The sequence below is a fragment of the Musa acuminata genome, chromosome BXJ2-4, assembly GCF_036884655.1.
Source record: "Musa acuminata AAA Group cultivar baxijiao chromosome BXJ2-4, Cavendish_Baxijiao_AAA, whole genome shotgun sequence".
In the NCBI taxonomy this organism is placed as follows: domain Eukaryota; kingdom Viridiplantae; phylum Streptophyta; class Magnoliopsida; order Zingiberales; family Musaceae; genus Musa; species Musa acuminata.
The window spans coordinates 18,581,872-18,653,960 of record NC_088341.1 but is presented as its reverse complement, the minus strand read 5'-3'; the positions used below and the strand labels follow the sequence as shown (position 1 = coordinate 18,653,960).

The 72,089-nt window shown below is 40.2% G+C and overlaps 3 protein-coding genes and 1 pseudogene across 5 annotated transcripts; 2 read left to right on the top strand and 2 right to left on the bottom strand.

Moving 5' to 3' along the window:
- Positions 1 to 19,921: 19,921 nt before the first annotated feature.
- Positions 19,922 to 34,706, top strand: LOC103974345 (protein argonaute 1B-like; annotated as a pseudogene).
- Positions 34,707 to 36,085: 1,379 nt separating this feature from the next.
- Positions 36,086 to 39,838, bottom strand: LOC135610102 (phytosulfokine receptor 1-like). Its single transcript, XM_065104152.1, has one exon. The coding sequence runs from the start codon at positions 39,546 to 39,548 to the stop codon at positions 36,369 to 36,371; it is 3,180 nt and encodes a 1,059-aa protein (XP_064960224.1). The 5' UTR covers positions 39,549 to 39,838; the 3' UTR covers positions 36,086 to 36,368.
- Positions 39,839 to 45,554: 5,716 nt separating this feature from the next.
- On the bottom strand, positions 45,555 to 49,900 carry LOC103974342 (protein COFACTOR ASSEMBLY OF COMPLEX C SUBUNIT B CCB3, chloroplastic). Its single transcript, XM_009389147.2, has 3 exons — positions 49,759 to 49,900; positions 49,617 to 49,642; positions 45,555 to 46,350 (listed from the first exon to the last, which is right to left on the bottom strand). The coding sequence occupies exons 1-3, from the start codon at positions 49,817 to 49,819 to the stop codon at positions 45,823 to 45,825; spliced, it is 615 nt and encodes a 204-aa protein (XP_009387422.2). The 5' UTR covers positions 49,820 to 49,900; the 3' UTR covers positions 45,555 to 45,822.
- A 198-nt stretch (positions 49,901 to 50,098) lies between these two features.
- LOC103974343 (UDP-glycosyltransferase 73C4-like) lies at positions 50,099 to 56,335 on the top strand. 3 transcript variants are annotated; one of them, XM_065104151.1, is made up of 4 exons: positions 50,104 to 50,238; positions 50,310 to 50,364; positions 53,088 to 53,200; positions 54,523 to 56,335. In XM_065104151.1, the coding sequence occupies exon 4, from the start codon at positions 55,538 to 55,540 to the stop codon at positions 56,249 to 56,251; it is 714 nt and encodes a 237-aa protein (XP_064960223.1). In that variant the 5' UTR covers positions 50,104 to 50,238; positions 50,310 to 50,364; positions 53,088 to 53,200; positions 54,523 to 55,537; the 3' UTR covers positions 56,252 to 56,335. The 3 variants fall into 3 exon arrangements, with proteins under 3 accessions (XP_064960221.1, XP_064960223.1, XP_064960222.1); XM_065104149.1 differs by lacking the exon at positions 50,310 to 50,364 and having other exon boundaries at positions 50,099 to 50,238; XM_065104150.1 differs by lacking the exons at positions 50,104 to 50,238; positions 50,310 to 50,364 and adding an exon at positions 52,065 to 52,382.
- Positions 56,336 to 72,089: the final 15,754 nt, after the last annotated feature.

The window sequence follows — 72,089 nt, the reverse complement described above, 5'->3', positions numbered from 1 at the left end:
GGTTAGAATAGCCTGCAAACTAGGCCCAATCCATAGGTCAGGACACAGCCTATTAGCTAGGTCCAATCAGTAGACTAGGCCCAACCCATAGGCCAAGCCTAACCCACGGGTCAAGCCCTAGCCCGTAGGCTAACCCATCCTAGCCCAACATCGACAATCACATGCGACACACATGATCAATCCAAGGGCTAGGGCTGGGCCAGCCTAGTGTGATATATGCCCAGTTATGTGTAGTGCATATTACTAGTATATGAGCTGGCCCTACTTAGCCCAATATTATTGTTGGATTTGAGCCTAAAGATTGAACTAAACTAGGTTTGATTAGTCTAGATCGATTCAGGGTGATTCTGAATTGATTGACTTATTCAAGTCAGTTTTACCTAATTTAAATCTAATCTAATCCAAATTATACTAGTCTAAGGTAGTTTCGGACCAGTTAAATAAGGATTAGAGATCGGTTCAACTAGGTTCTAGTTAAATCGAGTTTAATGTGATCGATTTAATTATGATTCAAGTCAATTGAGGGCTAATTAGTAGTATTTGACATGAAATATATTTAAAAGAGATGTTTTCGATGTGTTATTTCATCCCAACATAGACATGACTAGTATGAAATACTGTTATTATCTTACTTAGAGCAGGTAGGGTGATTCCCTTCTGTCACGCCCCTAAAAATATCCATGATATTTAAAATTTTTCGTCACAACTAACCCAGGATCCAAACACACATTTGAGGTCACTAAGAAAACATTCAGATCAAAAATTTCACTTCTATAATCTACCAATTCATAACCCTGTGCAATTCATAAACATAGCACACATCACTCGATAATTTATACAATCTGAACCCAACTCATCAAAATAAAAACCACAATATAAATCCACAAGTGGGGAAATCTATGCAGTCACCACAATCATCGATTTACCATAAGTTCATATCATTACACGAATTTAATTTAACATTCCAAAACCCTATACATGAGGGATCCTTTAACTTACACAAAATCCACTGGATTAGATTCATAGTCACATTTCATTAGATGCAAGGTAGCTTATACACAACTACATATATGCTAACAAAAGTTCTGCCCAATGTCTTCTAAACTTTCCACTGCCTCAGCCCATTCTTAACATTTAAGCAAGCGATACGCTATCCTGAAAAATTTATCAACAAACGGGGTGAGCATAAAGAGCTCAGCAAGTGACTAACATATCCATAATCAAAATAGTACAATTTCCAAAGAGATGCAGTTTCAAAACACAAAGCAGAATATACGATTTCGTAGACATAATATCCTTAGGAGCAGAATCACAATTGTCCTTTTAATCATATATATTTGGTTCCTGACAGATGGGGCATAGAGTAATTGGAGCATATCAGAAACAAAGGAAACATATCGGAGCTTATCAATGGCATATAAAATGTTCCGAAACATATCAACAGCATATGGAACATTACGAAGCAAAATCAACAGTGAATGAAGCATTTCAGAGCATATCAAACTCATATGTCGTACAGAAGCTCAAACATCGTCCTTGACGTTGCAATCATATCATACTTATCCAGAGCATGAACAGAAATAACTCACCAAAACTCTGGATGTCATATCAAACATATAGAGGGTGTAGTGGGATCTCAGTCAGAATGTGATTCATCCATTTCTGAATGACCACCTGACAAAAGTCTCCCACGTCTGGGAGCTCCATCCACCCACGTCTAGGTGAAGTCAAAGGGGCCGGCAGAGCATCGCAGGCTCTAAGCAATATCCCACAAAGCGGGACCCCACAAAGCGGGCAAATAAGCGCATACCAGAATATCCCACAAAGCGGGACCCCACAAAGCGGGCAAATCAGCGCATACCCTTTACCATTTCTGGCAAAGGTCCAGACAATCCCACACACCAGAGTACAAGAAGGCAGTTTCAACAATAAGTAGCATATAACGGAAGCACACGCGGAACAACCAAACGTACATGTGCCTTTTCAAAAGCAATGTGATGCAAGGAACAAATCTCTCACAAAAGTATTCATTTTAGGAAAGAAATGAAAGCAAGAGTATACAGGGATTCCAAGCAATCATAATCAACTCAATTCCAATAAGAAGATTAGGCGAATTCAAGTATCCAAAGGAAATGGAACAGAATACGCGAAATCGACCAAAGCTCGATTTCGGACAGAATTTCAGTGGCACATCAAACAAATATTTCAGAATAACAATTATGCTCCAATACCCACAAGAAGGCTATGGTCGAACCATATATCAATCTATATTCGGATGGAACAGATTTCATATGAAACAGGGCTCCCAACACAGAGTTACCTCTGATTTGGTAACACAAGGTCAAAATCACAATCACTGTTTTGCAGAATTTATAGGGTCGGATTCAACAGACGATAGGGTGGGCAATTGAACTCCAAAATTTTCAAACTATATGTCAAAAGAGAGAATTTCAAGTCTAGTTTCAAATAAAATCAGTTTGGTATAAATCAGAATTTTCAACAGGGAGTTATAGGCGTTTTAGTATCGAAAGGTCAGAAATCTTGAACTCTGTTTTACAGCGTCTATAGGCTCTTTTGAAACAAATTTTTGGGTAAGTATTCGGTGTCCAAAATCTACAAAATCGGTGTCAAAAGAAATACATACGAGTCTAATTTCAAACAAAAATAGTTCCTGCCTGAATTCTCATTCTGTATTAAAACTTATAGCCGAAACAGTGCTTAGGGGTCAGTTTACCGAAAAACTTTCAGAATCCATGGTTTTATGTCCAAAGAGAGACATATCAGTTTCTAAATAGAAATCTTCCAATTTATTTTGAATCAACATAAAAACAGAGTCTAATACTGCTGTAGGATGGGGTTAGAACACTCGCCTTTGGAAATTTTGACCCGAAATGACAAGATTAAAGCAAGAACCCTAAAAGCCCCAATTTTCTTTCTCTTCTTCCTCTTCTTCTTCTTCTTCTTCTTCTTCTTCTTCTTTCTTTCTTTCTTTCCCTGATCACCCACGAGCTGCCTCCTCTGCTTCCTTAACAACGAAGGCAGAGAGGCTTAAGCGGTGGAATTTGTCATTTGATGCATTTTGCAGTTTAGTCCTTGTTTTTATCATATTCACGATTAGGTCCTTAGGGTTTACATATAGGTCCTCAGATTCTTTCTTTTTTTTTTTCTTTTTTTTTTGAACAGATCTCCCAAATCTTAAAAATAAGTTACCTCTGATTCATACTCTATTTCTTTTGTCAATTAAAATAGATGCTTACATTATCACCAAAAATTTATACGAACATTCGGAAATGAGGGGTGTTACACCTTCGGGGATTACCGGGCCGTCAGACATGATGGTTGGACGATTCCTCCATCCACTATTGGGAGGAACGTGTCCCTACTTTGGCTGGTAAGAGACACCACTCCATCCGCTGTTGGGAGTACGATATGAGTTTGCCTCCATCCGCTGTTGGAAGAATACAAACTCATCCTATAGGATAAAGCCTCTCTATCTACTGTTGGGGGAGTGCTCCTTCGAGTATTTGATATACGCCAATGTGATGATTGATTTTGATCATATATTCATTTTGAGTTAACTTTTGAGATTCCTACTTAGTGTTGTTGAATTTTTTTTATTTTTGATTTTTAGAATAGTCTCTCACTAGTGCTAAATCAGATTCCAGTAGAGAGAGGACCTTCCTCTACCGTTAGGTAGACTTGGATGATTCATCGAGTTAACTTTTTCACTTGTGATTTGATGAATAAATGAATTGTAATAAATATTTATAAATTATGAATAAAGTGATGTTTATCTATTTGGCTCTGAATGTGTGGAAATATATGATCTTAAAAAAAAAAAAGGGATATGACATCTTTTTATAGTATCAGAGCATGATCTAGGGCCTACAGGTGTTTAAATCCCTTGATTGACTTTGACCAATGATTATCTTTAACTTATTATAAGAGTAATGGAGCCAATTCAGAGAATAGCGATCCTATCGCTTAGGGTGCTCATGGTCGCAATGCTACTACTCTACATACTCATAGAGGTGTTTGAGTAAACAATAACTTGGAAGTTCCACGTATTATAAAGCAAACCCAATCCTCATGTACACCTATCATTGATTATGTGCCAGCTTCTCCGACTTCGCAAAATGCACCTCATGCCCCAGCACCCGTCAATACTCCAGATGATGTACACGGAATCGTTAATGCTATTAGAGGATACTTTGAGCATCAAGAGGAGCGAGATGGAGTTCATCAAGGTAGAAATAATACCTTGGATCACTTTAATAGATTGAGATCACTAGTTTTTTAGGGCAAACTAGATCTAATCTTTGCTAAACGTTGGATTCATCAAGTGGAGAAGACATTTGAAGCTATCGAATGTAGGGAAAATCAGAAAATGTATTTTGCTTCTTTCATTTTGGAAGGGAAGACAGACACTTGGTGGACCTCGAAAAGGAGGATGTTAGAGGTTGGAGGTAATGTGGTGACTTGAGAGCAATTTAATGATGTATTTTATGAGCAGTTCTTTCCTAATTCAGTTTACTTTAGGAAGCAACAAGAGTTCCTTAGCATCCGCTGGGGAAGTAGAACCGTAATGCAATATGACCATTATTTCACTGAACTGGCCCAATTCTCTCTACATATTACTTTTAATGAAAATCAAAGAGCTCGTCATTTTGAGAGGGGACTTCGATCATCAATTAGAAAGTCCATTGCAATATTGATTTTACCAACATATGCTAAAGTGTTAAATCGAGCTCTGGTGGTGGAGAAATTGGATAATGAACTACAACAAGCAAAGGATCGAAAGCGACCTTTTAGTACTACACCATCTACATACGAGAGATCACACTCTAGATCCTTAAAGAAAGACAAGGGCAAATAGTTTGAGCATTAACAACTAGAAGCTCCTAGTAATCAAGTTATCATAAGATGTTATTTATGTGGAAAGACATGTCATGTTTCCACCTCATGCCCCATAGGACAATGTGTATGCTTTTATTATCAACAACCGAGGCACATGTCGAAGGATTGCCCTCGGAAGCAACATTAACGTCGAGCTCCACCCCAAATAGTTGGACAACAACAACTAAGACCTAAAAAGGGAGGTCAAGTGAGAGTCTATGCATTGACCCACCAAAATGCTAAAGCCACGGGATCTATTATTAAAGGTATCATCACACTCTACGGTATATCTGCATCTGTGCTTATAGATTCTAGTTCTACGCATTCTTTTATATCATCTTATTTTGCTATAAAACTACATAAGAATCGTGAAACAATGAGTAATGCATTAATGATAGTAACACAAGTTGGAAACTCTTTGATAGTTGATTAGATATATAGAAACTTCATTGTTACTATTGAAAGTCACGAATTGCTAGTAGATCTTATTCTACTAAAATTTTAAGATTTTGATGTTATCTTGGGTAAGGACTAGCTTTCAACATACCATGCAAGTGTCGATTGTTTCCAGAAGACTATTACTTTCTCACCCCTAAATCAACCACCTTTCAAGTTCATTGAGATTCAAAAAAATCTCCCTCCTATTTGTTGGAAAATTCTGGGGGCGACATCACATGCGCAGCGGAAGAACAAAAAAACAAAATCCCCGATTCCCAAAAGGATGTTCGTCGTCGTGCGAAGATTGGTGCGCAAATTCCACGAAACTTAAAACTGCGTATAGAGTAGATTGTGTTACCTAGGGAGATCGTATATCCCTGTTTCCTTGCAGATCCTTAGGAGAGGGTGAAGGAGGTCAAGCGTCCTCCTCTCTAGTGGTGATCCACACAGTAGGGTTGCGACGACGCTCCTCAAAACTCCAGGCCTACTCTGAGGTGGAGAGGGAGAGGAGAATAGGAAAGGCAAGCAAAGACTCTAGCCTATGAGGCTCTGAATCCCTCCTATTTATAGAGGTCCCCTATCAAAACCTAATGCGTCCTCCCCTAGTGGGTATTGGATCTGCATCCAATAAGACAAGGGCTCCGTCGGATATCTCATATCCGAACCTCTACTCATCGCAATGCCTACCATATGTGTGTGACCCTCTAGGCCAAATATCGAGCTGGCTGTGAGTCATACCCGTCAGAACTCCTTCTAACTCAGTGAATTATTATCTCTGTAATAATTCACTTGACTCATCGACTACGGACGTACTAGGCCACTACGCCGTAGTCCCTAGACGACAGAGGGGAATCCAATCCATTGGACCTGTCTGTCCTCAGTTACCATGTACCTATAGTCCCTCATCCATCTAATATCCTAGAGACCGTATATCGAGCATGGTGTTGTCAGACCCATACAGTTTCTACTCGAGTCTCGCTCTAATCGGATTCTCCCGGAGAACTCTTTCTCTCTCAACCCGAATGACCCTAGCCAGGGATTTGTCTGAGCAAGAACACATGGGATATTCCTCTCATGACGCCGAGAGTGGATGATCCTCTATCGACACTCAATAGCCCTCGTAAGGTCGACTACCACTCTCAATGACCAGCTGTACTAGATCTGGGACAGCCAAACCTATAAGTCTGGTATCAAAGAGTGGAGCACTCATACACGACATCCTTGGTGTCTCAAGTCTAATGACCAGATACACCACTAGGACTACGAAATCGCTGTCTGACAATAAGGCATCATCAACCATCCAGCATTTCGTAAGCGGATCAATCAGTGAACTCATTCTCCAATGAGCATCTGTACTATATCCCTAGTGTCCCTGCACGAGCAGCTATGAGACCAACTGCATCCATCATATGGACGGGTATACAGCACACCAGTCTGTCCGGTTATCACGATGTCCCTATCGAGTAACCTATGACCGGGATTATTTAGGATATGTGTTTAAAGATGAATCGATCTCATTATCGTGATCTCATCACGATCTGATTCCCATTGCACAAATCCAAGGACATCACAATATATATATATATATATATATATATATATATATATATATATATATATATATATATATATATATATATATATATATATATATATATATATATATATGCATTTATGCAATAGTTATAAAGTGATATACGCCAAAATATAATAAGCAAAAAGATTCTGTATCAAGTCACACGTGCCATCACTCACGTGATTGGCTTGCTGGGCACCTATGACTAGCAATCTCCCACTTGACCTAAAGCCAATCACCTCTGTGTCTGATCCCCATCAGACCCCTGTGACGCTCAAAGACAAAATGAGACAACGGCTTTGTCAATGGATCTGCAATTTATCTTCGGATGGAACTCTTTCCACTGCTACATCTCGTTGGGTTACGATCTCTTTGATAAGTTGGAACCTCCTCAGAACACTTCCGATGAGACGTGATGAACTTCTTCACCCAGACTTCCTCCTTTGCTGCATCTGATGCAGTAATGTACTCCGCCTCTATGGTCGAGTCAGCAGTGGTATCTTGCTTGGAACTCTTCCAGCACACTGCTCCTCCATTCAAGGTGTACACATACCCTAAATTCGACTTGCTATCATCGACATCAAACTGAAAACTTGAGTCAGTGTAGCCTTCAACCTTAAGGCTATTACCTCCATATACTAGTAAAAGATCCTTAGTCCTTCTCAAGTACTTAAGGATACACTTTACTGCTTTCCAGTGCTCCAAGCCTGGATCTGCCTGATACCTGCTCATGACACTCAGAGTATGTGCTATATCAGGCCTAGTACATAGCATGACATACATGATAGAACCTATTGCTGAGGCATAAGGTATCATATCCATGTTCGCCCTTTCTTGGAATTTTTTATGCTAAACCTTTTGACAATGGTTTCTATGTACCTGGACTGGGACAAGCCAAGCATCCTCTTAGATCTCTATCTCTATAGATTCTAATCCCCAAGATATAGGATGCTTCCCCTAAGTCCTTCATGGAGAAGTGTCTAGATAACCAAGCCTTTACTGTGGATAGCATTCCTACGTCGTTCCCAATGATGAGGATGTCATCCACATATAACACCAAAAAGGTGATAGCGCTTCCACTTACCTTTCTGTACACACAAGGCTCATCTTCGTTCTTAACGAAGTCATAAGATCTTATTGCCTCATCAAATCTTATGTTCCAACTTCGGGAAGCTTGCTTTAGTCCATAAATGGATCTAAGCAACCTACACACCTTATCTGGGCAGTTCTTGGACACGAATCCCTCAAGTTGCATCATATACACCTCCTCCTCGAGGTTCCCATTGAGGAATGCCGTTTTCACATCCATCTGCCAGATCTCATAATCATAGTGTGCTGCAATAGCCAATAGAATTCTGATGGATTTTAGCATTGCTACGGGTGAGAAGGTTTCGTCGTAGTCAACACCTTGCCTTTGACGATACCCCTTAGCCACTAGCCTTGCTTTATAGGTCTCTACCTTTTCATCTACTCCGATCTTTTTCTTAAAGATCCACTTGCAACTGATGGGTACAATACCTTCGGGCGCATCAACTAGGTTCCAAACCTTATTGGAGTACATAGAATCCATCTCAGAATTCATGACCTCTTGCCACTTCCTGGAGTCTATACTCATAACAATCTCCTCGTAGGTTTGAGGATCAATATCCTCAACATCCTCTCCTCTAATATGTCCCACATATCTCTCAGGAGGATGAGATACTCTATCAGACCTACGTAAAGTTGAAACTTATGTATTAGGTACCTGAATAGACTCGGGCTATAGAGTGGTGCTTGAGCTTGGTTCTCCAACCTCGCTCAACTCTATCATTCTCCCACTGTCTCCGCCAAGAATATGTTCCTTCTCAAGGAATACTACTCTCTTAGCTATAAAGACTTTTTGGTCCTCGAGATGATAGAAATAATACCCACAAGTTTCCTTGGGGTATCCCACAAATTTGCATCGCTCTGTCCTTGATTCTAACTTATCAGGGTTGTGTCTTTTAACATGGGCAGGGCAGCCCCAAATCTTAATAATCTTAAGATCAAGCTTCTTCCCTTTCCATATCTCATACGGTGTAGATACTACCGACTTAGTTGGAACTCTGTTCAGAAGGTAAGCTGCGGTTTCTAGGGCATATCCCCAGAATGAGATGGGTAGGTCAGCGAAACTCATCATGGACCGTACCATATCTAATAACGTACGATTTCTCCTTTCAGAGACACCATTGAGCTGAGGTGTATAAGGAGGTGTCCATTGGGATAATATCCCATGGTCCTTGAGGAACTGAGTAAACTCTGTACTTAAGTACTCACCTCCTCGATCTCATCGAAGAGTTTTGATACACTTTCCAGTCTAGTTCTCCACCTCATTCTTATACTCTCTGAATTTCTCAAAGGCCTCGGACTTGTACTTCATTAAGTACACATATCCATACCTTGAGAAATCATCAGTAAATGTAATGAAGTAGGAGTAACCTCCAATGGCATGAGTTGACATGGGTCCACATACATCACTATATATGAGTTCCAACAACTCAGTGGCTCTCTCTCTATTTCCACTAAATGGAGAGTTGGTCAGTTTTCCACGAATACAAGGCTCACAAGTTGCATATGACACATAGTTGAATGAATCTAGATATCCATCATTTAGTAACTTTGAATCATTCTTTCATGGATGTGACCTAGCCTACAATGCCACAGGTATGCACTGTTCAACTCATCTCGTTTCCTTTTGGACACATTTACATTCATGATATGTGGAGTAGTGTCTAACATAAATAAACCATTATGCAATATTCCTTTCGTGATGATCTTATCATCTAATAATATCGAACAACCATTATTCTCAAAAACAAATTTATATCCACTAATTGTTAAACATGAAATGGAGATAATGTTTTTGATAATAGAAGGAACAAAATAACATGCATCTAATGCAATAAAAGCTCCACTAGGCAGATGTAGGGTGACCTTGCCAACAGCTACTATAGCAACTTTTGCTCCATTACCCATCTTGAGGTCCATCTCGTCTTTCTCTAGTCTCCCAGGCCTTGTCAGAACCTGCAACGAATTGCATATATGATAAGCACTACCGGTATCCAATAGCCATGTGTTATCATAAGAGTCTGACAAATGGAGACTGATCATGAATGTACCTGAAGCTTCATCAAGCTTTTGTTTCGCCCTTTCTGCAAGGTACTCTTTGCAGTTTCTCTTCCAGTGCCCATCTTTACCATAGTGGAAGCACTAGCCTTTGTCCTTTGTTGGGTCTTTCTTAGCAACCTTTGCTTTACCTGGTTTGCCCTTGCCCTTTCCCTTCTTAAGGGACCTTTCTGCTTTCCTTTTCTTTTTGGTCTCACCAGTGTAGAGAACTTGCTTCTCTTTTTTAATAGTACTCTCTGCCTCCCTCAACATATTGAAGAGCTTTGGGAGAGTCACCTCAAGCTTGTTCATATTAAAATTTATTATGAACTGTGAAAAGGAATCTGGTAGGGACTGAAGAACAATGTCCACACACAAGTTATCCTCTAGAACCATTCCTAGACCTGTGAGTTTCTCTATCCACTCAATCATCTTTAGGACATGGTTCTGAACCGATGTCCCCTCAGTTATCCTAGCGCGAAAGAGGCTCTTGGATATCTCATATCGCCGAGTCCTTCCCTGTTCCTCAAACAATTTACGGACATGTAGGAGAATTGATCTGGCATCCATCTTTTTATGTTGTCTCTGTAACTCAGGAGTCATAGAACCCAACATATAGTACTGATCAAGAGTGGAGTCATCAATGTACTTCACGTAGCGAGCGATCTCATCCTCATTTGCCCCTTCTTCGAGCGTAAGCATCACTGTATCAAGGACGTACACGAATTTCTTCGCTGTGAGAACAATTCTCAAGTTACGGAGCCAATCCGTATAATTTGGACCAGTGAAGCGGTTGACATCAAGTATGCCACGTAAGGGATTTGAAAGCGATATTTTTTGAAAATAAAGATGCAACAGAAATGAATAATATATAGATTTTGCAAGAAATAAACTATTAAGATATGAACTTCTATCTTAATATGCTCCCACTATTTTACTAACGAGTCACGCGACACCCTCAGCACGTGAAACGGAAGTCTCCGACAGACTTCTAGTGGGGATCAGGATCCAATCAGCGTCTCAGTGTAACCTCGAGGGACTCGACCAATCACACTAAGCCTAAAAGGTAGGCAACTCTTGCCGATCACAACTCCTTGTGATTCCCGTCCTGTTCGGCCTCCGAATCACCATGGCCTCGAGGGACTCGACTAACCATGATGCTCGGTTAAGTCAACACCTTCGTTACAAGATGAGTCTGATTTGATGATATACCCTCGAGGGACTCGACCAAGCATACCATGCCCTCAGGTCACCGGTGACATCTCTATGTCGTAAGCAAGATAGCGAATCACGATATAGGTGAGTCTCGAGGGACTCGACGAACTTAACCTACACCGGGAATCGGTTCATACTCATAACGATGGAAGGCCACGTGGGTCAATCTAATTGCCTCACGTTTACCGACTTAATATTATCGAGAGATGTTTCTATGATTTGGTCTCATAATATGACATGTCACACATATACATATTTAATATATATCTACATCGCATGTAAATATATATACATATCTAGTATGTGTATAAGCAATCACACCAGATGATCATGGACCACAACCTAATATGATTATGCCCGAGCCAGTAGGCCTAATCACTCACATCAAGATCTATGTGTGCAACGGTGCATCTCCATGCCCTGTGATCGTCCATCTTGTCCTCATCAGTTCCGTCGACATCTTGATGCATCTTCATGCATCATAATCGTCCGTCTCGTGGGTCCCGCTATCGCATCCACGCTTCCGCTGTGCCTCCTCATGTGATTACAACTTAATCATAGGCACGCAGACCCGACAATAAACGAGAAATATAATGGAGGCTCGCAGACCTCAATAATAATAATCACAAGTACACACATCACACGATCCATGATCATCCGTCCACACATCATACATCACATGTATAAATAATCATCATCATGTAGGACTACTAGATAATAATAAAAATAATAATCAACTAAACTTTTTAATTAATTAATATTTTCTGAAATCAGGGACATATAGAAAATTTTTGAATTTATAGGGGTATTTTCGTAATTTGGACAAAAGACAGAAAATGGAATTTCTCAATTCCGAGGGGGCAAAACTATCTTTTTCCCATAAAACCCTAATGCCCTACTCCCCTTTGCTGCTGCCGTCGCCGCCACCCTGCTGGTGGCGGCCTGTGCGGCGAGGCGAGGGCGCTACCCTCGCCTGTAGGCGGCACGCCCGCTGGCAGTGCTACCGCTGTGGGTGGGCGCCCCCGCGGGCGGTTCTGCCGGCGGGGCAACGCCCGCAGGCGGTGCTGCCCCTGCAGGTTCGCGCCCCTACGGGCGACGCCGCCTCCGCGGGCGATTCTGCCCGCGGGGCAACGCCCGCAGGCGGTGCTGTCCCGCCGGGCGCCCGCCCTTGTGGGGGGGGTTTCGCTCGCGGGAGCAACGGCGGCAAGCGCCGCTGCCCTGCGGCGCCTCACCCCGCGGGAGAAGCGGCCGCAGGCGCCTCTGCCCGTTGGGCTGCCAGTCCCGCCGAACGCAAGCCTGTTGCAAGCAGGCCGCCGGCCGGCTGCTGCAGACGCAGCCCCTGTGCTGCCCGCCTTCGGCTGTGCACACACGCAGATCGAGGGCAGCAACTGTTACTGCCCTTCCTTGTTTTTGCGTCAACGATTTTGACGTCAAAATTCTTCCTAAACACAACACACGCAGTTCAAAACCAATCATTCGCACGAACAACCTGGCTCTGATACCACTGTTGGGAAATTCTGGGGGCGACATCACATGCGCAGCGGAAGAACAAGAAAACAAAATCCCCGATTCCCAAAAGGATGTTCGTCGTCGTGCGAAGATTGGTGCGTAAAATCCGCGAAACTTAAAACTACGTATAGAGTAGATTGTGTTACCTAGGGAGATCGTATATCCCTGTTTCCTTGTAGATCCTTAGGAGAGGGTGAAGGAGGTCAAGCGTCCTCCTCTCTAGCGGTGATCCACACAGCAGGGTTGTGACGATGCTCCTCAAAACTCTAGGCCTACTCTGAGGTGGAGAGGGAGAGGAGAATAGGAAAGGCAAGCAAAGACTCTAGCCTATGAGGCTCTGAATCCCTCCTATTTATAGAGGTCCCCTATCAAACCCTAATGGGTCCTCCCCTAGTGGGTATTGGATCTGCATCCAATAAGACATGGGCTCCGTCGGATATCTCATATCCGAACCTCTACTCATCGCAATGCCTACCATTTGTGTGTGACCCTCTAGGCCCAATATCGAGCTGGCCGTGAGTCATACCCATCAGAACTCCTTCTAACTCAGTGAATTATTATCTCTGTAATAATTCACTTAACTCATCGACTATGGACGTACTAGGCCACTACGCCGTAGTCCCCAAACGATACAGGGGAATCCAATCCATTGGACCTATCTGTCCTCAATTACCATGTACCTATAGTCCCTCATCCATCTAATATCCCAAAGACCGTATATCGAGCATGGTGTTGTCAGACCCATACGGTTTCTACTCGAGTCTCGCTCTAATTGGATTCTCCCAGAGAACTCTTTCTCTCTCAACCCGAATGACCCTAGCTAGGGATTTGTCTGAGCAAGAACACATGGGATATTCCTCTCATGACGCCGAGAGTGGATGATCCTCTATCGACACTCAATAGCCCTCGTAAGGTCGACTACCACTCTAAATGACCAGCTGTACTAGATCTGGGACAGCCAAACCTATAAGTCTGGTATCAAAGAGTGGAGCACTCATACAGGACATCCTTGGTGTCTCAAGTCTAAGGACCAGATACACCACTAGGACTACGGAATCGCTGTCTGACAATAAGGCATTATCAACCATCCAGCATTCCGTAAGCGGATCAATTAGTGAACTCATTCTCCAATGAGCACCTGTACTGTATCCCTAGTGTCCCTACACGAGCAGCTATGAGACCAACTGCATCCATCATATGGACGGGTATACAGCACACCAGTCTGTCCGGTTATCATGATGTCCCTCTCGAGTAACCTATGACCGGGATTATTTAGGATATGTGTTTAAAGGTGAATCGATCTCATTATCGTGATCTCATCACGATCCGATTCTCATTGCACAAATCCAAGGACATCACTATATATATATATATATATATATATATATATATATATATATATATATATATGCATTTATGCAATAGTTATAAAGTGATATACGCCAAAATATAATAAGCAAAAAGATTCTGTATCAAGTCACATGTGTCATCACTCACGTAATTGGCTTGCTGGGCACCTATGACTAGCACTATTATTTCAGCCTTGAGTGCTACCCAATTATTACTGAAAGGATATTAGGGATACTTGGCCTTTATTTCTGGAGAAGAATCTAAGAAGCCAGTATTAAAGGACTCCCCATTGTACAAGATTTTCTAGATGTTTTTCCTAAAGATATAATTGCATTGTCATCTAATAGGTAGATTGAATTTACAATTGATCTTTTACTTGGCACCGCACCTATTTCTAAACCCCTGTATATAATGATACCAATTGAGTTAGAGGAGTTAAAGAAATAGATCCAGTAGCTTTTGGACAAGGGTTTTATTCGACCTAGTGTATCACCTTGAGATGCCCCTATCCTATTTTTGAAGAAGAAAGATGGATCCATGCAACTATACATTGATTATAGATAACTCAACCAAGTAGTTATAAAGAATAAATATCCCCTTCCCCGAATAGAAGAATCATCAACTAAAGATAATGAAAGGCGACAAATAGAAAACTGCTTTTAGAATAAAATATAGTCATTATGAATTCTTAGTAATGTCTTTCGAACTCACAAATACACCAGCTACCTTTATGGATCTCATGAATAGGGTGTTCCATCCTTATCTTGATAAATTTATAATTATATTCATTGATGATAGCTTGATATACTCCAAAGGTAGATCAGAATATAAATACCATCTAAAGATAGTTATGAAAGTCCTAAGATAAGAGAAATTATATGTCAAATTAAGCAAATATAATTTTTGGCTCAATAAAGTTATGTTTCTCGGTCATGTAATTTCGAGTGCTGGTATATCCGTTGACCCTCACAAGATTGAAGATGTGATAAAATGGAAGTAGCCTTCTAATTTTTCGAAGATTAGAAGCTTCTTAGGTTTGGTTGGATACTATAGAAGATTCATTGAAGGCTTTTAAAAAATAGCAATGCCCTTGAACAAGTTGACACAAAAGAATATAAAGTTTGTATGAGATGATAAATGTCAACGAAGTTTTCAAGAATTGAAGAAGAAATTAACTAGTGCTCCTATCTTGGTCATTCCTTTACGGGAGGAAGGTTTTATAGTATATAGTGATGCCTCACTATAAGGACTTGGTTGTGTTCTAAGGCAAAATGAGAGGGTAGTTGCTTATGCGTCTAGGCAATTAAAGCTTCATAAGAAGAACTATCTTACTCATGACTTAGAGCTATTATTTTTATACTGAAAATTTGGAGGCATTATCTCTATAGACAAACTTTTGAAATCTTCATATATTATAATAGTCTCAAATATATTTTCACATAGAAATATTTAAATATGAGAAAAAAAAGATGATTGGACTTTATAAATGATTATGATTTTAATATCAACTACTATATTAGAAGGCTAATGTAGTTGTGGATGCCTTAAGCATAAATACCTCTAGTCTTATAGCATATATGAATATTCAAAGGAATTCTATGACATATCTATGATATATCTCTAGTCTTATAGCATATCAGAGACAAATAAAGGTTTTCTTGCATGTCTAATGACTCAAGGATTTAGACTTGAATTCCTCTAAGTCGAAGATGATTCTATTACATTCCACAATTGATTTTTTATTCTCGAAAGCCATCTAGTAAAGATGCAATTATTATAGGAGGCACACATATCAAAATTTAATATCCATCTCGGGACTACTAAGATGTATCGAGATTTATGCTAAAACTATTGGTGGCATGGTATGAAGAGAGACATAGCAGAGTTTGTTTTTAAATGTCTGATATGCTAACAAGTGAAAGTAGAACATCGAGTACCTACGAAAAAATTGTAAAGGATTTCGATTCCTGAATATAAGTGAAAGCAAGTTACTATGAATTTTGTGATAGGATTATCCAAGGCTATGAAAGGATATGATGGAATTTGGATAGTAGTAGACAGATTTATTAAATCTGCTCACTTCCTCCCTATTAACAAGAAGTATTCATTGGATAAATTAGCAAGCTTATATATTAAGGAGATTATTCGATATCATGAAGTGCTAGTTAGCATTATCTCAAATAGAGATCCAAGGTTCACATCTAAGATTTGGGGAAGTCTACAAAATTCTTTAGGTATACAATTAAAATTTTGTACAACTTTTCACTCTCAAACTAATGGTCAATCTGAAAGGATAATACAAACTCTTGAAAACCTTTTAAGATCATGTGCTTTGGACTTTGGTAGGAGTTGGGATATGCACTTGTACTTAATTGAATTTTCTTATAATAATAATTACCACTTTAGTAGGAGAATGAAAGCTTTTGGGACCTTAATTAATTTAAAAAGATGCTGATAATATTTGAATTATACGTCAAAGATTATTAATAGGTCAAAGTCGTCAGAAAAGTTATGTAAATCAAAGACGAAGAGATCTAGAATTCAAAGTTGGTGAACACGTCTTCTTGAAAGTGTCACCAATTAAGAGAGCCATGAGGTTTGGTCAAAGGGGGAAGTTAGCCCCTAGATTTATTGGCCCATTAAGAGAGTAGTATCCTCATCTATTCTATTAAGATACTAAATTTAGGGACGAAATTTCCTTTACGAGGGGAGAAATATAATCAAATCAAATATTTACTTTAGGAATTAATTTTTATTTCCTTACTTGCCATTGTAATTTAGAAAATATTAATCTTATTTCATTGTTTGTTAGTGCGAATTAGGAAATGACTATTAAGCATTCCAAATAGGGTGATATCATATTTGTTAGTATATTAAATAAAAATAATTCATATTAAATAAATACGAACATTAAGAAAATTTGTTTTAATGGAGGCTCACCTCCTCCTATTTAAGGGGAGGGATTTCTCTCCTTACGTTCCTCACCTAGTTGAGCCCAATAACAAGAGGAACGAGGAGTTATATCCTACTAAGGAGAGGTAGGTTTTCATACCTTTCTTGAAAATAAAACTTTTTATTTTGATTTCTTAAATATTAAAATTTTTGTAGTTCAAAAATATTTATCAATTTTTTAATGTTAGAATACTTATTGTTGGATTAAGATATATTATGTGAAGTTTTTAAGAGATTCTTGTATCATCTTTAAAGGTTTCTTTAGATTTAAATAGACTAAAATTATACATATTTTATATATTAAATATATGATATTTGATTTTTCATATTTAGATTAGGAATATTATTTTCTCGTATTGTAGTTTACCTTTTAATCTTATCTAGATTAAAATATACTATGAGTAGTTCAAAAAAAATCCTAATATTTTAATTATTAAAATTTTTATTGTTAGATTATAATATATTATCTAAAATTTTTTATCTCTTTTAAAATTTAGAATTTTATTGTTTGATTATATCATGTTGAAATTATTCATGTCATAGGTATTGAAAATATGATTTCTAATTCGTATTAAATTAAGAATATCATTTTCTTGAAGTTTATCTTTCAATCTTATTATTTAATATATTATTATATTTTAATATATTATTATTAATTATTATATGTTGTCATAATTCAATATTGATGAAATTAGATAGGCAAAGGATTGGAACAACCCGCAAACCAAGCCCAACCTATAGGTCAGGCCACAACCCATTAGCTAAGTTCAGTCAGTAGACTAGGCCCAACCTGTAGGTCAAGCCCTAGCCCATAGGCTAACCCAGCCCAGCCTAACATGGGCAAACACATGTGGCACACATGGCCAAGGGTCAAGGCTAGCCCAGCCTGGTGTGATGCATGCCCAGTCATGTATAGTGCATATGACATGGGCTAGCCCTACCTAGCCCAATATTATTGTTGGATTTGAGCCTAAACATTAATTGAACTAAACTAGGTTTTATTAGTCTAGATCGATTCAAGGTGATTCCTAGTTGATTGACTTATTTAAGTCAGTTTTACCTAATTTAAATATAATCTAGTCCAAATTATACTAGTCTAGGGTAGTTCCAGACTAGTTAAATGAAGTTTAGAGATCGGTTCAACTAGGTTCTAGTTAAATCGAGTTTAATGTGATCGATTGAACTAGGGTTCAAGTCAATTGAGTGCTAATTAATAGTATTTGATATGAATGAAGTTTAAAAGAGATGTTTTTGATGTGTTATTTCAACACAACATAGACATGACTAGTATGAGATACAGTTATTACTTTGCCGAAGGCAGATAGGGTGATTCCCTTCGGGGATTAGCGGGCCATCAAATATGGCGGCTGGACGATTCCTCCATCCGCTGTTAAGAGGAGTACTTCTTCGCTATTCGCTGTAAGGGATACCACTCCATTCGTTATTGGGAGTGTGATATGAGTTTACCTCTATTTGCTATTGGGAGAATACAAACTTATCCCATAGGATAAAGCCTCTCTATCTACTATTAGAGGAGTGTTCATACGATAACAATTTTCTTTGTTTTTGATTTTTAGAGCAACCTTCCACTAGTATTAAATCAGATTCCAATAAAGAACACAACTTCCTCTACCACTAGGTAGAGCCATTTAGATGATTCATCAAGTTAACATCACTAATGTTCATCTATTGACTTCGAATATTTGGAAAGATATGATCCGGGATGTGATATCATCCACATCCACCCTAATAAAATTTTTTAATCACCCATCAGCTTTTGATATAGATTTATATTTTTTGAATATTTATACAGGGAATAGAAAACACGGTTGTTGAACTCTTGATGGTTATTGAAAAAGAATTGCAATATCATGCTATATAGAAGGTATATTTTCTTTTCTAAAATTTTCATCTGATTGAGCTTTTAAAGGGTTTTTAGTTAAACTAATGTGATTTTTTGGTATTTACCACAAATTCCTGATTTGTAACTCATCCTAAAGCTTACTAGACAGTCATCAAGTAGATTTTTTTTATTGTCTTTTTTTTTTAATCTGAAATCATCATATCTTCTATTTGCTCTCAACCTTAATCAATCCATCATAAATTCATTACCTTAATAATTTATCGTCTTATCAAGTTTATCTTTTTAGTTAAAGGAACGGAGAGGAATTTATCAACTCCTGACCACACATTTAGTTCACTCTACAATTTCTCCGTGCTCGATACTACTAGCCTATTGACCCTGAAAAGTGGTATCAACTGTCAGGGCTGATGTCACCCTTTGTTCGCTGACAGCATAAATATTTCATTCTGAATCAGCTTAACCTAAAATGTGGAATAAAACATTCCATTAAATACAAATGGACGACAAAGGCGGCTTGTTTTAGATGTACCGCACTTGTGATTGGTTCAACAGGTGGTCCCGAATAGATACTCTGTGGGCGCATGCGTCCCCGGAACAAGGGCCCCACAAGTGTCTAATTTTCGTTTTTGTTTTTCTGCAAAAAATAGTTCATTTATTATTTGAGTTAACGTGGAAGCCATCATAGCCAGTGGTTGAGATTGACGGTCTGGATCGTCTTGGCGTTCTTTCTGTGCCTATTTCTGGGTGTGAAAAGAATTTAGCTTTTTCCGTGGGAGCTTTTGTCGAATCCTGCCACGTCGGTACGGTCTTATGGTGCGCTCACCTGCAAGCTTATCGAAACATCTAGACCGTGACAGCGTACAGTTATTGCGAGGACTCGTGGGTCCCATCATTGCGAGCATTTATAAAGGAGGCGGGACCCACGTGCAAGGCCTCGTGTATCGTGGTGCGGGCTGTATCTGTTTTCTGGGTTCGGGACGACTCCCTCTCTCTTTACTCTTTTGTGGAAAAGTAAAGCCAAGAGAAGGGCGGGAGGTGGTTTCCCGGCAACGGTAAAGCGATTTCCTTGCTCTTGCGCAGTTTTCTTCTTCGATCCTTAAAAAGATCAGCTCGATTTCGTTCTTTGTCGGCCCTTTTTCTAGCATCCCGCATGCTTGGGGCACTAAAGAAGTAGATATTTAGTTCATGTGAATCCTTCGTTGCTCTGTGGATATTTGGGTTCATGTAATTTTCGTTGCTCTGTGGTCTACGCGTTAGGGTTCGGTTGTTGTCGAGATGCAAGCAGGCATCTTGGGATGAAGATGCTGTGATTTAGCTTCACAAAGAATAGCTCTGCGATCCCGGTGCTAACGGGTTACAGAATAGCTCTGCCCTTTCATATGGTTTTGGGCTTTCTTGTTGTAAATTGTTGTGCAGTGAGCTCTCCTTTCCCCCTTTTTGCTTTATGGTTTTTGGTCCGGTTAGGAAACTGTAGTAGTTTAATCATCGGATCATTTTTGTCTCTTGTCACTTTTGCGGGGTTTCCTATACCTTAAATCCTTATTATACATTCAATTCTCTTTTTCTATAAATTGATGCTTTATTTACTTCCTCTAGGATGTAGAATCGGTTTGAAGTTTCGATCTTCCAGTGTCCTATTGTCACTTCTTCAATTTTTGTTCTTATGCGTAGGGTGTGTTGCACATGCCTGAGAACATTTGACAGCTCGACTTGGCTAGATGGCTCCGTTAATATTGAGTTGATTTGATGATGCTCTGATAAATTGCACAAATCATGGTTTACGAACGGTCCATCGTTCACATTTTGCTGCAATAAAGTTTTATCGTAGTAGAAAAATCATCTTACATGATCCTAATTCATGCCCTCAGGTTTTGTAATTTTGAAGATTTAGTGGGCCGTCCAAGTTTTAATATCTAATACATATTGATTTCGAGTAACCATGCTACTAGGTTTGGTCAAAAGACTCGAACTAAAGAACCAGACGCCATGCATCTTCCTGGTTGTTCAGTGTACCCAATGTGTTCAATTCTATGAATGATATTCAAATTAAAAGATACAGTAGCCCCCTTTTGATTCTGTGCTATGTGTGTCCTTGTAATTTCATCTTAGAAATTGCCTTATATTGTTGTTCTCTGTAATTCTGTATACCTCCGTACTGTCACGGACAAACTTCTAAATAGGATGTTTGATATAATGCTTATGTATGTCTGTGTCTTTTGGTATGTTCATGCTTTGCACAGCATGTAGAGGGACGGTCGAAGGCTTAATAGTCCCATTTTAGTTGGGTTTGGTGGCCACTTTAGGTTTGTAAATAAAGGTTGTGTCATGTGGACACTTGTGAGAGATTTTCGGTCTGTAGTGGACTATTTTGATCCTTTGTTGTGTAACTGTTCAGAGTTTGTAAAGTCTGTTTGTAATTTGCATTATCTATGAAGTGTTTTCGGAAATGTTTGCCTGTGGATCCCGAGTGAGGCGTTTTCTCTAACCCGTTTTCTCTTTTGTGGGTGTCCTAAGGGACCATGGGAGGTTTCGGGGAGGCTGACCTCTGCGGACGGACACGCAAGGGTGTCGCATGACTTAGGCGAAACCACCTAAGTCTGTGACAGATGGTATCAGAGCGGGACAAGCACTCATAGAAACACTTAGCATGCAAACGTGGGGGATCTAGCGGGGCTGTGTTGAGGGTAGTCAGCACACGCGCAACCGTTTGGGGGAAAACGGGCATGAAGATGTAGGGAAAAAGGAGTCGCTCGGAGGAGCGAGCATCTGAGATTGGCATTCAGAGGAATGGCCAACCCTTCGCGCAAGAGGCACCGTGAGAACAGACAAGCGTGGAAGAATGCGGAGCGCACAAAGGTTGTGATGGCTGAGTTTGAGCTACGGCTCAACGTTGACAACTATACTTGATGGTGCTCAAGGCAAGCGAGGCGCTTGGTAAAGGATGAGACCATGCAAGGTGGAATGAGTTCCTCAGCGATCGAAAGAGTTGTGAAAAGCTCACAGAGATGTGGGGAATTGCTAACTCGAAGAATTTGATACTCATGCATGGGCTTGTATGCAGACGATGGAATGTTCGCGGCCATCCCAAGGCGATTGAAACTCGGCGTTATGGAACATTGAAATTTTCTCTTCGGCATGTGAAGGATTTGTCCGTAGGAGGTTGAAGTGTGCAACGAGTTCAGCATGTTGCTAGGCCTTGAGTGGTGCAGCGGGGGCTGTATTGACGTGGAGTCGCAATCTAGCAAGTGCGTTTGCAGGAGGCAGAACAATGCACAGTTTGTTCAGTAAATCGGAGTAGTCTAAGGGGATAAGTCCCGACTCTCCAGAGGGAGAATCATGTGGGACAGACCGTACATATTGAGGAGTACCTCAACAAACAACAACTCCACGAAGCTCAATGGACCGAGCAAACGGCGAGGAGTCGTCGCATAATCTCGCTTGAGAGAATGCATTGGTGGATGCATTGCGAGATCAAGTGGGGGAGCGACCCAAAGCAACACAAATGAAGGCACACTTGGAGTCGATATGGAGATCGGACTCAAGGGAGGGCTGACCCGTGGAATGGTGGGCGCGAGGGCCACCATCAACTCAATGTGAAAACGAGGAGCGGAGCAACTTGGGTGTAACTTGGCAAAGTACCCAAGCCGCATGAAGGGAGCCAACATAGAAGATGGAACATGGAGCGGAGGCACAGTGCTTTCCTTGGACAGAGGTCAAGGACATGAACTCTTGCAGAGGCAAGAGCAGGATCATGTTGTTCCATGGGTCCTTCATTCTGACGGAGCGGACTCATCTTGCATGGTGCCAAAGACGAAGGGAGCTTCTAGGCACATGCACCTTATCTCGGAGAAGCATTTGATGGAGGAACTAAGGCGGCTCAACTTGCGGAGGCAAAGTTACGTTCAGAAGGCCTTAGCACGGGACAAGAGGACGCGGAGGCGGGTACTCTTGAAGAATATGCCATAGTGTTGCCATTCAAGTTGCCATGAAGGAAGCGGTGCGCAGCGAAGATTGTGCTGGTAGGGGCAGAGGCCCAGGATCCAGACAATGGTGCACTAATTGCAGCGAAGTCGGGGGACTTCGGGAGCTGCTAGGCGACGGACTGTCCTAGAGCGGTGCTTCATCTAGGTGTGACCCAAAAGTGGGTGGATGAAGGTCGATTGCCAAAGGAGCGAACAAAATCGAAGGTAGAAGAGACCCTGCGATGTATTAGCAGAGGCCACACATGGAGGGATCACAATTCGAGTTCATCCCACAAGGATCAGAATGCAAAGGAGATGTCACCAGGAGGTGACATGGTGCAACGGATTATGGTGGAACAGTTCGTGGCAATGCGATACACCAGTGATTGCAAAAGGCGCTCGGGCGCTCGCCTAGGCGCTCGGGCGAGGCGAGGCGAGGCCCGAGCGCCTCGCTAATGTCCCAGGCGGCGCGCTTCAATCAGGCGCCGCCTGGGCGCTCGCCCGAGCCCAGGCGCTGGGCGCTTCGGGCGAGCGCCTGGGTAAACCGAACCAGAATTTTAGGTCTGGTTCGGTCCTGGTTCGGTTGTTAGTTGGTTCAATCGAACCAACTAAACCGATATAACCCCAACCCTAACCTGCTGCCGCTGCCGATCCCGATCGCGATCTCGTCGCTCGCTGCCGCTGCTCCCGCTGCCGCTGCTCGCCGCTGTCGCTGCTCGCGCCTCCCGCGAGCCTTCCCGCTGCTCGCGCCTCCCGCGAGCCCTCTCGCTGCTCGCGTCTCCTGCGAGCCCTCCCGCGAGCCTTCCCGCTGCTCGCGCCTCCCTCGAGCCCTCCCGCTACTCACGCCTCCCGCGAGCCCTCCCGCTGCTCGTGCCTCCCGCGAGCCCTCCCGCTGCTCGCGCCTCCCGCGAGCCCTCTCGCCTCCTGCGAGCCCTCCCGCGAGCCTTCCCGCTGCTCGCGCCTCCCTCGAGGCCTCCCGCTGCTCGCGCCTTCCGCTCCCTTTCCCTTTCCCGCTGCCGCTGCCGCCGCTGCTGCTGCCGCCACTGCCGCCGCTCGCCGCCGCTGCTGCCGCCGCTCGCCGCTGCTTCCTCGTTTCTCCGTCAGCAGGTTTATACTGTTAATGTGATTATATTTATTAATTATATTATATATTTTTATATTTTTATTTAAAATTTTAAATAATTATATTTATTAATTATATTATATATTTTTATATTTTTATTTAAAATTTTAAATAATTATATTTATTAATTATATTTTATATTTTTATATTTTAGCGCCTCGCTTCGCTCGGGCGAGCGCCTAGCGTCTCGGGCGTTTTTGGACCTTGGCGCCTTTTGGCGCCTAGCGCTTTTTAAATCACTGCGATACACATAAATGTGTCCCGTGAGGGACTAGATCATACGAAGTTATGATCAGGAGTTACTGGAAGCTCCACTTCGTTGAACAACATAACGGCAAGAAGGGCTATGGATTCAAGGAGTGAAGGCCATGGTACCGCAGAGGCGGGTCTTCCGTGCGTGCATCGAATTTTGCATCGGATGAAAGCCTTGGTCATCAGCATATGGGGTTTGTGTTCCACCAATGGAAAAGTTCGAATGCAAGTACCAATGAGTCCCATGGGAGGGACTTGATCATGCAGAGGTATGATCGAAGCAGCTAGAGAGTTGGTCTGCTCCAGAGCCCATATTCTCTTAAGGGAGCCCGGCAAGTCAGAGGACAAGGTCGAGTAAGCGAACGTTGCTACCAAGGAAGCTAAGGAGAACAGAATCGGTGCAAACCCTACAACGTGATGGTAGAGGCCATGCATGGGAGTTGCAATCTGTCTTTCCATCGATCAAAGGGAGCTTCTTGGAGAACACAGAGGTGTTGAAGCAAGGGGTCGAAAGGGGCGAGGAAGCGACGACGAGTCCAGAGAAATTTAGCTACTCAAAATCAAGCATCAGTTAGAATGGAGGTGGACTCGGAGGAGTGCCACAGAGACATATCTACTGATCGTGAAGAAAAGGGATACAGATGCGAGGCGACGGATAGTAGGGCCATGGGCATGGCAGCGCCATGGTATCGCAGAGGCGGGACTTCCGTGAAAGTCATTGATCCCTTGCTCTCATGGAGGGAGAGCGCTTGGTCGTGAAAAGGGCCGAGGAGGTGGAGCATGCAGAGGCAAACTCCAAGTACCGAGACAAGGCTGAAGGGCAGAGGTCAAGGAACTTCGTAAGACTGGTGTCAATGAGCTTCTCATCAAGATAGCTGAAAGTGAAGGACTTCGGGTCATGCAAAAGTGCACGACCAAGGAACGAAGCAGGCAGTACGCGGTGCTGTACCTTTGCTACTCAGGGGAGTAGGCAGTAGGGTTGATGGAGAAGACGGTATAATCCCAGAGGCGACCAAATCTATTAGAGAATTACTCCAAGTTGGGGTGAAAACTTCCTGCATTCCAGAAGTTCGATGACATTGAGAAGGTGAATCACAGTAACTAACTCAACGCAAGGAGTGCAAACACTTCAAGTGCTTTAGAAGTGTGAGCAAAGAACAGGCGAAGGCCAGTAGCCAGCTCGATGCATGGAGTACAACCTCAAGGAGGCGGGCGAAGTTAAGTAACCTTTGCCTTCTTAACTCTTAAGAGAATGGGCGAAACCGAGTACCCTAATTCTCTTATTTATCCAGCAGAGGAACTCTGCACAGGTTCAAAGACCCTTCGAAGATAATAGAAAACAATAGTTCTCAAATCCTCACCAACGGTGATCAGTGCTATTGAGAGTAGATTGTCCGCTTCATTTCCCAACGAAATGCTAATCGAAAGCGAAAATGATGCGAATCTACTTGGAAGTGACAACTAAGTGAAAGAAGAGTCAATGGGCAAATTTTGTGGAGGAAGGACCTAAAACTTCAGAAGTTTACGAGGCGATGCTCGCTAAAGCTCCAACAAGCATCCACCCAATTCAAGCAGCATGAGGCATTTGAGAGACTAGCGCATAGTAAGAATGGTCTTTTCCTTCATTTGGAGGATCCGCAGGAACTAATAAGGATCAACACAACTCAGCCAACTCCACACTAGAGTCAGAGCCATTGGCGAGTTGAAGCAGCATGGTGGATCAAAAGGTTCGACTACTCAAAAACAGTAGCGGAGAGCAACTGGGAGCCAAGAGGCACATTGCAGCTGGAACAGAAGATTGAAGACTCAGCAAAGACGAGGAGTTGCAGTGTCGGCAAAAGCTTCGACGAGGACGTCGAAGGAATAAGTGGGGGAGAATGTCACGGACAAACTTCTAAACAGGTTGTTTGATGTAATGCTTATGTATGTCCGTGTCTTTTGGTATGTTCATGCTTTGCACAGCATGTAGAGGGATGTCCGAAGGCTTAATAGTCTCATTTTAGTTGGGTTTGGTGGCCACTTTAGGCTTGTAAATAAAGGTTGTGTAATGTGGACACTTGTAAGATATTTTCGGTCTGTAGTGGACCATTCTGATCCTTTGTTGTGCAACTGTTCAGAGCTTGTAAAGTCTGTTTGTAATTTGCATTGTCTATGAAGTATTTTCGGAAATGTTTGCTTGTGGATCCCGAGTGAGGCATTTTCTTTAACCCGTTTTATCTTTTGTGGGTCCTAAGGGACCATGGGAGGCTTCGGGGAGGCTGACCTTTACGGACGGACACGCAAGGGTGCCACACGACTTAGGCGAAACCACCTAAGTCTGTGACAGTACGGTACTCGTTGTTTGCAATTAATCGATTGACTTTCCAAATACCATCACATGTCCTTCTTTCATCTTGATTGATTGTGTCATTTCAATCGTAATGACAGACAGTGAACAAAGAGATGAATGAATGTTCTTTTGGGAATTGATCAGTCACGTCATTTCAGTTATAGTGGTCGATGGGAAAGAATGAGATGAATGAATGATCTTTTAAGAAAATGTTGATGAAATCCAAGTACTATTGTTGGATGTATCAAATAAAAATATGTTCAAGATTGATATATTGACACACTGATTTACCATAATAGTAACAAAATCAATGCTAATGGAGCCTTGGGAAGAAATATTTCCTTTTTGTATATGCCAATTATGGCATTTCCTCTATTATAAATAGACTCATCCAAGTAAGTATATTATCGTCAAGGACGAGACAAATAGAACAGACATTTTGTTATTCTTCTAAAGTCATAAGCTAGGATAACTAGCAAAGGTGCTTGATCAATAAAATAGGGCCTTGCTGGTTACAAAATTTTCTGGTTGAATGTATATTTTTGTACTATCTTGGTTGCTGGATTTTTTTCTGTCATCATTGTTTTGTCCAAAGCTGGCGTTCTTATGCAGTTGGACATGGTGACCAAACACAGAGCTGAAGCTTCTGGTGCAGCAAAGAGCTTTTTATATCAAGAGGAAAGTGGCACCAGTGTGCGAGCTGGGCTTCAGCGGCCATCAGAGAGAGGTCCTGCTCCACAGCTACAGGAAGGTGGTGCAGGAAGGGTTTGGGCCCCATCTGGTCCTCGGCAGCCTCATCAAAGTGGTTGAGGTGGTGGGGGATATTACCAATGCCGAGGGAGCTGACTGCAACCTCGTGATGCACAGCAACCAGGCGTGCCATCCCACTACCAAGGCCATGGTGGGCTTCAGCCCAGAGGTGAAATGCCACCTCAGCAACAGTTTGGTGGATGCCGGGGTGGACATGGTATGTCTGGGGGACATGTAATTGATCCCTCAGCTGCAGGTACATCAAGGCCATTGACTCCCAAGCTGCACCAAGCAACACAAGCTCCTTTGCAAGCCACCCAAACAACCCCATGGCAGGCAAGTTCCTCATGGCAGCCAGAGATCTCTGCCATCGAGTTTGCCAAGAAATTTGAACAGCACTCTGTTCAAGGTGAAGCTTCATCTAGTCAAATAATGCAACCCGTGGTTCCATCAGCATCTTTCGACGAGTCTACGAGATTTCCAGTCTGCCCTGGGTAAGGTACCTTTTGGTACCAGATGTGTGGTAAAGGCTAATCATTTTTTTCTGCTGAAATATCCACCGAAGACCTTCACCAGTCTGATGTGAGTTTCCTCTCCCACCTTAACTGCTGCTTTAATAAACATTCTTTTCTTTACATACCTCAGGATTGACCTATAATTGTTTTGTAATTACGTATTATCAGGTCTCAATTATGCCAGAAGTTACATCACACAGTGTGAATCATGCTGTGATGCAAAAGCTAGTTAAGCTTCATAGGGAATCTTACTTAGGCGGATGCCTTCTAGTCTATGATGGCAGGAAGAGTCACTATACAGCCGGACCACTCCCATTTACCTCTAAAGAGTTTCAAATCACCCTTAATGACGAGGATGATGGTTCAAGCATGGAAATGTTTTCTACTAGACCAACTGAAATGCCTTTTTGCAATTTTATAATATACTTTTGTTGTAAAATGGCCATCTCTTAGTGGGAGGCAAGCTATTTCACTTTTAAACCCTTTTTATTATATAGAATGTTTGAATATCTTGAAAGTGTCATCCTTCTGTCGATTGCTAAAATGATTCGTATACATCATTTGTGTCCTGAAACTTGGGATCAACAGTTTCCCAGTTGATGAAAGAGGTACAATGAAGTTCGTTGTGCAATATTTTCAAGAGACATGGTTTTACAATCCATGTCTTGAAACACACTAGTTGGCCTTGCTTGCAAGTTGGAAACCAACAGAGGCCAAATTATGTGTGTTATATCAGTATTTTAATTTTTTCTGTTTAGTGCATCATACATTTGATCCACATTTTAAAGTTTATTGTTGTGCATATAAAGCTTTAGATTACATGTTCAGAAAATGTATATCAACATTTTTTTCAATCGTCTGCTGGTTTGTAAGATTGTCAAGGGGCAGAGATATTCTAAGAAGTTGAATGAGAAACAAATTACTGCTCTTTTAGAAGTTTCATGCCAACATCCTCATGACCGGGAGCTTGATATTGTAGAGGTATTATTTTGGAAAGTAATAAGTTGATTTTATCCACATAGTAGTCTTTTCCTTGTCATTCAACGTCACAATTTTAGTGCCATAGTGACTTAAATCATGAAAGTTTGTCATCAATGTCAATGATAATTCTTGACTTGGAACTCAATTTCAAGCTATTCATGCAACATGATAAGCGTGTTTCCTCACTGGTTAGGGTTCTTCAGTCTTCATACATTTTTATCAATATGCAAAGGAATTATGGCTTGATGTATTAGAGGACAACTTATTCTTGCATATCCCATTTTGTTTTTCTTCTTTCTCCTTTCAGATCCTTGTCCTACTGTCTCAATTTGGCTTTGAAACTAAGTTTGATGCTTAGTGTTGGCCACTGAGGCAGTAACGTGCTGAATGGGCTGGTTAATTTTATTAGATAGGAACACATTTAGATTGGGGAGTAGGGCAGTATTCTTGAAGATACTTCTAATTTGGTCTTCCAACTGTTTAAAAATTATTGTCTTTCACTGAGCCATTACAGCTATTTGGTTGGACTGAGTTGAAGTGGCTGGTGTGAACTTGCAGAGTGGTTATCCAAAAATTTATTGAATCTGCTTGCACTTACTGTCAAGGCATGTTTGATTTAGGTATAAAGGGGAACATGGATTGGTATTCTCATCATCCCATCAAATAGAAGAGGAATAAGTGAAGTCCAATTGCAGAAAGCAATATATTATGTGTCCCCACAAGCATCCTAAAAGAAGGTTAACAATTATATGAATAGGGTTGGGTATCTTTGCCACAACTTCTCATTTTGTTTGGTTTGGGATTTCTAGGTTCTTTCGAAATAAAAGCATGAATCCTCATTCAGAATATTTTATTGATCCCTGGATTTGAGTTCCCAACTATTTTGTTTAGGCATCATCTGTTTCATCTGAGATGATCTCTGTCTGCAGGTCAATATATCAGACCCAGAGCTGACAATTGCAATAAGGATATAAAATTAAACAAGATTGTGAGCGTTGAGGGCCTAGCAATTAATTGGTTTTATATCGTTATTTAAAATTTTACTGTGAAATTCTGTTTGAAGCTCTGCTAATTGGACCCTTTAAATAACCAAAAGACCAGTGCTGGCATTAAATGACCCTGCTATATGTTGAGGGCCTTCAAGCTCAAAGGGGTTCAAAGCACATTTGTACATAATTCTAATGACTAGAATTGACATAACTATTTTGTGTATTTGTAACTTTTCACATGCCATGTTTCTACAGACAGTTCGTCGGAATGCCTACCATGAAGATCCTTATGCTGAAGAATTTGGCATCAAGATCTGTGACAAATTTGCATCAGTTGAGGCTCGTGTTTTGCGTGCACCTAGGGTAAATGGATATCACAAATACATTTCATATTATCATTATCTTTACCTTTTTCTATTGTAATGATGTATTGCATCTTTTTGTTTCTATCAGGCTAAAATTCAATGTGATCAATTTCATCTTTTTGGTTGTGCAGCTAAAGTACCATGACACTGGTAGAGAGAAAGTTTGCTCGCCAAGAGTTGGCCAGTGGAATATGATGAATAAGGTATTGCATCGGACTGCATCCGATGCCTTTTATGTTGTTAAACCTGCATATTTATACTAATTGATTCATTTATATACCTTATGTGCTTGCATTTATTGATGATACTAAAATATACTTCTGGCCTTGGCAATAAGACTTTCTTTTGCATGCATGGCACACACGTACTATTTTGTATTCTACAAAAACATATGCTTTGAAAGATTTGACACATTACCAGCCAGAGGTTAAACCCCACCATATTCTTGTGGATCTCTGGGTTTTATGCGAGCCATTAGTTACATATCCTTAAAGCTAAGCCCAAGCTACAACCTTGATATCCCTCACTCTCTTGTGGTTAAAAACGAAAAAAGAATTGCTATCCCAACAGTAAAAGAATTTAGTAGATTTGATGTTGGTGACTTATATCTGTCCTTCTCAGATGCTTTAATCATGTTTTTCCTCTCTATCATATGCATCCAGAGGTATATCACTTAGAATTGTAGTGCCTAAATAGGCATATGGTTCCTACTTCACTAGTTCCTCCAACAGTTAAGACTATAGTACTGGTGATTTATAGCTGCCTTCCTCAGATGCTTTAGTCCTGTACTTCTCTATCAAAAGGTGGATCACTTAGAATCACAGTGCCTAAAACATATGATTTTCTACTTAACTATCTTCCCCTGAGAAGTTAAAGGTCAGTCATTATTAGTTGTTGATAGAATCATTTTATTTTGTACTGCCATGGTCAAATGCAGTTCTCATTCTATGTTACAATAAATTCTTTGGGTTGTGCTTTGGATGTGTCCTTGGTTCTGTGGTTCTTTTCATGTTGTCAGCTTATTTAATGGTTATTTTAAGGTGCCTAGTGTCTTTCATGTATTGGTTTCCCCAAAAGGAAGTAAGAAATACCACGGCTTCCTGATTAATCTACCATTTGCAAATGGACTTTGTCATTGTATTATGATGTGTGGGAGTGAGTTTCTCTTGAATTACTGTGGAGCTAATTGGTTGCTGTATGTTAATAATGTATGTCGGGATTAAACAAAGTAAATTCTGTCTTGGCAAGGAGAATTGATGTCAATGGTGTCCTGTTCTATGTATCCTGAGACTTGCTACTTGACTCTTGAACCTGTCTTCAGATGTATTAAAGTAACGTTACTTTTGGCCTTGTCTGAGACACAATATCTCAACACTTGGTTGGTCTATGTGTAGTGAGGCATTAAATAGTTTGAACAATATGTTATTTCATAATTTGACTATCTAAAGTCAGATTCACGATATTACAAGTGATTGACATACTCAAGGAAGCATGACACTTGCCAAATCAACAGAAAGAATGGAACTCTGGTCTTTGACTGTCCTGCAGCACAGTGCTTGTTCAGTCAATCTGCTGTTTCTGTGACAAACCTTATATTATTTTTTCTTCTCTTCCTTAAGGTCTATCATTGGATGTTTCTTTGAGGCTTGTGTAAGCTCAAACAACTGAAATAGGACTGATAAGGGTGGTGTGAGATATTCTTCTTTGTCTTGAACATTACCTCGACATTTTCTGTGTTGGTTTAGTTATATGCTCTTGTGCATGTTAAGTGACATACTCATCTGGTATCTTTTTGGCCTTTGGGACGTTATTGTTTTGTTAGAATTTAGAAATATATGTTGCACCAGTCTTTAAATTTTCATGCAGAAAAATTAACACTTTTTCTCTGATATCATCTTTTTTGTAATTCTACAATTCTGTATGTGTTTCAGAAAGTGATGAATGGTGGGTGAGTATAACAGTTGGACGTGTATCAATTTTGAACGAAATGTTCCAGAAGGTGTTGCTTGTGACTTTTGTCATAAGCTTGCTCAGATGTGCCAGATATCTGGAACAGTATGTTCTTATTAATACATGTCTTCTGTTTTAATTCGATTTAAATGCTGTGCATATGATACCAAAATAAGATGCTACAGAGCAGTCCTGTTAGACTAAATTTTTGCATGAATTTGCTCTAGAACCTATCCTTCCTCCATTAAGAGCTCGGCTTAACAAAGTGGAAAGGGCATTGAAAGTACACCATCATGATGCAATGGGCATGCTGCAATCTCAGGGCTGACAACTTGATTTGCTTATTATAATATTGCCTGATAATAACGGTTCTCCATATGGTAGCTTCCTGTCATTCATCATATACAGTTTAATATGGTTTTCCACTTAACAACAAATGGCCTAATCCATGAGTTTTCATAATCTCCCTGGTGCCTTGTTCACTTAATGTTCTTATCTTTACTGTTATTGTAATGACAGGTAATGTAAAAGGGATATGTGAGACAGATCTTGATTTAGTTTCAGTGTTGTTTGACTAAACATGTTTTCAGGATGAGCAAACAGTACCTTGCTAACGTTGCTCGCAAGATAAATGTAAAGGTGGGTTTAGATGCATAATATTTGTTCATTTTTATCCTGTAATCATGAAGAGTATTTTGATGGATAGGTTGGAGGTAGCAACACAGTTCTTATGGATGCATTGTCAAAGCACATGCCTCTTGTTAGACATACTATAATATTTGGTGCTGATGTTACACATCCTCATCCTGGAGAGGACTCCAGCTCTTCTATTGCAGCTGTCAGATTTTCTTCCTTTACATAGCTATTTTCTTACTTTGCTCCATGTTTTTTTCTTTGGATTTCGTTGCTTACCTTGCTCTCAGTTGTTCTTCAGGTGGTCACCTCCCAAGATTGGCCAGAGGTGACAAAATGTACATGGTTGGTTTGTGCTCAGGCCCATCGCTGAGAATTGATTCAAGATCTGTTTAGAGAGTGGCAAGATCCTCAGCATGGAACAGTTACTGGAGGCATGATCAAGTATGAATAACTCATTATGCATAACCAGTTCTTCTGAGTATTAGTATATTTTGTTTCCTGCACTTGTTTCCATGCTAAGGAAATAATCTGTTACGTATGGGATTTTTAGGGAGCTTCTTATTTCCTTTGAAATAGCTACTGGGCAAAAGCCTCAGCGAATTATATTCTGCAGGTATACAATTCAGAAATTTACGTGCATCTTAGTACTTCATCTGTCATACAGATTCACATATGGTCTCCTCTCTGCAGGGATGGAGTAAGCGAAGGGCAATTTTATCAAGTGTTGCTTTTATGAGCTTGATCAAAAAAGTATGATAGCTTGTCACCACTGTACTATTTGTTTTTCCAGTGCTGCTATTCTCCAACTTTTTTCTTTTTCTGGATTAGGCATGTGCTTCTGTAGAACAAAATTATCAACCACCAGTGACTTTTGTGGTTGTCCAAAAACGTCATCGTATTAGGCTGTTTGCTAATAATCATAGTGATCGCTGCTCAGTTGATAGAATTGGGAACATTTTGCCTGGTTAGTCTCTTTGATCACTTAAAAATATTGGTGTCTGCCTGTTGGATTTACTAGAATCTTGAAAAATGACTGACATGGTGATCTGCCATTGGAATTTTTTAGGAACTGTAGTGGATTCTATGATCTGCCATCCTGACTTTTACCTGTGTAGCCATGTTGGGATCTGATTAACCCCATCTACTCACTGTGTATCATTGTTATCTACAAGTTCTTTTATGTATTGGCAAATCTGAAGGAGACGAGAACTGACCTTGTTTTATTTATTGGCCATGAAGGGTACAAGCCGACCTGCACATTACCATGCACTCTGGGACGAGAACAAAGTCACCGCTGATCAGCTTCAAACTTTGACAAACAACCTTTGTTACATGTGCTGGTATCTATCTAACTTATGGTTGCATTGCAGCTATGCGAGATGTGCCATATCTATTGGTACGTCTGCTTCCCAACCTCGGATTTTTCACTTTGCAATGGGAATGGTTTTATTGCTGAACTTATCCTATGGTTTTTTGAACAGTGCCGCCTGCATATTATGCTTATCTGGCTGCTTTCCGTGCCCAGTTTTACATGGAACCTGAGACATCAGACAGTGGTTCTGTGGCAAGTGGACCAGCTGGGGGTGGAGTTCCTGCCGGAGGACCAAGCAGTACAAGGGTTGCTGGTAGTGCAGCAGTTAAACCTCTTCGGGCACTAAAGGACGGTGTCAAGCGAGGCATGTTCTCTTGTTGAACCTTCAAGTCCCAGGTGGCCTCTACTGTTTGCAGCTTACGGTTCAACTGTTGAGGTTAATGTTTACGCTAATCGGCTCCAAGTAATTGAACCCAAATGGTTCCTTAGTTGTATGTTTGCAAAATGGTGATAGTGACAATGTAGATTGTAATGCATGCAACTCTCGACATTAAAAATGCCTGTTACTGATATTGGAATGTTTAAATGGTTCTCCAGAATGTAGCAATTTGCACGACTATTTTGCAGTCAAAAAAGATGTGAGGGGAACTGAACAGGTCGCACAAAAGAACAGGCGTTGACTTTTTTTTATTTATTTTGTGGTTGGTCTACTGGTTTATGCATCTGAGTAGTCAACTTAACCCTCCAATAGTTGCGTGGAAAACAAATTGGTCTCAACAAACTGGTACGAGACAATGTGACAAGCTGAGTGTTTAATTTACTATAATATACTCATATTTAATTTACTATAATAGATATGATATTTTTTTAGTTAACAATATTACCTCATAATTTTTATCAATATATTTCCTGTATAAATATAAAACTATTTCAATGTGCTTTTTTGTATGGTTAAGGAATGCATTAAAGGAATCGGTTAGTAATTGTACTATGGAATGTATTAAATGAGTTTATTAGTTCGCTCCTTTTTCTATTCGATAAACTGTACTATCAGTTTTCTTTCGAATTCTATTCTACTACACTTCTCGTTCTGCATCACATCGGTATCACGGTGTTGAGCAGGTTTAATTCAAGTAGATCAAAACTAATATATAATATATTATTAACTTTGTATTTTAATCAATGAATTAGACTTAATGAAATTAATAGGTCAATTTATTTCATTCCATCAAGTGATGATAATTGATATCATCATAATCGATTTAATATTAAAATATAATCAGAGACCCGAAAGGAATCACTCTTAAAACATTTTGGATCAATTACAAAATTAACATATAGTTATCCCATTAGATCGTATCGTGAAAAATGTTTATAAAATACTAATAAATAAAAATGAATCTCCAAATGGATCAAATAAATACTGAAAGTCAGCCTCCTGATAGGAACATTTGTGCCCACAACACCACCAGCAAAGCACAGGTGAGGAGAGAGGAGAAAGTGCAAAGCTCAGGCAAATCAAGAAGAACATTTTGAACAATCTAAATCACCAAGCTGTTACGTATTGCTTCGAAAAATGGGATTGAGCTGAAGGAATTCAACTCTTGAAATTGAATCTGATGCTGATCCAAGAACAAAATTTGTCATGCTTACAGGAGCTTCCATATTTTGCTAGACCATTAATTTTCATCTCAGCTCACTTCACTAGTGATGGATTAATATGTAATTTTACTTTTTCAATGAGATTGAAGATATATTATATAGAATCAAATTCAATCTTTTATTTCAGAATTCTATTTTTTGGAAAGTCAATAGAATCTCAGTGAGTCCAAAAAAAAAAGAAAAAAAGGAAAAAAGGTGAGAAGCTTATGTATATAGAAACATGATAATCATGTCAGGAATTAATAGTATAAGAAACATACTCTTTGTGTATCACATAGAAAAATCAACATACCACCACAAGTCCTAAGTTACTGAGGAAACCAACACTGATCCATGTGAAGTAAAAGCCAAAACAAGTTTTTATCTCTAATAATACAACTTAAGCTTTGCATATTTTATCCTGTAACTTGAGGTGAGACCTCATTTCCATGTAGAAGAAAGAAAATAACCAAAAAGAAAAAAAGAGAAAAAAAGAAAGAAAGAGAGGAACTCTGAGCATTGAGGTTTTGTGTAGAATATACACATCTAATTGTTTATCGACCAGGTATTAATCCAAGCCACTTACTAGAGTTGCCATGCTACACTAAGAAACCTTCAGTTTTCTTATGGCATTGTCGTCTCACTTTGCCAATTGGCCAGCAAGACAGATCTCCTCGAGCCATGCAACAAGTTGATTGGCTGATGGCCTCAGTTTAGGGGATTCACTCACACATAGGCATGCAATTTCAAGCATCCTCAGTGTCTGGCTGTTGTCACCATCCGAATCAAACATACACGGATCGAAAACTTCAGCCTCCCTTCTGTCTTTCTTCTTCTGAAGCACCCATGACACCACTTCCCGGCAGCCTTTCGGTTGGCACATATCGACAGGCCTCCTACCGGTGAGTAGCTCCAAGAGTACAACACCAAAGCTGTATACATCACCCTTAAAAGTAGCGACAGGAGATTGTCCATACTCGGGAGGAATGTAACCTAAAGTTCCGACTAAATCTGTTGTCACATGTGTCTCAGTAGGCAAAATTAGTCTTGCAAGTCCAAAATCGGCCAGATGAGCATCAAAATCTTCATCTAGGAGGATATTACTCGACTTGATGTCACGGTGAAGTATATGTGGCTCACAGGATTCGTGCAAGTAGGCCAATCCCCTAGAGGCCCCTAGAGCTATCCGCAGCCTTCTTCCCTGCTCTAGCATTGAGCTGCCTTCATGTTTCTCGTGAAGCCAGTAGTCCAGGCTCCCGTTCTCCATGTACGAGTAGATTAGCAGGCGATCGCTGCCGAACTTGCAATATCCTTGCAGCAAAACAAGATTCCTGTGCTGAGCTCTGGAAAGAGTTTCCACCTCAGCTTGAAACTCCCTCTCCATCTGAAAAAAATCACCGGAAAGCCGCTTGATAGCTACCTTGCGTCCATCAGGCAGAGTAGCCTTGTAGACAAGACCGAATCCTCCACAACCGATGATATAAGCCTGATCAAAGTTGTTGGTGGACTTCAATATGTCATCTATGCTTAGCTCCTTGTCATCCTTGTTAAACAAAAGAACTAGACTGCAACCAGTTGCGTCTGAGCCTTCATCTGCGTGTGCTACCACCCTTGCATGGTCTTCGTGCCATCCAGAATGATGTTTTAACACAATCCAGCTGACAACAGCAAGAAGAAAAATTGCCCCGAGTCCAATTCCAACTGTTATGCTCACTATGGCATTTTTGTTACTTCTTCTGACTCCTGATGGTATAAGGTCTTTGGAACCGCAAGGTGACAAGTGAAAGCCACAGAGCCCAGGATTCCCTTCGAAATCAGAACTCGAGAAGGTCGAAAACTGGCCTCCAGTCGGGACTTGTCCAACCAAATCGTTATATGCCACATCAAACTTTGACAAAAAACTAAGATTGGTTAGAGAGGCAGGTATGGTTCCTGTGAGATTATTGTGTGACAATTCCAAGCATTCTAAGCTTGTCATGCCTGAGAGCTCTGCTGGTATGTTCCCTGAAAGATGATTCCAACTCAAGTCCAACACATGGAGATCCACAAGTTTCCCAAACCCTGGCAAAATATGCCCAACAAGCATGTTATTACTCAGAATCAGCGACGGGGGAAACCTGCTAACCTGATTATACTGCAAGCCCTTCCCACTCGAGTTTCTCTTAATGAAGAACGGGAAGTTCTCGATCGAGCTAATTTGCAGTGACTTACTCCCAGACATAAGCCTCTTCATCTGTGCCAAGCTATTCGGAACCTCCCCACTGAGAGAATTGTTTGATAGATCCAAGTAGAAGAGGTTCTCAAGATTCCCAAACCATATAGGGATTGTACCAGATAAGTGGTTCCATGAGATGTCCAATACCGTTAATTGGGTCAAGTTTGCCAGCCATAATGGAATGGTACCCGTAAGAGCACAGTTTGCAATGACCAGCAACTCCATCTTCTCGAATCCTCGAATTCCATCAGCTGGCATTACTTCACCACTGTGGAAGTTCCGCGTCAAAACCAGACTAGTGAGTTTGGGGCAGTGCTGTAGAATTTGCAAAGCTGCTGATATGTTAGAGAAATGGTTACCGGTGAGAGAAAGATCAGAGAGTTGAGTGAAGCTCTTGAAGCTGGTGGGAATTTCTCCGGTAAGATTGTTTCTAGCAAGATTTAAGGTCTTAAGCTGTACACATTGAGGAAGGATGCCAGGGATAGGGCCAGAAAATGAATTGGAACCGAGATCAAGGGTGCTTAATCTGGCCATGGCAGAGCAATTGAGATCGATCTCGCCGCTGAGCGAGTTGTTGTTCAGATTCAGCACCCTAAGCGATGACAAGTTCGACAATGAAGAAGGTAGATTACCAACAAGTTTATTGGACTGAGCCGAAAAAGCTTCGAGCTTTGCAAGGCTACCAAAAACATCAGGGATAAACCCCGAGAATCTATTCAGGGAGAGATCAATCTCGACAAGGTTCGAAAGATTGCTCATGTTTGTGATCAGATTGCCCGAGAACCGGTTCCCCTGGAGGAATAAGTGCGTCAAGGATGCCATGCTGAAGAGGTCACCAGGAAAATCTCCATCGAGGTCATTCATACCGAGCGAGAGCTCGGTGAGGGAGATGCAGTTCTTGAGACCTCTCGGGAGATTGCCGTCGAACATGTTGCCTGCGAAGCGGAGAACCTGTATCTTGGCTGAGGAGTTGCAGATACCAGCATCGATAGGGCCATGGAAATCGTTGGCAGTGAGGTCCAAGGAGGTGAGATTGCTCAAGCCTGCAAAGATCGGGTGATGGCCGGTGAAATAGTTGTAAGAAATGTTGAACACTCGGATCGCCGGAAGGCTCAAGTTCGACGGAATCTCCCCTTCAAGCTGGTTCATGCTGAGATCGATAAACTCCAACAGAGGTAACCGGAGCAGCTGCGGAGGAACCACTCCTTGCAGAGAATTCACGGAAAGGTCGAGTCTTCTCAGCTGATCCAACCCGGCAAATGAATCAGAGATCGAGCCCTTCAAGCTCTTGTTGCTGAGATCCAAACCGACCACCCTCCTACCGTTGATGGTCGGGGGGCCGCAGGAGACACCAAACCAGTCGCAGCAACCGGAAGAAGAGCCATTTCGGCTCCATCCCAGCTTCGCCAGATCGATCTCATTCGACAGCCCAAGCAACGCGTTGAGATCCTTGGAATCGCAAGTCTGGTTCTGGGAGAAAGCCAGTTGAGCCCGGATTAACAACGCGAACAGCAACAAGCAGCATGCCGGGAGCGACAGCGGCGCCGGGAAACCTCCCCTGCGTGTCATCAACAGGGAGAAGGGGGTAAAGGAGGGTCTTTTCATGCTAAAAATCCAATTTTGGGAGCGCCCATCAACGATTTCCAGGGACCCTTCGCTTCTTTGCTGGTTTTCGGGATTCCAGCCTCGCAAGAACAGGAAGAAGAGGAAGAATTGAAGCAGGAGGCCGGGACACCGTGGAGAAGCGACGCTTTCCAAAATCGGACAGCAGCAGGGAGATACAACCGAGAGGGAAGTATCCAAAGCGAGAGAGAGAGATGGTATTGTCTTCTTCGTGGTGGTCACTCTCTCTTGCCCTCTTTTTTCTCTCGTCTTCTTTCCCGTGTATTCTTTTCTGAACGCCACGGAATTTAATACTGCCAAGGGGAGAAATCTTCGTCCCCATCTCTCTGTCGTCGATGTCGTTTGCCAAAGATCTACGGTGGCTAATGCAGCTGTGGGAACCCACCGGCACTAGGTGGGGCCGCCAGTAGGTCAAAATCTCCGACGCACCGACGGCGTGGGCGACGTTGACTGCTCATACCACATCTCTTCTCACCTCCTTCGCCCCAACGTTGACCTGTGGTTGGTCGGATGTTGTGGTTGACAATCTCTTTTTTTTTTTTTTTCTATTGTTAATCTCTTAAAATAAAATAAAAATATAATTTAATTAAATATAATCTTTCAATCATCAATCATACTTCTCAATTATTTTTATTTTATATAATCATATTATCCATCATCAATCAATCATCATTCCAGTGAGTGAAACCCTAGTCTGATCATCTTCATTAGATGATTAGAAAAAAAACAAAAATGATAAAAAAAATAATATAGAATGAATTAAAAGTATTAAAATGAAGTGATAAAATGAAGGATATTATGTTTATTTATAGAGAAATATCTTAAAAATATTAATAATTTTTAAAATAAGATTATAAATGATAAAAAATAAAAATAAATCAATAGAAATATTACCCCTCGCAAAAAGTCTTCATGAGATGACATAATTATCCATATATTATACTCTTACCTTCGTTGGGAAGCAACATAAACATGATTGATTCCGAGAGTGGCCTGTGGACTATTGCTTTGGCTGAAAGAACAAAAAGACTTTCTCGTTTTCAGATCAAAGACTTCACTCCAAAAAAAGGAAAAATTTGTAGAAGAAGGGGAGATTGTTTGACTTCTCAAAGAATCTATGGGTTCTGTCTGATTCAGAGTGCCAGAGGGTTGGCTGCATGCGTGCCACCGGTCGTTGACTTTGCCGCCGCGAAGTCACGTGATTAGCACATGCATTACACGTGGCGACGACTTTCCTCCCTTCAATGTTGACTTTCTCATGCAGGTGCAACGACTCCGCTCCATCGTCTCCACGGCTAGATTGATATATCTACAGTCGATGAGGAAGGATTATTTATCGCATGACATTTTTGTGGTCTTTATTCTTGGATTGTGAATTCTTTAGATTTCGGTCGGCTCTTCATATACCATATACTTTGTTAAGGTGGCTATGTGACTTGGTTCGTTGGTAAGGTAAATCTTGTGACGGTGACTTCCAACTATTCATGTCATTTGGTACCGTCAACTGTTGTAACCCGAAGCGTAACTTAACTTGTTCGAGTGAGTGATTCGATCGGTCAACCAACCGTTACTTATTCTCATGCATGATAATTTATAATAGCAATTTATGTTGGGGATGAGTATTAATGTGAAAGTTGAAAAATACTAAATAAATTTTATTCTATTAATAAGCCTTTGAATTTTTTATGTTAAAAAAATAAACGAATATATTATTGAATATTTGATCATGAGGTTCGACCTTCACATCTACGATATCGTCTCTCTATATGGACGAATAATTTTTTTTAATTATGTTTATGTCTCACACATACATAATCAATTGATGGAGGGTTTGATCGCCAAAGACCTTAGGTTTTAAGATCATTAGCAATTTCATACGAGCACGTTACTGGGCTTAGATTTATCATGATCGAGATACAAGCAACGAAAGAGAGACCGATACTATGTTTTTAATATGGAAATCCACACATTTTTAGTTTTGTTTCTCGTTGAATCGAATGTATGGGGGCATTCCAACTTGAATCCAACCCTGTTAACACTAATAATTTATTCTAAGAGATGTTAGTGGAAACCAGCTTAATTTATTCTAACCATCAACAATGCCCTGCAAATAAGACTTGATAAGAAGTCAATGGTATTGGATATGGTAAACTGCATCATCATGCGTATGTCATCTGGGATTAATGATTCAAAACCTAACTTTGACAAGTTCAATCAAGCGACTGGCAATTCAAAACTACAATTTTTAGGAAGCTTCTTGCTTTGACTTTTATTGTGGAATGGGCAAACAATGTTCACAGAGTCAATGAGCAAACTGATGTGCATAAATTAATTATTATGATTATTAGTTGAAGAGAAAGCTGTGAGACCCACCCATTCTACAGTCACATTTTGATATAACTATTATAAAACTGGATCTCATCAAGCTACAACGAACCAAAGGGATCACACCAACATGCTCACTTATAAACTTCAACTTGTGACTAGCCAGCCAAAGATTTTGTTATGGTTTTTTTTTTTTTTTTTTTTTTTCTTAACTCAAAATTTAATATTTAATCAATTGGACAGTGACAATAATCACCATCATCAAAGGGTATGTATGTCCTTTGGGTACTTTTTAGGCTTCCTAAACAAAGACCTAAAAAAATCTTATTAACAAAAAAAAAAAAAAAAAAGTCATCTCTTGTTCATTCTATGGATAATATCGATTTAATCATGGGTTTAAAATCTCTATTAATTCTGACATGTAAAGAAGAGATTTTGCCTTAAAATTAGTTTATGTGTCACTATTTTTTTTCTTAACTGAAAGCCATATAATTTAATTTATATTCCAATATATTTTACAGGCACAGAGTACTCAGTTACATGTGCATTTTGGTAGCCAGTTCTTATCCTTGTTATCAGACTGTAGGTGGAAACAAAAGGTCACACACCACCACTTCTCTCACTTCAATTAGTGGGATTTGTAATTTGGTCCTCTTAACTAATTACCACAGCAATGATAGGCTAAAAGAAGAACAAGAGTCCACCATCTCCAAGTTGCTCATGAATCATGATAATGTATGTGATCCAGTTCAAAAGCAGCCCTATGAATTATCGCAACAGGAAGCAATAAGAAAAAGAGAAAGTGTTCCACTAGAGACTGTCTACAACACTGTGGGGTCAACATACTCTGTGGAGCAATCTTGTTCATGTGGTTTGTGTATTGCAAAGTTAAGTTGGAGACTCAACCCATTCAATCATGTAGCAGACTATATTTTATCACTTCATAAGTTGGGCATTCTTTTTAGGGTGAGAATGAGTGCGAAGTCACATAACTGTACCAAAATAATGCCTGATGTTGGTGTCCATATCTGCATCGCGACTTGAGTGGAACTACGAGTGGATGGAGTTTACCAGAACTAAAAAGAGAATATTAGTGAAAATGACTTGAAGTGAAGAGATTATATCACATAATGATACTCGATGGCTTAATTTGAGGTGGAAAATCAAAGGTTTGCTATCATTAAGGTCCACCAGATAAGCAACCACAACAGTCACATTGCCAAATAGTAGTATCAACCTAAACTCGAGACAACTTTGAATTGTTGTGACAATTGATGCTTCTTTACTAAAACATCCTTGTTAGTAAGACATCAATTGAATACACAAGTGCTTAGCACACCAAACAACGAAGATAATATGCATCCTAATTCCGACTACAGCAGAAAGAAACAGTTTTATGAGTAACAATTGCATGTACTTTCTGATCACTAGTGGATCAGTTTGGTTAAAAGACTTACCTACTGATGAGCACAGAGATTTGCTGTGTAAGACTGGGATAATTGCAGCCATTGTTATGGCTTCAAAGTATCTGACATGACCTGAAGATGGCCTTCTCCAGACCTAATTTCCAACTTCAATGCAAAATCTTGAAGGGCCTACTGATCAAATAGTTTTACCGCTTGCATAAGCTTTCAAATACAGAACTAAATCATGAACAATATTTAATCTGTTTGCAGTGACAACTAAATCAGCAAGAGAAGACACTGCACCGTCGTTTCAAGCAACACAAAATTGCAGCTGATAGTCAGCTCTGCTAGTTTACTCAAACAAAGCACTTATTTGGCCTTTCTTGATCTTGAAAAGCTATCTTTTCATTAAAGAAGCAATGGCCACTACAAGCATCAATTGATAGTGCTAACCACATCAAACTTGCCAAATAAAGTTCTTTTCAAGGAGCTAGATCATCAAAAGATGCTTAAACAGCCATGAAAGAAAAAAAAAAAAAAAGTTAAAACAGATCTATTTGGGGTCAGCGAGATCACTGCAGCCTGCAAGAGCTGAGATCAGTGGGCATGAAGAAATTGTCACTGAAGACATATTTTTAGCAGTGGAAGGAGCTGGTTCAAGAATCATTTAGAACAGAGGGGGAGGTGGTGGTATCATTAGGTCAGCCACTGAAATGCTATTTTTCCAGAAAGGAAGAACTGCAAGTGGCTTTTAAACTATATAAAGTTTGAATGCCACTGTTTTGACAAAGTTAATGTTGATGATAAGGAATATGTGTGCCTTTCTAATGTCACAGTAAAATTCATTTAGTGGATTATACAGTGTTCTCAGTGGAGTTTATTGTAAGTGTGGGTAATGGAGCCCCAGGCACATTTGTTTTGTCTGCCACTACATCAATGTAATGATGGCCATAAACCTGAAGTCCTATTAGATTATGGCTTAGTGCAATTCTGCACACTGGTCATAAAAATCCTATGATCCTAAACATCCATACATAAAATTTGGTACTCACATTTTCTATTATTACACCACTATAATATCTCTAAGAAGTTCTGTACTAATTATTTTTTTTATGGAAGATTAAAAATTCTTGTCAAATTGTTAGAGGCCAAATGAATATAAATACATCAAAAATCAGCAGAGAAAACGAAAGAGATGCAAGGAATAAACACAGTGAGGATTAAGTAGAAAACAGAAGTCAGAGAAGAGGAAGAAAGAAAATTAACAGAAACACTAACTAGTTTGCATCAAACTAATTAAACTTCTTGATATAGTACAACTTAGATACAGCAAAGTGCTGTAGCATTGATTTCTGGGGTCGAGATGGCAAAAGAATTAAGCAGTTCATCATCTCATGTTTTACTTGTGGACGATTCATCTTTCCTCAATGCAACACTGTTGAAGTCATGGTTCTCTTTTATTAGTCAAAACTTTTGACTGCCTAAAATCTTATTGCCAAGCTTTGAATTCTTGATTTTTGAGTTAGTTCAAATAAGATTAATACTAATAAATAGTAGCTAAACCACATTGAATTCATTATATTAAGAAGCATAATCAAATCATGCATGGGTTTTACCAAGCCAAGCCCAAGCCATCTAGTGTGAGGATCTATTTTATGTAGACTTTTGATAGCCTAAAAACTTTTTCATGCTATGAACCATTCTAATAGTTTCAGTCATCATACACAATTTCACCATCATTTAGTGTTTAATGGTTAAACTGTGTTCATTGGGACATTTCCAGGTGAGATCTCACTGAATTACATAGAACAAGAAAAATGTAAGGAAACAAGTAGAGGATGGCAATCTACTAAACATTTGGAGGGAATGTAGCAATATCCATTCAATTTGATGCAAGTGATCCAAGTGCATGCATTGCTAGATTACTCATTCTCCTAGTGCAGCTTTTTCTCTGTTGGAACAGAAGCCATTGTGATTAAATTATTGCATTATTGTTTTGTAGTAAAATCATTGCATTATCATCAGTATCCAAACAGGCCTAAAGTTGCTACCTAACAAGCTCCTAACCAGAGCCAAGTTTTGACCAAGATGCCAAGAGTTGAAAATGATCTTTGGTCATTGAACTCAACAATGTCCTAACAACATGAATTTCAAGAACTAGATTTAAACTGTGCAGAGACAGCAAAACACATTATATCAAACAGTAGTAGTGTGTAACAAAAAAAATTGTCAGGAAGCTTTGGGGTGCCCAGAGACATGATAAATGATGAGAAGATATTTATTCCAAGGTCAAAGTATACATACAAAGGTTACCTGTTCAATGTAATGAAAGAAACAAACCAAGTCAAACATATAACATGTAGGTGACACCCCAGATTCATATACCTGCAGTCTCATACAACCAGGGTACCAGAATTTTCTCCAAATGGTGGAAGTTAATGTAACTTGCCAGATTCGACAAGTAGGCAACTGGATGTTGAGCAGAAGAAGCTAAATAGTGATAGAGAACTGTACACATCAATGTTCTACAACTGCTGAGATAGAAGCACTAATAACCCTTGAGGCCCTACTAATATTTCGTTCAAGAAACTAACCAATCCAAACCAGACAACAGGTGTGACATCTACTCCAGCAAGAGGTGGTATCACCTTCCTTGTGATGCTGAGAAAAGGTTCTGTAGGAACATAAGCGATAATGTAAGGGAATTTCTTCACTGGGAGTTTGGGGTACCAAGACATGATGATCCTTAGAATGAACAAAAAACCAAATGCTGAGAGGAAAGGGCCTGTGACACTGATAGCAAGTTTTACTGTGGCAGGATCAATATCTGCTATTATCAAGCCCTGTATGTACTCTGATAAAGCTGCACCTAGGTTCTGGGGAATAATTGGTAGAGAAGGTTGCACACATCTTGATGGATCATATGGTGTAGCTGAAGCAGTCATGAGTGCTGATTGGATACTGCAGGGCACTGTGACATTAAGCAGGCAGCGGCTTCCAGATCTGCTGATGGTATGATGTACTTTGCCTCGTCTAATGCTCCTGATGAGCACCTGTTGAGAATCTTTATTGGAAATCTGGCAGCTCAATTCATTGGCAAAAAATATAAAGTCTAACAAATTAAATGAGCAACAGAAGACAAATTTAAAGCAGCACAATTTCTGATCATGTCTTGTCGAACGAGTTGGCACCTAAACGGCGTGAATGACAATAAAACCAGATATAATTTCCCAAGTATGATTGTTTCTTGATTTTCCATATATGGGCCACTACTGTCTTTGTGGGAAGAGTTAACTTTTATTAAACAATCTTGTATTTCGTCACATTATTTATAAAATTTCCAAGTGAGTTACCCAGGCAACTATTTCACAAGCACATGTTTCAGGTCTAAGTCCACAATAGCCCATAGGGGACTGGGTTTATATAACTCTGACCCATGATTGAATCATTGTAAATAGTTAATCAGTTTTGAGAAATTCAGAGACACTGACGATGTGCTAGCCACTATGCAGAACAATAATTGATGCTATATATCTGGGAAATTTGTTCATCTCTAAAGAAGAAAACCAACCATTTGTCTGTGATGGACAAGGTGATGGAAGGGGAACAATTAAACTCCACACACCACTCGAGGAGGCTAATTCCATTCCAAAATAGATTGCCAAGTATGGATAATTTACATGGTAACTTACCAAGCAACTAGCAACTAAGAGATCTGAAACTGATCCGCAGCTTGTGTATTACACAGATTCTGGAGAGAACCCGATCCTTTCCGATAATATATATTTGGTTGAAAGGAAGCTCTCATGACAAATTAGACAACGATCTAGAAAGTGTATTCTTAATATTTTCCTTGAGTACAAATTCAGTACAGCTTCAGGTAATATACTACAGTGATTTAAAAAGGCGCTCGGGCACTCGCCTAGGCGCTCGGGCGAGGCGAGGCCCGAGCGCCTCGCTAAACTTCCAGGTGGCGCGCTTCAAAGAGGCGCCACCTAGGCGCTCGCCCGAGCCCAGGCGTTGGGTACTTCGGGCGAGCGCCTATGTTAAACCAGGCGACCGAACCAGGATTTTAGGTCTGGTTCGGTCTCCGGTGGTTAGTTGGTTCAATCGAACCAACTAAAATCGATATCAGCTATCGCCGCCCAACCCTAACCGGCTAACCCTGCTCGTTGCTGCTGCCGCTACCGCGCCCGCTACTTGCCGCTGCTGCTCCCGCGCCCGCTACTCGCCGCTGTCGCCGTTTACCGCTCCTGCTCCCGCTACCGCTGCTCGCCGCTACCGCTGCCGCTGTCGCCACTCGCCGCTCCCCCTCCTGCTGCCTCCTTACACTCCCGCTCCCGCTGCCTCCTTACACTCCCGCTTCGGCTCCCGCTGCCGCTGCCGCTTCCTCTTTTCTCAATCAGCAAACTCAGCACCCCGTTACACTCTTCCTTCTCCTTCTGTATTCTGTTAACAGTATACTGTATACTGTTAATATTGTTAGGTTTATTTAAAATTATTAATTTTTAATACTGTTAATAGATTAATAATATATTATTTTGATTTTAATACTGTTAATTTTTATTTATTTGAAATTATTGTCAGGTTTCAAGATAAATTATTGCAAAAGTATTAAGCTTGGCTCCTGCTATTGTTGAAGACATAGAGAATGAAACATATCTTAATGAAGAGGAAGAAGTCAAAGGACAAGAGGAAGAAGACAAATTCAATGAAGATGATTTGTGTAAAAATGACGATAATATTGATTATGATAAATGACTTTAATATAAAATTTTATTGTTTTGAATTTTGAAACTTTTTGTTAATGTGATATTGTGATTTTGTATCTTAGATTTTTTTAATTTAATAACATATATTTATTTAAAATTTTAAATAATTATATTTATTAATTATATTATATATTTTTATATTTTAACGCCTCGCTTCGTTCGGGCGAGCGCCTAGCGCCTCGGGCGTTTTTGGACCTTGGCGCCTAACGCTTTTTAAATCACTAATATACTACTTAAGACTGGAGAAAAACTCAGGTATTGAGGTCTTCAAATATTTTATGCCTTGGAGCATGAAGATCTTACAATTTAGATGTAGTAAGAACTTATTTAGAAATCTTAAATGAAGAGACTGAATTGGAGGTGGACTCACTTAAAGATGGCCTAATCGGCTAATCCAATATTTAGCTTGATGATTATTTTCTTTATTGTTGGTGGTATGACAATTTTTTCTGTGTAAATGTTTGTTACTGCAGAATGAGATCAGTTAGGCCTTCAGTACTTATTTGTGCAAGATGCAACTAAGGATCTTAGGAAAATTGCTACCCAAGTGATCCACCGCAAATAGATTGATGTTTTGCCTTTAAGATGAAAACATAACTTTTGAAAGAGTCAAAGACCAGAAATGAAAGTAAAATGAATATATAATGGTCGAGCTTAATAAAAAGCAACGTTAATTATTGATGCTAATATCTGCTGAATATTCAAAATGCAGGTGAAAAGAACCTTTTCTAAAATTCCAATCCAAGTCCAAGAATGGGAATAACTTCTTTTGTTTAGAAAAGCTGAACTTCAGAGGAAGATGTGTATTCAAGAAAGTTTAACTGGAACAAATTTTAACTGGATTCAAGAAAGTTTTGATGTGCTAGACATTCCATCACAATTCCGACTCAAAAGACTGCTGAGAGTTAAACAAAGCATCGGTAAATGTTTACTTATTTGCCAAATGCAACATTATAATTTTTTTATAGTGAAGTATTAGAACAATTTAGACAAAGTGGGTAAAAGCTCCTCTATGAAAATTCATGCAATAAGTAAAAAAGGAAACAGATCTTAAATTATTTGCTTATCATAAAGAAGAATCGAAAGTGGTTCCTGACCAATTTTGCCAGATCCATGGCGACTAGGTAAGTATTCGTAGCTAAATTTCATTGTTTTTTTTTTTTTTTTTTTTTTGCAAATTGCTTTCTTTCGAACTATCCAAAATCTCGTGCCAAAGTCCACATAACTCTAAGCAATGCTTCTTTCAGTGAAATGTTATAAACTGAATCAATTTTCAGTTGTATGTGCTGATGAAATTTCATGCAACTTGCGAAGTTGGCCAAATCCGAAACAAGAAATTACGATTTGGAATGAACAAAAATACTTCTCAGAAGTCAAGCTTTACCATTGCTCCAGAAGTAAAAATGTCGAAGCCTACATTTTGCCAAGTTCACTGCAAACCTAAGCTACTCCTAAGTCGGACAAAAGGTCCAATTAAGAGTGATCGGAACCCAAAGTCTAATCTTTTACCTCATAAAAGAAGGGAGGGTGGTCGAATAGAGTCTTACCGGACTTACACTTCCACGCAGAATTCCTGCATACAAGTCAATCAAGTCAAGAACCTCATCATCAAGAAAACAAGAAACAGCCAAGAATTCCAGTTTGCGAGAAGGAAAGGTAGGGCGGAAGAATCCATGTCGAGGGCCTCACCTGTCACTTTCTGGTGACCAGATAAATCGAAGCGGGTGATCGAGGCGGATGGCAGCGCCATGCGCGGCGAAGGAGGACGGAAGACGGATAGGGAAGAGGCGGGATGCGCAAAGCAGAAGGCGTGGGATTTGGATAGGGTGGTGTGCATCTATCCATGGGGTATACACTGGACTTAGTTGTAATAAATTAGTAAATATGGGCATAAATAACAATTTACACCTTTCCGTATTTTGCATAATAGCCCTTATAATATTTTGATTCTAACAAAACCTTCTCGTTACACGGATATACTTATCTTATACGCGCGTATAAGCAAAAGCCAAGGGACTGCGATCTCTTCGCCTCCACCTTGGGCCCACTTGATAGCGTAACCGTTTACCGCGCGTCATTCGCTTCTCTGCTCGTCTTCTCTCTTTGCTTCCGATTCAAGGTTGCTCCGGCCGAGTTCTTAGTAGATGGATGAAGCCCCCCCTCCCCAAGGTAAATCGCTTCCATCTCCACCCTTTCGTTCGTTCTCGCTTTCTTTTTCTTATTTTTGGATCACCTATCAGTTGGCTCTGTTATTGGTGGATTTCACGTTCTTGGGACTCCCATCGATCCAAGGTGGTAAGAAGCCTGGTGCTTGGTGCTTCACTTGACGCCCTAATTATGAATTGTATTAGGAGCTTGGAATTTTGGAATTGGATTTGTAGTTGCTAGCAAAAGATGATAGACGTCTGCAACACTTCCTATTTGGTTGGTGTTACTTTGCCCTCATTGTTAAGTGGAAGAATTGAGTACTTGTAATTGTAGTGTTTCTCTGCTACTGGTCTAATTAGGAACTGATTCAACTCCATTGCCATGTCAAGTATTGTTGAGTCAGCTCCATTGCCAATCCCTTGTTCCCTTTTTTCTTTTTTCCCTCTGCTTTGTTAGGGTAGGTAGTTTTTTTATGCTATTGTAAGGCACATGCTACTCCAGTGGAGATTAGGTACCATGGTAATGATTTGTTGCATATTTTAGGGATCAGGTTTGGTTTGTCTTCCTGGCGCCTGATGTGTATTTCTCAGCCTATTCTAAGTGAAGGTTGAGTGCCAAAACTGCAACAATGTCGCAGTTATTTGAATACTTCTTAGCATAGAGTAAGTAGCGACAGAGCACAGGTTCGAACAAAGAATTGCAGATGCAATTCCAGAAGTAGTTTTGATCAGGTATTTTTTCAGTATGAAGAGGACGAACTTACATGCTCAATGCAAGTTGATTGCCATGAAGTTGGCTACATGAACCAGTAATAGCCATTGCACGCAAATGATAAAGCTTTTGAAACTGTATCTGAGTCGCCACATTTTAGTTTCTGAATTGTAGAGACCATGGATTTGAAACAAAAGAGGTATATTGTTTAGAATAACAGAGTACACATCAACAGTTACCATACTGATTCTGGTGCCTCACTGATATTGTAAATGTTTTGCGACATGTAATGACATGCTCTGAAATGGAAAAACATGGCATCAGACATGGAAATATAATCAACAGCCATGTACAGTAGCATGATGCATTTGATGGATATTTAGTCTGTCTAGTTTCTTCTTGTCCAGCTTAGATTTATATACTTAGCTGGACAGGGTTTTCTGGGTGATCAGGAGGGCCCATGGTCTAGGCTTTCAACTTCCAGGGCAGTTGTATTTTATCATACAGCTTGAGTACATATTTTAGTCTTTCATGGGATAGTACTTGTAAATTTTCCGAATCACTGCACTTCATCCAACCTCATCTAGGTCCCATAAAATTCAGCATCTTTTGACCACCAAAGCTTCAAAACATAATGATTTCTCTCTTGATGTATTCTTGATGATACTTTATATGCTTATTAGCCTCTTTGACTTGTACATATGTATGAATATTTGGTCGCAATTGTCCACTTTGAGGATGAGCTTTGGCATTACAATGTTGTTTTTCCATTGCACACTAGGGGTCAAGGAGTTTGAGTCATGCAAAATGACCTTTCTGTATGTAGGGGTGAGGTTGCTTATATTTTACCTACCCAGGCATGGATTGGGAGGAGCCCTAGGGCATTGGTTTGTCCCATATTTCATCAACATATCTGTAAATGGAAAACTAAGTTTCAGGAGGAAGTCAACATCAGGATGCTATATGTTTGCTAAGGTTTATGATGTCATTCTAATTCTAAATATGCATGCATATTCAGTTATGTTTAGGAGAATTAGCAGCTATGCATGAAATTTATGGAGTATGACACTTTTCTTCAGCATACGGGCATATTACTATGCATCTCTCTAGTATTTTAGCAAACAGTGGTTGGGCTTTGCAACTATAAACAATCACAATGTGAAACAAGCACATTGTAATCAAGTTAGATTCGTTCATGGCATTACTTCATCATGTAGGAGTTTTGTGAAGGTAAGTTCCCACCTATTCTGATTAGAGTTTGAACTATCATCTGGTGGCTTTGGTATGTTGTTTATTGCCAGGCTACTCAACAAATAGCAAAGAGGAGAACAATTGTGGGCCTCTAACGTCAAATTCTTGAATTTAGTAGTTTCTATTGCAGCTAACCAGGTTTTGGATACTTGTCAGAGACGAGGAATTTCTGTTAAACACAGCTTTCTCGGTGATCTCATCAAGTACATTATCTTTTCAAATACTAGATTCTTTATTCTACCTTTATCTAGCAGGATACAACACTTTAAATTTCATATATATAGAAGAATTACGATTGTTCCTCAGATGGATCTGCCTGTGACTCCTTTTGAATAAGAAATGTGTAGTGCATCTATTGAGCCTTCATGTGGAAGTAAAATTATACCTGATTGAGTAAGCACATTAACTGCATCAAAAAATTAGAACTCTACTGGATTTTAGGCTTATGGCAAAGAAGTCTGTCTCACTTCATAAATTTTGGACTGGCCTTTGTCTCTAGTGGATTTTAGGCTAGCGGCAAGAATGGGAAAAAAAGAGGCTCTTTCACTTCATGGATTTTGCAATGGCCTGTGTCTTTCATACTGAATGCCAGATAAAATATTTGAACTAAAAACTATTGTTTTAGTCATATCTCTTTCATTAGCGGTCTTCATTCCAGATCCCTACCTCTGTATATGTTATTCAAAGGAATATCCAGAGTAGCAAAAAGCATTAGATATGTGTCTTGTTGATGATTTCTCTAGGCTTTTCTTCTTGCATGAAAATGGGAACTTGTTTGAATAGCTATGAAAGAAACAATTTCTTCTCTCAAGATATGTTGCACTCGGCTCAGAGTTCTAATCCTTTCAAGCTTTGTTGCTGTTGTTGCATTACAACTACTATTTTAACAATTGTTTTTTTGTTGTTAGCTTGCTGCAAATCAGATCAGCGGTTGTGGAAACACATAAGTTCTGCATCGTCTGCTGTTTATATTTTGATCATAACACATAAATGCAGAAGAGGAGATCGGTCCTGCAGAAAGGTTAGTTACTAATCCCTCTGCTTTCTGCTTGCAGCAACAGATGTTATCTACGAGAATTTGTTTATGCTACCTGCAAAAGAAAATGAAGTTAATAAGCTAACGCACTAACATAATTATCACGGCCGATGTGCACACAAAGATAATTGTAAGAGCTTGAACAGATACCAATAAATGATTCAAAGGTAAAGAATGGTTCAATAATCAATTAAGCACACACAACAGAGCATTGAATGTGCGGTTTTACTTAATCCATTTTGATATTTATTTCTTTTTCTGTACTTTTTAAGTGAATTATGTTAGTTTTACAAAATGCAAATTGAATCTACAAAATAATATGTGGTTGTTTTTATCATGTCAATCACAGTTTAACCCAACATTGGAAGTAGAAGCGAATAAAAGAATTAGATTAACTTAGATCTAATGAATGTAGACTTATTGAAGTTACTAGGTCAATTATTTTAAGTCATAATAAATGGTGTCAGGCCTGAATAGTATTAAACATGATGAGAGTATCGAATAATAAATGGTTACCCATAAATGAGATTAGAGGACATATCAGGACATATAAGTTGGGTTGGTATTAGACATGATAAGAGATTCGAATAGGAGAAGATTATCTGTGGATAGAATCAGATAACACATCGTTGTGTGAATTCATGTGTTTATATAGATATGAACATGGATTAAAGAAAATAGACAAAAGCTCTTGTTTCTACGAGTCTCTTTCTTATTTCTTATGATATTATTACTCCTTTTGGTATCATCTATTGATTCCAAACTGTGAAAGCCATGTTTCGATTCGGATACTTTTGGGATTCTCCTAGTAAACAAACAAGTGCTTTTTCTTGTATAGATCTCATTTCAATAGCAATTTAATAGGTCTATCCATCTTGATCAAAATAGGGTCATCGGTGGACAAGATTAAAGGGTGCATCATAAGGTGGAATCACCACTAGATTAGACCTCATGTGCACCTACTAGATTAGACCTCATGTGCACCTACTAGATTCTAACTATGTTAGGCTTTAACGAAGATGTTAAGCCCTTGAACAAGAGAGATTATAACATAATATGGATCACTATTATCTAAGTCTCATGTGAATCTAGTAGATTTTGGACACTGTTAAGTCTGTAAGTAGAGGAGACTATAAAATCCTAATCCAGTCCAACATCAGAATGCTATAAAAATTTAGATTAATATATACGAATTTGATGGATGAACTATTATCAATTTAAGTATTTTCAACGAGTGATTCAGGCATAACAAACTGAATCGAGTGACTCAGGCATGACAAATTTGATAAATCAATTATTCATGACAGTGAAGCGGAAGATAAAGTTAGTCTGCTACAGGGATCATGACAGTGGAAGATAAAAGAAAGCAATGACAACGTCGTGACAGTCGAAGTTAAAGATGGATAGATCCTTCTCCGATAGACGAAGGAAAGTGTGACTTTTTCAAGAGGCCTTGGAGGCGTTCCTTATCGACATCATGTTATCAGGGACATGGCCTGCTCCTGTTGACCTTTGAATTGAGGTCAACAATGTTAAAGATGATATGCGTCCATCTCTATGAGCCCTTTCAAGTTTGACACGTCTTGTTCTTAGTCGACCACTTCGCTCGTCATAGTGGCCTCGTGCTCCATCAGCCGTGTATGTTTGGTCGACCGAGTCTGATTTATCCTTCTGGTCAATGGTTAATGCGGCACGATGTTGACATAGTGATATGGGTTTCATAGTGTCGTCATAGCTCGGGTCTTCCCATCCGCTTCGCCACCCTCCCCTTACCCTCGTTGGAGGTGGGCCTCCCGGAGGGCTGCGAGACCGGCGACAGCCTACCCTCCATGGACTTGATGCCCAACCTCTACCACGGATCCAAGTTTCTGCGGCAGCCCTTGGAGGAGCTGCTTCGAGAGCAGACGATCGCCCCGAGCTGCATCATCTGTGGCGCGTGCTACCCGTGGACTCCGGAGGTTGCTCGCGAGCTCGGCATTCCATGCTTCATCTTCCAAGGCTGTGGCTCCTTCGCACTCTTTTGCATGCACAACCTCTACTGTTACAGGCCCCATGAGCGCGCGTCGTCCCCGTCCGAGCCCTTCGTGCTCCCAGGCTTGCCATTTCATTTCGAGATCGCCAGGCAGCAACTACCACTTCAATTCCAGTTGTTGCCTCGTTTCACGGAGATGCGCAATGAAGTACGAGAGGGCGAACTCGCCATGGACGGTGTCCTCGTCAACAGTTTCGACAAATTGGAGCCAGGATATGCCGAGCGCTTAGCGGCGGCCTCCGGGAAGAAGGTGTGCACCATCGGACCGGTGTCGCTGTGTTAGGTTGGGCATGGCTAATAGGGGTAAGAAGATGTCAGTGGATGCAAGCCGATGCTTAGATTGGCTTGATTCGATGAAACCACGGTCCGTGATCTACGTCAGTTTCGGTAGCGTGGGCAGCTTCGCACCCGCTCAACTGATGGAGCTCGGCTACGGTCTGCTCGCCTCAAACAGGCCATTCATCTGGGTCATCAATGGCCTGGAAAGGTTTCCGGGAGCAGTAGACCAATGGCTGCAAGAGAAGCTCGAGAAAGAAGGTGACTCAAAGTGTCTCTTGATCAGGGGGTGGGCGCCGCAGGTGATGATCCTGTCGCACCCGGCGGTGGGTGGTTTCTTGACGCACTGCGGGTGGAACTCGACGCTGGAGAGCGCGAGTGCGGGCGTACCGATGGCGACATGGCCGCTCTTCTCGGAGCAATTCCTCAACGAGAAGTTGATCGTGGATGTGCTCGAGATCGGAGTCGCGGTGGGCGTCAAGACCTCCATGCAGCAGATGAAGCAATCGTCGGATGAGGGAGCGCGGATCTCGAGGGAGGAAGTCGCTAAGGCCGTGGAGAGGTTGATGGACGGAGGGCAGGAGGGAGAAGAGAGGAGAAGGAGAGCTAAAGAATTTGGAGAGAAGGCACGGAAAGCGATGACGGAGGAAGGTTCTTCGTATGAGAACGTGACACGATTGATTGAATTGGTGGCAACAAAAGCGAAGGAACAGGAGATGAATGTATGACTTGTTTTCCTCCACTAAGAATGTAGCACACGCTATGCGTCAGAAATTGTTTGGCGAAATAAATGATAACATCACTTGGCTTCTTCTTGTTAGGTGAAATTGGACGAATACCTTTACATCTTCATAGTTCCCTGACAATGATTAATCTGTCAAGTACACATGAATCAATAGATCATCTTTTTGATATTTTATATGTGATGTGATATAATAATTTATGAGTCCAACTGGGTGGAGGTGCCAAATAGACAAGACGGGGACAGCTGAGGTCGGCTCCACTTAGATTAGCACAGTCCAAGTTAGCACAACTGAGATTTGACTGTACAGAAGTTGGCACGGGTCAGATGACCTCAGCATCGACCAAGTCAGCATTAAGCAGGTCAAAGACACGCATCTCGATTTGGGCTGGTGTAGGTCAGAAAGAGTCTGTAGTGCCTCGGTAAATCCAAGCCTATACTGACGACGCTAGTGCTTTTGCAGTTTGGCCTCCGACTCATAAAAGATCCTTTCGATTTATGTTTGGATCGGTAAGTAGGGTTATAATCTTAATATAATTTAAATTACTTGGACAATAAAGTTAATTGAAGAATTTAAGTATGAAAAAAATCTATTATGAATTAGTATTAATTCTATAAATATATTTTTTCTTTAATAAACACGAGAAGACCGAGAGAAAATGCTTCTAGTTTGTTCTATACATATCTTATATGCATCGCAAGGGTTCGAGTGCTCCTAAAATTCTTTTTGTTTAGTAGTTTAGGGAGGATCGAAAGCAAAGCTTTTCAAATGTATATATGAGCGGGTCCAAATGAGATCTCGAGCCTGGATTTAGAGAGAGAGAGTGTAGTATTTCTTATATTTGATGTGAGAGAGAGAGAGAGAGAGAGAGTGTGTGTGTGTGTAGTATTTCTTATATTTGATTATCCTCGTATATTAAATAATTTACGTATAAATGTTTTGTAGGTTGTTAAATCAATCTAATGGAAATTTCTTAGTCGTTTAAAGAAAAAACTCGAATAGTAATTAATCTTGTCGAAGAATTTGCGCATGGAGAGACAATTCCCTCTCTCGTGCTCGCATGTGGAGGGACACATACTTATGTGGAATGACCGGTTATTGTTCGAGGAATGCTAAACGTATACGGTGCATGCACATGTGCAGGTGCCACGTGGCATGTGCCTACGAAACATAGTACGACATGAAGTAGCAGGTGCAGTTTGGGCATCCACATGCTTAAGCAAATGTTCTGCCCCATTTCCATGTGCTGCAAACAAAGAAACTTATTTGTGGTGCTTTGCAGGAATTATATGTTTCATTGTGCTCAGAGTTTTTAATGCTTTCAAGCAACAATGTTGCATTACACACGTACTACTAACCATTGTTTTTGTTGCTAGAAACTTTGCACTCTCTGCTGTTTAAATTTTGATCACAACGATGCAAAGGTGATACAGCAGCAGCAGTGGACATTCCTTAAGAGACAAGGAAAAGATAATAAATAAATAACTATTAATTAGACCACTCGTAGTCGGTAGACGACGGAATCATTTCATCCGGAAACGTCTCGTATGCGGACGAATCATTCCATCAGAAAATAACTACCTCGTGTTAGAATATGTGACCCTTTTTATAATTGAATAAGATAGAATAACTAATTGGGTTCCGTTGCCAATATAGACTAAGTCCGAATGATTCCTCGGAGATATTCTTGATGGAAGGAAATCTTCGTAGACCCTCTGCTCTCGCCTATTAAAGGACAGCGCGATCGGATTAAAGACGGAGCCTGCAGCAATCTTGGATCACGGTGCTGAGCAGATCAAACAAGATCTCGCATCGTATAATTAGATCTATGTATTGAATTTCAATCCTGGCATATAGGTTAATTCTGCATTATTGATTTAGCATAATTACATATTTTTATGCTTACAATTGGTATCAGAGCCCGATTTTTGAAATCATGCATTAGATCTGTAAATTAATTTATGATGCATAATTACATTTATCTTCCAAGAATTGCTAAGCAGTAATGGTCACCGTCGACCTCGCTGCAAATCGACCTCGCTGCAAATCGACCTCGCTGTAAATCTGCGGTTACACCGAGTAGCGTACGCATTACAGAACTCATCCCATATGCGGACATCACAGAACTCGTCCCATATGCGGACATCATAGAACCTGTCCCATATGAGGGCATTACAGAACCCGTCCACGCGATGGCATAACAGAACCCGTCCGTGCAATGGCATAATAGAACCCGTCCGTGCGACGGCATCACAGAACTCCGTCCGTGCGACGGCATCACAGAACCCCGGTCGCGGGGTTGCACACGGCCAGAATCCGTCCGTGCGACGGCATCACAGAACCTCGGTCGCACACGGCCAGAATCCGTCCATGCGACGGTCGGCCGCGCGCATGAGCAATAGCAGCCCCGCGGCGGCAGCGCCGTGGCGGCAGTGGCCGCGCACAGGCTAGAACTACCGCTGGCAGCCGCGCACAGGCGGTCGCTGGCAGCCGCGCACAGGCGGCAGCCCGCAGCCGCGCACAGGCGGCAGCCCGCAGCCGCGTACAGGCGGCAGCCCGCAGCCGCGCACAGGCGGCCAGGCCGCAGGCAGCAGCGGCAGCGCCGCTCGCGCAGGCGGCGGCGGCGGCGATGGCAGATTAGGGTTTTGGCATATTTACGTTTTTGCCATCGAGGCTAGGGTTTTTGAAAAATTACAGTTTTACCCTTTTCAAATATCGTAATTACAGTTTATGTTCTGTCAACATATTTACGGTTTTGCCCTCGGGTCTAATTTCTGCCAAATTACAGTTCTGCCATTCGCATATTTTCGATTTATATCTTATCAAATATTTCCGTTTTTTTATCATTATGAAATTGAGAAATTTAGGTTAAATGCTCAATTATAAAATTGATAAATATCATTTATTATAATTATGATTAATTTTAATCATGATTATAATTTTTGATTATTTGATTGGATTTAATTTTGATAAAAAAAAATATAAATTATGGTTTATTTTATGGTTTTCTCATATGAATTATTCATTATATATGTGGTAAATAAAATTAAAATTTAATTATTGTTTTTCGAATTTTTATTTATTTATTCACATGTATATGCTTGAAATTATCATATGAGTTTTATTAATGTTCAATAATTATCATTGTTATTTTATTATTGAACTGTTTTACATTATTGTTCAATAATTATTATGGTTATTTATTATTGAACTGTTTTACATTAATATTCAATAATTATTATGGTTATTTTATTATTGAATTGTTTTGCATTATGTTCAATAATTATTGTTGTTATTTTATTATTGAACTGCTTAGCAAAATTAAAGAAATATTGATGAATATTATTTATAATTTATTTCCTTAAGTTTTATCTGACTAGTAGTTGCTGGCCTAGGATGATAGACTTTTGTGATATGAATTACAATAAAAGTTTTATCATTTATATGATATTTTATTTTATATCATGGCATTAGTCTTGTAGCCACCAAAGTGACCTGGACTAATGACTTATAAAATAATATTAAAAAATTAGTCCTAAATGATATTAAAGAAATAATATTCATAGTGGCACATATAATTATGAGATTTAGATAATCCCAAAGGAGAATCTAATTCAAATAATTATGTGATGGGGTAGGATGATACTATTTTAGATATCCTTGCAGTTTAGGATTGTATACCCAAAGGTAACAATACCTATTCCTCCTCAAGGATGGTATCAGTCCTCCAAAAATATTCTTGAGTGAACACTAGATATGTCAATATTTCACCCAAAGGTGTAATATAGATTATATCAATAGTTCATCAATTTTTGATAAACTCAAAGCATTAATGTTGTTATATATCTTTTTGCAGTGGTACTTCCGCATATACATTCATATGCTTCAAGTGTCCCTGTACTTTCTGGATCAAATTATTCAGAATGGTTAGAGCATGTGCAATTCACACTGGGTGTATTAGATCTTGATCTAGCATTACTTGTTGAAAAGCCTGCAGACTTGACTGATGAAAGTATTGCAGAACAAGTTAATGAAATGAAGGCTTGGGAAAGATCTGATAGGCTTAGTTTAATGTTCATAAGAATGACAATTGCAAATAACATAAAGACTTCATTACCGATTGTAACTAGCGCAAAGGAATATTTAAAGGTTATTGAAGACATATTTAAATCTGCTGATAACTCATTGGCTGGCACATTGATGAAAGAACTGACTATGATTCAGTATGATGGTACTCGAGGAATTCAGGATCATATCCTCAATATGGCTGACAAAGCTGCAAAACTTAAAACATTAGGCATGAATGTTGATGAATCTTTCCTTGTGCAATTTATTCTCAATTCTCTTCCTTCTCAGTTTGGCCCATTCAAGATTCATTACAATACAAATAAAGATAAGTGGGACTTGAATGAGTTGACTAGCATGTGTGTTCAGGAAGAATTGAGATTAAGGCAGGAAAATTCATATAATGTCATGACGACTACTCAAGGAGGTGGTAATAAGAAAAGAAAATTGAAGCATCATCCGTCAAAGAGATTTGCTAAGTCTGGAAATGTTAAACAGACTAATGAAAAGAAAGCCTTTACTGTAAAGTGCTTCTTTTGTGGCAAGAAAGGACATGTGAAGAAGGATTGCATTAAACGCAAGACTTGGTTCGAAAAGAAAGGTATTAACTCGACCTTTGTATGTTTCGAATCAAACATTACAGAAGTTCCTTCTAACACTTGGTGGATTGATTCCGGTGCTTCAACTCATGTTACAAATAACATGCAGGGATTCCTTTCAATTCGGAAACCAAAAGAACATGAAAGATTCATCATTATGGGAAATCGTCTTAAAGCGAAAGTGATATCAATGGGAACTTATCGTCTACGCTTAGAGACGGGTCACTTGATGGATCTTGTTGACACATGTTATGTCCCTACAATTTCTAGAAATTTGATTTCTCTTTCTAGAATTGATGAGTTGGGATATTGTATTTCTTTTGGTAGTGGCAAACTCAGCATATTTTACGATTCAATAAAAGTTGGTTCTGGAATTCTTTGTGATGGTTTGTACAGAATTAATTTGGATCTTGAGTTTGCAAAGACACTAATGACCCTACAATCAAATGTTGGATTGAAACGTAGTTTCAATAATGAAAGATCTTCCATATTGTGGCATAGACGATTGAGGCATATCTCCAAGGAAAGAATTGAAAGATTAGTGAAGGATAATATTTTGGAACATTTAGACTTCACTGATTTTGATATTTGTATAGATTGCATTAAGGGAAAGCAAACTAAACAAATAAAGAAAAATACCACAAGAAGTAAAGAACTCCTTGAGATTATTCATACTGATATCTACGGACCACTCCATATTCCTTGTTTTAGTGGAGAAAAATATTTCATCACATTTATAGATGATCTGTCCAGATATGGCAAAGTTTATCTAATACATGAAAAGTCTCAAGCCGTTGATACTCTTGAAGTATACATAAATGAGGTTGAGAGACAATTAGATAGAAAAGTTAAAATTGTCAGATCTGACAGAGGTGGTGAATTTTATGACAGATATGATGGATCTAGTCAGAATATTGGTCCTTTTGCTAGATTCCTAGAACAACGGGGTATTTGTGCTCAATATGCATTACCAGGTGTGCCACAGCAGAACGGTGTTGCTGAAAGGCGAAATCGTACTCTGATGGATATGGTTAGGAGCATGATGAGTTACTCCTCTGTACCTGAGTCGATGTGGGGTGAAGCTCTTAGGACAGCTATGTACATCTTGAACAGGGTTCCTAGCAAGTCAGTTTCATCGACTCCATTTGAGTTATGGATTGGTAGGAAACCCAGTCTGAGACATCTACATATATGGGGGTGTCCTGTAGAGATAAGAGTATTCAATCCACATGAAAAGAAATTGGAGCCAAGAACTATTTCAGGATATTTTATTGGTTATCCAGAAAAATCCAAGGGATACAGATTTTATTGCCCTAATCATAGTATGAGAATAGTAGAATCTGGTAATGCAAAATTCCTAGAAAATGGCGAAATCAGTGGGAGTGAAAAATCTCGAAGGATTAATTTTGATATTAAGGAGATTCAGGTTAATTCTCCTATATCATCTCCTGTCCGAGAGATTGTTGTTCCTCAAATCAATGAGAGTATTGATGGGGGTGAATAACAAAATAACATCCAAGAACTCTCACATGATGTTGATGTCGCCGCTGATGATCTTGTAGAACAATCACAATTGGCAGATTTGAGAAGATCTCAAAGGAAAAGGAAACATGCCATTTCTGATGATTATGTTGTATATCTACAAGAATCAGATTATGATATAGGAATAAAAAGAGACCCCTTATCGTTTTCACAAGCCATAGAAAGTAACGATTCTGAAAAATGGTATGATGCAATGAAAGAAGAGTTAAAATCAATGGTACAGAATGATATCTGGGATCTCGTTGAATTGCCCAATGATTGTAAAAGAGTCGGTTGTAAATGGGTCTTTAAGACAAAACGTGACTCAATGGGCAATATCGAACGATATAAAGCCAAACTTGTAGCCAAAGGTTTTTCTCAGAAGGAAGGCATCGACTATAATGAGACTTTTTCTCCTGTTTCTAAAAAGGACTCATTGAGAATCGTTATAGCATTAGTAGCTCATTATGATCTTGAGTTGCATCAGATGGATGTGAAAACGGCATTTCTGAACGGGGATCTGGATAAGGAAATCTATATGGAACAACCCGAAGGATTCATAGAAAAGGGAAAAGAAAGTTGGGCTTGTAAACTTAAGAAATCCATTTATGGCCTTAAACAAGCTTCCAGACAATGGTATATAAAGTTTCATAATACCATTACTTCCTTCGGATTTAAGGAAAACACTGTTGATCAGTGTATATACCTGAAGGTAAGTGGGAGCAAGTTTATTATATTGGTCTTATATGTGGATGATATTTTACTTGCCAGTAGTGATCTTGGTTTATTGCACGAAACCAAGATGTTTCTCAACAAGAACTTTAAGATGGTTGATATGAATGAGGCATCCTATGTCATTGGCATTGAGATATTCAGGGATAGATCTCAAGGATTATTAGGATTGTCTCAGAAAGGATATATTGATCGTATCTTGGAGAGATTTAATATGCAGCTTTGCTCAACCAATGATGTACCTATTACTAAAGGTGAAAAATTCAATCAAAACTAGTGCCCAAGAAATGACTTAGAAAAGAATCAAATGAAGAATATTCCTTATGGATGCGTAGTTGGAAGTCTATTATATGCTCAAACCTATACAAGACCAGATATCAGTTTTGCAGTTGCAATGCTGGGAAGATATCAAAGCAACCCAAGAATGGAACATTGGAAAGCTGCAAAGAAAGTAATGAGATATCTACAAGGGACAAAAGATTATATGCTCACATACAGGAGATCTGATCATCTTGAAGTAACTGGATATTCAGATGCTGATTTTTTAAATTGCCTCGACAATAGGAAGTCCACTAAGGATTTGTATTTATGTTAGCTGGTGGGGCAATTTCTTGGAAAAGTGCAAAGCAATCGCTTATTGCATCATTAACAATGGAAGCTGAATTTGTGGCATGCTTTGAGGCCATAAATCAAGCTTTATGGCTGCGAAATTTTATCTTAGGACTTGGTGTGGTCGACTCAATTGCCAAGCCGCTGAAGATATTTTGTGATAACACCGCAGCAGTTTTCTTCTCTAAGAATGGCAAGTACTCTAGTGGTTCCAAGCACATTGAGATAAAGTACTTGGTGGTTAGAGAAAGAGTCCAGAAACAGCAAGTGTCAATTGAGAACTTGAGCACCACTATGATGATTGCTGATCCATTGACAAAAGCCTTACAGTGCAAAATATTCAAAGAACATGTTCTTAGAATGGGGCTTGTGAGCAAGTCATAAAGGATATGGTGATGCATGTTTATGTGGATGCTATTATTGACATTTTACTTAATTAAAGTTATCTGTTTCTGCTATCCTGTTTACATTTATGTTTATGCATATTATGGTTGAATGTAATAACAGGATTGTCTTGACAAGACAAATTACAGGGGTCATTATGGACTATGTTAGGAAAGACTAACAATGTTGTGGTGCATAGAAGGGAGTATGACATTGATGAAATACAATCGCTATGACTCGCATTGATAGTTGGACTTAATATAGTATTATTGTGATTATTGGACTTATTGGCTTATTTTAAAACATGGCCATGTATAAAATGCTTTTCAAAATTTTTTGGAATCCAATTAGGTAAAATTGTTTTCAAACAAATTTTGTTTTGTTTGTTTTGATTTTGTATCTCTTTTATATCTTATCAATTAATGGGCCAAGTGAGAGAATGTTAGAATATGTGGCCCTTTTTATAATTGAATAAGATAGAATAACTAATTGGGTTCCGTTGCGATATTTTAACCAATATAGACTAAGTCCGAATGATTCCTCGGAGATATTCTTGATGGAAGGAAATCTTCTGAGATCTCATTGTAGACCCTCTGCTCTCGCCTATTAAAGGACAGGATCTCTAGGGGTTGAGGGCGTGTTAGTGTGTTAGAGCGTCATAACGTTGACACGTATAGACGCATCTCTCTGAGGAATTCAGTTATTCTCCTCGACTCTCCCCCAAAACCCTCTCCCCAAATCCATCAATCTGTGTGATCCTGTGAAAGGATAGGAAGAGAGGAGAAATGGTCTACTCTTCGCACTCCCTGCAGATTCCGCAGTGCGATCGGATTAAAGACGGAGCCTGCAGCAATCTTGGATCACGGTGCTGAGCAGATCAAACAAGATCTCTGAACGGATGGCATCAAAAGGTACGCATCGTATAATTAGATCTATGTATTGAATTTCAATCCTGGCATATAGGTTAATTCCGCATTATTGATTTAGCATAATTACAGATTTTTATGCTTACACCTCGCACCACTCGCACACAAGTTGGAGAAAAAAACACTCAATTCATTTTCTTATTGATCCTCATTAAAATATTCTTCTTATATTAACTACTTGGGTTTTTTTTATGATTGTTACACTTGAGAGGAGGGACTTCGTGCTGTAAATCAACATAGTATTCACCGTATTCAGATCAAATCAGATACGAAAAGCTTAGACCCATTGCTGTAAAGAAGGAATGTCATACCTGAGTGTCTTGAATGATATCGAGGATTTTTGTGTTTTAGCTCTTCATGTTTTGAAGACTTCTTGATTAATCATGTATATTGAAAGGAAAATAAGATGATCTATTGATGATTTTTGTGTTTTAGCTTCATGTTTTGAAGACTTCCTGATTAATCATGTATATAGAAAGGAAAATAAGATGATCTATTGGTTGGCCAATTATAATAGAGAACCGCGAGGACTTCATTTTCTTGAGAGAGGAGTGGCCCTCTGGTTTTGTTTTTTCATTTTGAATGTGTTTTCCTTATTAATATGTATTTTTTTTAAAAAATATTATTATATTATATAACGTACGTGACACTCACACATGGATTTGAACGTGATACTTAGGCATATTTATAACACAATACATCAATCAATTAGATGTCTTAATGTAAATTATTTTTTTAAATAAAAAAATTTAAAGATATATCTACCTAAACCTCGAAGGACGAAGGTAACTTGACAATATAATGCCTCTAACATCATAGTGTATTAACGAGTGTTAGATTGATATATGTATAAATGTCTCGTACGTTGTTTAATATTGATAGAGGATATTTTAGTACCATCCAGTTGATAATCATCTTAGATCACTAGTGGCACCACTCCAGTCAAAGTAGCACACATATCTCTGTTAGGACTCTAGCTAGGAGAGTCTTACTAGAGCTTCATTGAAAGCGACATTCATGTAAAACCTATCTAGCCAACCCCTATTAAAGAGGTGAAGAGGCCGGCTAAGGTTAAGATTAGTTTGGAGGTTGCTTCTTAGAGAAGCATTAGGAGTTGGTTAGAAGTAGAAGTCTTGAGTAGGAGTCATATTAGGAGTTGATTAGAAGTAGGAGTATTGAGTAGGAATCCTATTAGGAGTTGGGGTTTAGAAGCCCTATAAATAGTCATGTATTCATCATCTTTTCTCAAGGAATAGATGAATATTTTTAGAGCAGCAACCTAGAGGAAGGAACCCTTTTATAGTTCTAAGGAGGTTGATCCCTTAAAGAAATCAATTCCAAGCTTAGAATCCGCAAGGGTTCTAACACTTAGTATCAGAGCAACGTTCTTGGCATCTCGTTGCCCTTCCACAGCCATCTATCAACCCTCCACAGCTGCCCAAAGCAATTCCCACAATTGCTTAAAAGATCGTCGCCGAATTCTATCGTCATCTCCACCACCGCGGATCTTCCTTTGATCTCTCCTTGAATTGCAACAGATTCTAGTTTTCTACCTTACTACTGTTGTAATTTAGTTATCCTTATTCAAAAATAAAAAAAATGTTCCTATATTGCTACATAAACTTTTTTTCACAAATTTTTCATCTCTATGACGAAAGATGCATTGCAGAATTTCAACCGCATAGTACAGTTTGTTTGATCTTGCTACTATATTTTTTATGTCCAAATTTCTACGAAATTTTTACGACAGCTTTGACACTTGTTAAAACGGATTTTTCTTTAGTTCCATCAAAAAATTCTCAATATAAACTACTTACCTTTTACGTCCAAACTGCTACACTTTAGACGTAAAAATCTGCTGTAGTACCTTTCCGTGATCCTCAATTTTTCCAAACCTTCCACCACCCCATGCCATTAACCCGTCAATAAAAAAAAGACAGGGACATCTCTGATCTACAGGCATATGCTATGGCTTCTCAAGATCCAATTGATGCCAAATTTTAAGTATTGGAATCTCGGATTGAATCGCGGCTTCAATCACGCTTGGAGGACAAATTGTGCGCTTTGTTTACAAAATTCAGAATTGGACAACCACCGAGTCCAACCAAATTTCAGAGAGGAGAGAGTTCAGAGAGGCCTCCAGAGAAGGAGGGACAGCCCTCGGATATGCTTCAGCCACGCATGAGGGTGGACTTCCCGCGATGGGAAGAAGGAGACCCGACGGGGTGGATTTCACGTGCCGAACGTTACTTTCGCTACTACCAAACGTCGGATGATGCTATGGTGGAAATTGCTATCATCCACCTTGAAGGGGATGCTATTCAATGGTACAATTGGCTGGAATACAATCATGGGGCTCTAACATGGAATCAATTTAAGAATGCACTGCTGAATCGTTTCGGACCTACGGAGTATGAAAATATCGATGGCCAACTCGCAAAGATTCGATAATCCTCTACGATTCAAGAGTATCAAACCAGGTTTGAGAAGCTATCATACCTTGCTCATGATTGGATTGACCATTAATTGTTAGAAACATTGATCGAAGGACTCAAGCTAGAGATAAAAGAGGAGGTTAAGGCACGGCAGCCCCGTACTGTGATAGCTGTAATTTCTTTCACCCGAATACAAGAAGAGCGGCTCAACCAAGATGCTTGGAGGATGAGAACCTCTCCTAGGCCTGTGGCATATAAACCTCCTTCTGCTCCCAGCCGTCCTTCGCTGCCAAAAAAATTGACAAGAGAAGAACTACGTGACTGATCAACAAAGGGTCTTTGTTGGCATTGCGACGAGCCGTGAAACCGTGATCATCGCTGCAAAAGGGGTCACCTCCTACTGATTAAACCTCTTGAATGTTGGGCTGATGGCCCATATTCAGCCCATGTGGGCTTTATCAGCCCATGTGGGCTTTATCAGCCCACAGCCCACACCCCCTCTTAACCTAACCCTAATTAAGATTAGGGGGGTGTGGTGGCTGCGTTTTAGATGCAGATTAAAGATATAAAAAGGCAGCAACGAGGCAGATCTTGGCAGCCACGAGATTCCAAAGAGAAGAAGGAGAACAAAGCAGAAAAGGAAGAGAAAGAAAAGGAAGAAGACAAGGACAACGCAGAGAGACTGTTCTCAATCATCTAGCAGTGTTCTCATCTCAGGTTAGATCAAATCTACAGTAGGCTCTTGCTGTGATTACTTGGGAGTTTTAGATATTGTGGGCAGTGACGTGATCCTTGTATCCCAGTTATTCTCTTGTGGTTGTTGCTAGGGTTTTGGGCAAGAGATTGAGATTTATACATTCATTATTCTCATAGTGGATTATCTCTAGTTTGCCCCGTGGTTTTTACCCTTCACATTGAAGGGGTTTTCCACGTATATCTTGGTGTTCTGTTTGATTGTGTTTCCATTTTATTCCGCTGCGTATTTTGGTCTTCTAGTATTTGTTCCTATACAAAGGTTATTCCTGTTTATATCCCCATCAACTGGTATCAAAGTGGGGTTTTGGTGATTTAATTTTTGTATTTGAACATGGAGGCCAGTAATATTTCTCGCATGATTAGTTTGAATGGAAATAATTGGATGATATGGAAACCAAGAATGGAAGATCTCTTGTATTGCAAAGATTTGTATGGACCTTTGCAGGGGGATAGTGCAAAACCTACAACTATGACAGATGATGAGTGGAAGAGGTTAGATCGAAAAACAATTGGGTTTATTAGACAATGGCTTGATGATAGTGTCTTTCACCATATTTCTACTGAAATTTCTGCATATTCTCTTTGGAAAAAATTGGAAAGTCTCTATGAAAGAAAAACAGCTGGCAACAAAGCCTTTTTGATCAGAAAACTTGTGAACCTAAAATATAGAGAGGGTGCTTCTATTGCTGAGCATTTGAATGAAATGCAGAGTATTACTAACCAGTTATCCTCTATGAAAATGTCTCTTGATGATGAGTTGCAGGCATTGTTACTTCTCAGTTCATTACCAGAAAGTTGGGAGACATTGGTGGTTTCCCTCAGTAATTCTGCACCAGATGGTATTGTCACTATGAGTCAAGTAACAAGTAGTTTGTTGAATGAGGAGTTGAGAAGAAAGAGTTCAGCAACATCTCAGAATGATTCACAGGCACTTATCTCAGAGAATAGAGGAAGGTCAAAGTCTAGAAGCAGTTCACGTATGGGTAGGAGCAAGTCAAGATCAAGAAAAGATATTGTTTGCTATAACTGTGGTGAGAAAGGACATTACAAGAACCAATGTAAGCAACCTAAGAAGAACAAGAAAAAGGGAAAAGAAGTGGAGTCTACAGAGTCAAAGGATAATACTACAACTATAGTGCAGGGTGGTGATTATTTGATTTTGTCTCCTTCTGATGATATTTTTTCTTGTGCGTGTCAGGATCTTGAGTGGGTGATTGACACAAGTGCTTCTTATCATGCTACACCTCGGAGAGAGTTTTTTGCTACATACAGGTCTGGAAACTTTGGTGTTGTCAAGATGGGCAACTATGGCACAGCAGACATCATTGGCATGGGTGATATCCATTTAAAGACCAACCTTGGCTGCAAGTTGGTACTTAAGGATGTGAGGCATGTGGTTGACTTGAGGCTGAATTTAATTTCAGTTGGAAGACTAGATGATGAAGAGTATGAAAGCAGATTTCACAGAGGGCAATGGAAGCTCAGTAAGGGTTCTCTTGTTATAGCTAGTGGAAAGAAATGTCATACTTTGTACAGGTTGCAGGCTAAAGCTTATGGTGAGCAGTTAAATGCTACAGAGAAAGACTTCAGTATGGAGTTGTGGCATAGGCGATTGGGACACATGAGCGAGAAGGGGCTGCAAGCTCTTTCCAAGAGAGAGGTATTACCAGATCTCAGAGGTATATATCTGAACCCTTGTATTGATTGTTTGACTGGTAAACAACATAGAGTTTCATTTGCTAGTACTGCTTTGTCTAGAAAAATGCATGCCTTAGACCGTGTTTATACAGATGTATGTGGTCCTTTGAGGACAAAAACTCCTGGTGGATCTGTTGATGTTCTTGGTATAAGTGGTGCACTTTATTTTGTCACTTTTATAGATGATTTTTCCAGGAAAGTTTGGGCTTATGCTTTGAAGACCAAAGATCAGGTTATTAATGTCTTCAAAGAGTTTCATGCTAGGGTTGAAAGAGAGACAGAAAAGAAATTGAAATGCATAAGATCAGATAATGGTGGTGAGTATACAGGATTGTTTAATAACTATTACAGGTCACATGGGATCCAACATGAGATGACAGTTCCTGGTACACCTCAGCATAATGCAATTGCAGAGAGGATGAACCGCACCATCATGGAAAAGATAAGATGTATGCTTTCACAGGCCAAGCTACCCAAAAGGTTTTGGGATGAGGCTTTGAGGACTGCAGTTGATGTGATCAACTTATCACCATGTACAGCCTTAGATGGTGATGTTGCAGAGCATGTATGGTCAGGGAAAGATGTTTTCTACAAGCATTTGATAGTGTTTGGTTGTCGCACATTTGCACATATTCCAGACAATGAGAGGTCCAAGCTGGATGGTAAGTCTAAAGAATGTATTTTTCTTGGTTACTCACATGATCAGTTTGGTTACAGGCTTTGGGATCCAGAAAAGCAGAAGGTGTTCAGGAGCAAAGATGTGGTCTTCTTTGAGGATCAAACCTTTGAGGATTTGAAGAAGAAGGCACCAGCCAAGACTTCTACACAAGGATTAGTAGATTGTGACCCAGTTATTCCCCCAGTATATCAGGGTGATGGGGGAGATGTGCAGGAAAATAGTGTAGAGCCTGATGTTGATTTACCTGCAGGACATGTTGAGCAAGAAGAAGTAGGAGATCAAGTTCCCGCAGAACCTCAGTTGAGAAGATCTTCTAGACAATGTCAACCTTCCAGAAGATACTCTACAGATGAGTATGTGATGCTTACTGATGCAGGTGAACCAGAGAGTTACCAGGAAGCAGTTGAGAGTGAGCAGAAAGAGAAGTGGTTAGTTGCTATGCAGGAAGAGATGGATGCTCTTCAGAAGAACCACACTTATGATTTGGTGCTGCTAGCAAATGGAATGAAGGCCTTGAAGAACAAGTGGGTGATATGGCAAAAAATGGTAAACCCCACTCCCGGCAACGCCCCCCGCACGTGGACGGGCGCGGCGCCCCAGGGAGAGCAACGAGGGCAACGGTCTGCGTCCGGATGTCAGCCTCACTAAGCCCACTGCCCCTCAGTTGACCCGACACAGGAGGACGAGACAGAGGTAGGTAGCGATTGGAGCTCGCCCATACCCTGCGATTCCCCAATCCCCTACGCAACACCCTCGACGATGTCGGATGCCATCAGGGGTACGGCCCCGATCGACGGGGCGACGGGCCCGGTAATACCGAGTCCCCCTATAAATGTCCCCTAGCCAGAGGGAGGAGGATAGGCTGGACTCCCCGAACAACCGCCACCGCATCTCTCTAACTTGATCGTCGGAGGGGTCGGGTCGAGCCGACCCGACCTTTGTGCAGGTATCGAGCCGAGGTCTCCCGTCCGGGACGCGCAGGCAAGGAGTCCCCACCCGGAGGAAGTCGCCACATCGCCCCGAGCCCGAGGCCGCACCCGACCACCCCGGTGGAGACGAGCATCGCCCCAGGGAGATCCCCGCCATTCGGACCCCCGAACGAGCCGAGACGACCTCCCGGGTCACGGCTAAGAAAAAAAGGTGTTTACACTAACATAATGGCGCTAGAAGGAGGGCCGGTCCGAATGTCAAGCGATCAACAGGCTCACTCCGACGAACCCCCAGCCATCCGGTCGCACACGAACGACGCGACGGAAGAACATCCCCAACAGGAGGGGGTTCGGGACGAGCGCCCCGCTGCGATCTCGGAGCGCTATTGGCGATTGTTCAACGATCCGGGTCTATCACCACCCATCGCCAATCCCGGTGGCCCGTCACCCGTGCCACCCGAAGCCTTCTACGACCTCACGCACCAGGTCC

Excerpts from the sequence above, each read along its gene's own strand:
- LOC135610102 (XM_065104152.1), bottom strand. The coding sequence starts at position 39,548 with ATGAAAAGACCCTCCTTTACCCCCTTCTCCCTGTTGATGACACGCAGG.
- LOC103974342 (XM_009389147.2), bottom strand. The coding sequence starts at position 49,819 with ATGGCGCTGCCATCCGCCTCGATCACCCGCTTCGATTTATCTGGTCAC. Across the intron at positions 49,643-49,758 it reads TGGTCACCAGAAAGTGACAG|GAATTCTGCGTGGAAGTGTA; the intron begins GTGAGGCCCTCG and ends ACTTGTATGCAG. Across the intron at positions 46,351-49,616 it reads TGCGTGGAAGTGTAAGTCCG|GTGCTCATCAGGAGCATTAG; the intron begins GTAAGACTCTAT and ends GATTCTCAACAG.
- LOC103974343 (XM_065104149.1), top strand. The coding sequence starts at position 55,538 with ATGGCTAATAGGGGTAAGAAGATGTCAGTGGATGCAAGCCGATGCTTA.